The sequence below is a fragment of the Salvia splendens genome, chromosome 6, assembly GCF_004379255.2.
Source record: "Salvia splendens isolate huo1 chromosome 6, SspV2, whole genome shotgun sequence".
NCBI classification, from domain to species: Eukaryota; Viridiplantae; Streptophyta; class Magnoliopsida; order Lamiales; family Lamiaceae; genus Salvia; species Salvia splendens.
This window is the reverse complement of record NC_056037.1, coordinates 14,328,988-14,400,330: the sequence shown is the minus strand read 5'-3', so window position 1 is coordinate 14,400,330 and position 71,343 is coordinate 14,328,988. Positions and strand designations below refer to the sequence as shown.

Sequence of the window (71,343 nt, the reverse complement as noted above, 5' to 3'; positions counted from 1 at the left end):
TATGAAGAGGCACCGGACTGTTCCTGGTAATCCTCAGCAAAATGGTGTTGTGGAGAGGATGAATAGGACAATCCTAGAGAGGGTGAGGTGCTTACTTCTTGGGTCTGGTTTGAGCAGCAGATTCTGGGGTGAGGCTGTGTATACAGCAGCCTATCTCATCAATAAATGCCCATCTACTGCCCTGAAATCTGAAACTCCTGATTACATGTGGTATGGAGCTCACAGTGACTACTCAAAATACAAGGTGTTTGGGTGTGCAGCCTATGCTCATGCTAGGCAAAGTAAGCTTGAAGCTAGGGCTCTGAAATGTATCTTGCTGGGGTATCAGAGGGGTGTTAAGGGATATAGGCTCTGGTGTATTGAGCCCGGTAAGCAGAAGGTCTTGGTGAGTAGGGATGTGGTGTTCTTGGAGGATCAGATGCCATTCCTGAAAGATAAGCCGGACTCCAATGAAGATGAGGGTGATTTCTTCAAGGTGGAGCCTGTGGGGGTTGGCCTAGGAGCAGGTGGAGTCATTGACTCGGGGAGTGAGTCTGATTCAGATAAAGAAGAGGCTCCAACTCAGGGCAACCAGGCTGGTGAGTCTATATCAGACTCCATCAGAAACTATCAGCTTGCAAGGGACAGAGTTAGAAGAGAAACAAGGCCACCAACAAAGTTCTCTGATGTTGTGTATTATGCTCTGTGTGCAGCTGAAGGTATTGATGGTGCAGATCCACTCACATATAAAGAAGCTATGCAGAGTAAAGATAGAGAAAGATGGATTGAAGCCATGAATGAGGAAATAGAGTCTTTACTCAAGAACAAAACATGGATTTTGGTGGACAAATCCAAGCTGAATACAGATGGAAAGGAGAGGAAGCTGATCAGTTGCAAGTGGTTATTTAAAAAGAAGGTAGAAACCACTGATAAAGACAGAATCAGGTTCAAGGCAAGGCTGGTGGCTAGAGGCTTTACACAGCAGGAGGGAATCGATTTCAATGAAGTGTTTGCACCTGTTGTGAAGCACACTTCGATTAGGATTCTATTGGCTGTGGTGAATCAGCTTGACTGGGAGCTACAACAGCTTGATGTGAAGACAGCCTTCCTCAATGGAGATCTAGAGGAAACTATCTTCATGGAACAGCCAGAGGGCTATGTGAAGATTGGAGAAGAAGGCAAGGTGTGCCTGTTACAGAAAAGTCTTTATGGACTTAAGCAAAGTCCTAGACAGTGGAATAAGAAGTTTGATGCACAGATGAAGAAGATTGGCTTCTCCAAGTCAGAATATGATGATTGCATCTACATCAAGAAGGCAGGCAAGACTCCCATTGCCTACCTATTACTCTATGTGGATGATATGCTACTTGCAGGGCCTTCTATGACAGAAATTCAGAAAGTTAAACAAGATCTGAAGTCAAGCTTTGAAATGAAGGATCTAGGAGAGTCAAGGAAGATCCTAGGCATACATATTCAGAGAGATAGAGGCTGCAAGAAGCTGTGGATGCTGCAAACTGACTATATTGAGAAAGTGTTGCAGAGATTCAAAATGGAAAATGCAAAAGCTGCATCAACTCCTCTGTCCCAGAGTTTTAAGCTATCAAAGGAACAAGCCCCTAAAACTAAGCAAGAGGCTGGTGAGATGGAGGCTATCCCTTATGCTAGTGTGGTTGGAAGTGTTATGTACACTATGATTTGTACAAGACCAGATTTGGCTCATGCTATCTCAGTGACTAGCAGATACATGGCAGACCCGGGGAAGGAGCATTGGAATGCTCTTAAGTGGATATTGAGGTACATGAAGTCAACTAAGGACTGGGGGATTGTGTTCAATGGCTGGGAAGGTGAATCTGAGGAGGTTGTGCAGGGCTATTGTGATGCAGACTATGCTGCAAACCTGGACAACAGAAAGTCCCAAACAGGTTATCTTTTCACCATGTTTGGAACTGTAATCAGCTGGAAGTCAGGGTTGCAAAGTGTTGTTGCTCTCTCAACAACAGAGTCAGAGTATATAGCTCTCACTGCAGCTGTACAGGAGAGTTTTTGGATTCAGGGAGTGATTTCTGACTTTGGTTTTGACCAAAAGACAATGGTGATTCATTGTGACAGCAGCTCAGCTATGTGCTTGGCTAAACATCCGGGTTTTCATGAAAGGAGCAAGCACATAGACATAAAGTTGCATTTCATTAGAGATGAGATTGAAAGGGGAGAGTGAAGGTGATTAAGATTAACACCTTGCACAATCCGGCTGACATGCTAACAAAGTCTCTAGGTAGAGACAAGTTTGATCATTGCAAGAAATGGATCAATGTTTGTGCAAGAACTGAGATGAGCCCTCAGGTGGAGAATTGTAATAATGGAGTGCTCATTTCAGTTGGAAGAAGCTCGGCTAGAAAGGAGTTCGGTAAGCTCGGCTTACCGAGCTGGAACTAGCCTGGTACTAGCCGAGAAGAAGAAGAAGAAGGCAGGAGTCGGTAAGCTCATCGGTAAGGAAGCTCGGTATGGAAGCTCGGCATGGAAGCTCGGCGTTGAGCTGGAATGAGCCGAGAAGGAAGAGTTCGGTTGTAAGCCGAGAAGGAAGAGTTCGGTTGTAAACCGAGGAAGGAGCTCGGTCTTGAACCGAGAAGGTAGAAGCAACCTAGCCGAACTAGCCGTTGGAGCAGCAGTTAGTTAGCCGAGATGTAGCGGTTATTCTTCTTGCTTTCTTGATTCTTCTTGTAGTTAGTTAGTAGCAGTTGCTACGTGATTATAGAGCTTTAAATAGCTCACCATGTATGTAGTTTAGAATAGAGTTTAATCAATAAAGAGTTTTCCAGTTTTCTCTCCAAGATTATCATCTTCAATACTCAAAGTGTGAGTGTGTGTGTTTCCTGCATTGTGTGATCTCATACAACAGTGAGTGTGTGTGTGATCTTATTGAGTGTGTGAAAGCCTTGTGTGTGAGTAAATCCCAACACTTATTTCTTTCAATTTTAAAGAAAATCACCGAAATGCTCCAATCCAATAATGAAAGTTATTTTCCTTGCCTTGGATATGAGGAAATCGCTTTTGGAATGCTTTTCCTCCCAACCATGAAAACTTTTTAGTACAAATTAAAATAAATGAGTATTCTCTGTCAGAATTAAAATATATGCAGTTTGCAAAGTGAAATTGTATCATAACAAAGAAGGCAATCAAGACAAAGATGCGATCCCTGCTGAAGCAGCAGTGTTTGTGGGCCCGCTCAAAACAAAGAAGGCAATAGAGGATGACGAGGAGTGGACAACTTTAGACGAAAAGGCCCACTCGACCATCATGTTGTGCATGTCTGACGTCATCGAAGTTGCTAATCAGGAGACTGCAGCTTCCCTTTGGACGAAGTTGGAGAGTCTATACATGACGAAGTCTCTAACCAACAAGTTGCTCCTGAAGCAACGTTTGTTTCGATTACGCGTGTAGGAAGGTATGCCCCTTCGGGATCATCTGGAAAATTTGAACAAAAATTTGCTGGATTTGCATAATATTGATGTCATGAGCTGTTAGTTGCCCGTGGAGGGCAAATTTGAGGCAAGGATGAAGAAGTTTGTTTGTTTGGTATTATGATGATGCATTTGGAAGGGGGATTCAAGTCAAGGTGGAGATTTGTTAGTATGCCTTGAATTAGTTTCCTAATTGGGATAGGATTATGTTTCCGAATTAGGATAGGTCTCATGTTTGCCTATTTATATGGGAGTAGAGCACATAATTCTGTGATCGTGATCTTAGATCTGAAATCTGTAACTGCAGTCATAATACAATTTGTTCTCCGTTCTTGCCCGTGGATGTAGCCAATTGACGAACCACGTAAATTCTGTGTCTCCTTACGTTCTTTCGTTTGTCGATTACACAATTACTCTATTCTGTCACAACATTTTTCTTATAAATAGGAGAAGATTATTTATTAATGATAAAAAGGTTGGTTATAATCATTTTTATGAACAAATTTTTGGGGCAGTTGGCCTTGGAATAAAAAAATGCTAGACCTTTCAATACATTCTTGTATTGTGTCTTTAGTTAAACTTGGACGTCGATTTTACGGCTCAGCGCATTTGTAAATCGAGAAAACTGTTGTGTTGATCGTTTCCTCTTCTTCAAGTCTGATATTTGTAGAGAGGATAATATAAGTATTATTTATGATTTTGCTATTATATTATCGATTTTGTAATCCGATTAAATTAAAACTTAGAGATAAAATCGAGATATCGTAAAGACTAAGGTCTATTATATATTTGCTACAAATTAAATTAAAATTACGATTATAATACATACTCAATTTTCACAACTATACCATGTGTCCATGTATAATCAAAGAATTATTTATACATAGGCCATGATTAAAGATTAGAGGCACCTCCAATAACAAGGAATCCTCAAAATTAGGATAAAATAGTTAAATTTATTAGCTCATTAATGTGATCAATTAGTGCGCTTAATGAGTTGTGTTTTCTGTCTGCCAAATCCTTTTAAACATAATAATCTCCACTAATTTAGCTAAAAATAAAAATAATTAGTGGAGTGGTTTTGGATTTGTTGTCATGTTGAATATCACAGGAACCCAGTTTCCTCGTACATGTCGTGTCTTGCTTCACTATTGATTTAATCGTGAATTCATTGCCCAAGTTTAAGCATCGTACTTTGATTTCCTATATTACCCTTATGAATTTTCCGTTGTAGTATATTCATTAAATTGATGTATATTTGGGGTTTTCTACATTCCATCTGTTCGCCATAATTACGGTGTTTCTTTGTCAATGAGATTAAAAAAAAATGTTAATTTATTAATTATTAATACTATATATGAATATGATTTAACTACGACTAAACTTTTAAAATAGAAAAATGATTTAATTATAATATAACAGAGGGTGTGTATTATATTTCAAATATAAACACATTAATTCCATCTACTTTAGTAATTATATATCAGTGTTGCAAAATCATCAGTATATCCATATCTTTTATTTTACTAAGAGCATTCGCTGAAATGACATTTTCATTATATTTATGCTAAAATATCGGTCGAATTTCTGTCTTAAATTTAGTTGCAAACCTCTGCACAAATAATCGGATAAATATTTTATTATATCAATTTATTGTAGCATTTCTTCTCAATATGATTTCCAGTCAAACAACTTTGAATGACCAATATTAAATATAGATAAACTTAATTAGAAAAAAATGCGGCAAACTTGGGACGGTCAAGGATAAGATGAGGCCTATCCAAGCCCCTTGGCCTAGCGGTAAAGGGTGCTGGATACCGCGTCAATCCTGAAGGTCTCGAGTTCGAACCCTGGGTGGCGTAATTTGTCTTTCCTCCTTGTTATAGGAGTTAATTTGTAATTTCCTCCTTCATATATATGATATAAATATATGAAGTTAATTTAAAAAAAAAAAAAAAAAAAAAAGGATAAGATGAGGCCTAGCTATATGTTTATCGAGGGATTAGAATCCGTAAAGAATGATAAAAATGGAAGAACAAAAATAAAATAAAATTAGAATGGCACCTATTTCTAGAATGACTCATTTAGTTTAGGGTTAGAGCAGTTAACACTAGGAGAGGAGAAATTAATTTATAGGGCCATTTTGTGACACGGGAACAGTGCCCACGTTCTCCTCATATAGTATCTTATTCTTTTTCAAGTTTTTATTCTAGAAAATGTCTGAAATTTAGCTGCAGGTAATTTATTTATAGTGCACTATATATAGTTTTGATATTGGTCAACAACCGAGAATCCACACTGCAATGCATAAGTTGCTAGATTTTTAGGAGGGATATATATAGTATATAAGTTACATATAATAAAATGAATTAATTAGTACAAATGTACAATTACAAAGCTGATTTAATATTCATCTCATTCATTGTAACTTTCTAAAAAGTTGGAAATTTTCAAATAATTTCCATAAATAACCGCAGCAAGCATACCGTTAAGCCCTCTCTTGCTCGAGCTTTCATTATTCAAACCGAATTGCAACTCCATAGATAAGCTATAGCTTGTTCTCTCAATCATCATGGTACTTACTAACCCTTGCTAATAATAATTCTATGCAATTTTGAGAACTGATGGTATCATATTAGTATAATTCATTTGTTGTGAAATTAGGGAGGTCAGAAGCCTGCATGGTTGGAGGCCCTCTATCTGCAGAAATTCTTCGCGCCTTGCTCAATTCACGACGCAGCAAAAAAGAATGAGAAGAATATATGCTGCTTGGATTGCTGCAACAGCATCTGCCCCCACTGCGTCCTCTCCCATCGCTCCCACCGCCTTCTGCAGATTCGCAGGTACGTCTACCATGAGGTCGTCCGCTTGGAGGATCTTGAGAAGCTCTTGGACTGCTCCAACATCCAGGTTTTTATTTATTGATTTTTTTTTACCAGAATTTTGAGTTGCTAAATTAATTGATGATGGTTAATGGTTTTGTGTGGTGAATTAAAATTTAGGCGTATACGATCAATGCTGCGAAGGTGTTGTTTATAAAGAAGAGACCTCAAAACAGGCAGTTCAAAGGCTCTGCAAACTACTGCACTTCTTGTGATAGGAGCCTCCAAGAGCCTTTCATCCATTGCTCTCTCGGTTGCAAGGTACGCACTTTTCCATTTCTCGTCTTTCATAATTTAATTAGTCAAAATCACTACTTAATTCTTTCATTTCTTACTTGAATTGGATGTTTTTAGTAATTTCAGTGTTTGAGTACTGAATTTTAAGTTCAGTTTTCATAATTAGGCATAGGTCAATAGATTTTGTTAGAAGTTGCAAGTATGATCTGAATTTTGAGTTCATCTGTGTCAACAATTAGCATAGTTCTTTAGATTATGATGGTGGAAGTTAACTAGAACTGATTATCTGAATTTTGAGTTCAGCTTCCACAATTAGTTTAGTTCAGCAGAGATTGATGGAAATTAATTGGAATGAATTATCTGAATTTTGAAATGATATAGTACTATTAGCACTAGACAGTATGATTATATAAACCAAAAAATGGCAATTGTCATAGTTTTAGATGCATGAATTAAGGTGCTTTTGAGGCTAGGGCTTTGACCGCTGTAATTATGAGTTGAATCACACGATTACCGTACTTGTTCAGAATTATAAAGTCATGAAAACAGGTGGCCATTAAATTTCTAATATTTTGATTATAATAATTTATAATAATAATAATAGTTTGGCATGATAATTAGGTCGAATTTGTGCTGAAGCACTACTATGATTTATCCCAATTGTTGAGAGTGTGCAAGACTCTCCAACTAGGTCCGGACTTCTTCATCCCTCAAGACATCTGCGACGACGAGACGACGAACGAGACACCCAATTCGACGGTAGTGGACAGCAGCGATGAGCCCCTTAGCTCGTCCTCGGCCTCATCGGGGTCCCACAACAAGAGCTTCTCGTGCACCGGGTTCGTGAGGAAGAAGAGGAGTGGGCTTTATGTGTGTAGGAGATTGGCTAATAAGATCAAAGGAGAGGACATGGCCACTAGCATGAATAGAAGGAAAAGAGTTCCTCATAGGTCACCTTTGTGTTAGGACAATAAAACAGTAATCAAATATAATAAATAGTTAATATATGATTATTAAATTACTCATTTTTTGGGGGGAATTCATCAAGATTATAAAGAAATGATATGAGTTTCTTGAGACATTTTGGGTTAATCATTAATTAAAACACTTTGTCGGGTTGGTTTGTCTTAATGGCATCACGTGGCTTCCCATTTCCCAAGTTAGGGTTTTGTACATTTTTGCAGAATTCAATTCTCGAAATATCATTGTTGTATGGTGATTGTATTGAATCGCTTTGGGTGTTTCTATGCAAGGTTGCTGTCTCAAGATTCGAATCCCCTAAAAAACAATCAGACAAATTAATGAAAGTAATAAAATAGGCTTTCGACATTATTATATTCTACCACTTGTTCTTATTTCGTGGACGTTTTTTACTGTTTATCATATTTTTTGTAGTATAATTTAGTTTTTCATTTTCGGTAAATATTTTACTTGTAACCAAAAAGGAAAATTACAGTAGCATATAATTTAGTTTGATAATGCACAACTGAATCATTACTCCTGTCTTCTCTCAGTTGATAGCATTATAGTAGTATAAAATAATTCAAATAACTAATAGGTATTCATTTACACGATTGTTAAATGAATTTTGCGGCTGCCTATTGTAGTTTCAGTAATTTTCATTTGAGCTAATTTAAAATTACATAAATCGAATGACATCGCTTTTTGCAATGCACTCTTCCAACATTGTAATTTGGGACTAACGATTTGTAATAGTATGGGCTGAGAAAGAAATTCAAGGTCCATCCATAGGTCATAGTTGTAAGCCCATATTGATTCCTTTTGCTTAAATCCAGTTATAAATTTCTAAAACATTGGATTTATAGTCATAAGCCCAAGTTCGTGTAATCGTGTACTCCTCCATCACATATCCCTTGTATTTTTAGTTTATCCTACAAAATATGTCCCATTTTTTTTTTTTAAAAAGAGTTCTCTCACACGTTAATATAAATATACTATTTTCTTTCTTCTTTCAACACATAAAACAATATCTTCTAAATCTCGTGTCGTTATCCAAGTGTATCATCTACTATGGGACCGAGAGAGTATTACAGTGTATGTTTGATAATTTTTGAAACCAAATACGATGAAATTATTGAAGGGGTTGGCAGCGGAAGCGAGCGTGATTTACCGATCATATAAACTTATTCTATTTAGTAGATTATTTAGACAAATTCTATTCGCGTAATTATCACATGTATCATGCTCATAACTTGAATTAAAAAAACATGCTTTAGCACATAAAATTCCTAAAGCATGCTTACTACGGAATTAGCCAATTTACCTCGTAGATTCAATCAAGAATCGATGATGGCTTGTTCTGTCTCCACGTGAAGATCTTCAATACAAGACCTCGGATCTTCTGACTGGTGTCCCGGACTATACGCTGATATTTGTGTGGGCAAATCTCACCAACGTACTAGGACTCGAATAATGGAAGACAGAAACTGCTCACAGAGGGAGCACAAATTTCGAGCTCTCTCTTTCTAGAGGGGGACAAAAATTTTGTATATTAAAAAGTGTATCTTCTGTCTCCTTTATTATCCTATTTATACAAGTCACATATTGAGCACAGTCAGGGATCTAAGGAAGAATTTGGAACATGCCTCACCCAATTAGCTTTTTACTAATTAAATTGAACCCACAATTTAATATAAGCTTATATTGAAATATTACGAGCAACCACTACAGAAGTAATATTGCACTGCCTTCCAAATTCGAAATTACAAGTATTCCGGATTTCCTTTAATTGCATTTGATTTATTTCCCGCGCTTAAGATAGAAACATCGATTAATTAATTAATGTCTGCTATAGACTTAATTAATTAACATATTTCGAATTCCAAGAGTGGACTTAGCAAGAAACTCTTATTTATTATTCATAGAGTAATCAAACTCCAACTAGCTAGGTTCCGAATAATAAAACCTCGTTTCGAGCTCCTCTTGTGGATGTTATCAAACGAGACTCTCCTCGCGCACGTTTCAACATAATAGCAATCCTAGCACCGCTAGATAATGATCACCACTACCCAATATACCTGGATCGTTGGGTTACGAAAAACTCGCACCTTTGGTAAGTCAAAGTAGTGGATACTCAATGTCGTGTGCTCAATGCTAACGTACATTGATTAAGAAATTAATTATCAAGACATCGTCTTTCAGTAGATAGCATAAAGACTCGTCTTGCTGTTAGATCCATTCAGTGCTATACCACACCAACGTCATCTTATTTCAATAAGGCTTAGAAATAATCGGACTGACATTGCAACCTTTCGCGATATGTAGTCTAGCCCTATCTAGGTTGTTAAATTCTTATTTTTCTTTGTTTAGAACTGACCGTGTTACCTTAAATTGGACGACGCCCACAACCGGTCTACTAAAACAAAGACTTAGACTTTGTTACGTTTGCTTATACATTTAAATATGCAATAAACAACCATTAAATGTAAAACATAACAACATTATGACAAAAATAATCTGTTGCATTTATTGGAAAATAACCATTAGAGTTTTACAGTATGCAATCACTCGAAAGGTGATTTCTAGTATACAAAACCCTAACAATCTCCCACTTATACTCAAAACAGCTTTCGAGTATACAAAATGGTAGTGCACACGTCTAAATTTCTCCCACTTATACTGAAATCCAGTTGAGGTCTTGAATGAGTCGAACTCCCATCCCTTCAACGTGGCATTCGAACTGTTTCACCGCCAAAGCCTTTGTAAAAGGATCTGCCAGGTTGTTCTCTGACGCAGTCTTGACCACTTTTATGTCTCCTCTATGTACTATATCTCTAATGATATGATACTTCCGCTCTATGTGTTTGCTCGCTTTGTGAGCTCTTGGTTCTTTCGAGTTTGCCACAGCACCAGAATTGTCACAATAAATGGTGATGCTCTTGGGCAGATTCGAAGCCACATCTAAATCCATAAGGAAGTTCTTGAACCATACCGCCTCTTTTGCAGCCTCCGAAGCGGCCACATACTCGGCTTCCATGGTCGAGTCCGCGATGCATTTCTGCTTCACACTCTTCCAAATTACGGCTCCACCTCCTAAGGTGAACACATATCCTGAAGTAGATTTTCTCGAGTCCTGATCAGCTTGAAAGTCTGAGTCAGTATATCACAAAGGACAGAGCTCGGCTGCATTGTAAACTAGAGCATAGTCCTTAGTCCGTTTAAGGTACTTGAGTATGTTCTTTACGGCAGTCCAATGTCCTTGGCCCGGATTCGACTGATATCTTGCCACCATGCCAACAACAAAGCAAATATCAGGTCTAGTACAAAGCATAGCATACATGAGACTTCCAACTGCCGAAGCATATGGAATCCTTCTCATTTCCTGTATCTCAGACTGCGTTTTAGCGCACATCTCTTGAGATAAATGGATGCCATGTCTAAAAGGTAAGAAACCTTTCTTGGCATCCTGCATGCTAAAACGACTAAGTACTGTTTCGATGTAAGATTCTTGAGATAAGCACAACATCTTCTTCTCTCGATTCCAAAGAACCTTGATCCCGAGGATGTGTCCCGCGTCTCCCATATCCTTCATCTCGAACTGGTTCGACAACCATGTTCGAACTGATGACAACATCTTTTTATTATTTCCAATTAGAAGAATGTTATCTACATATAAAACTAAGAACACTACATTCCCCTTATTAACTTTCTTATACACACAGCTTTCACTTGGGCACTTTTCAAATCCAAACTTGCAAACAGTTTGATCGAAACATTGGTTCCACGATCTAGATGCTTGCTTGAGGCCATAAATGGCCTTCTTAAGCTTCCAAACCATGTGTTCTTTGCCCTTTATGGCATATCCTTTGGGTTGTTCCATGTAGATGGTCTCAACGGCAGTCTTAACGTCCATCTGCCATACATCCTAATCCATATAAGCTGCAATAGACAACAGTATCCGGATTGATTTGAGCATGGCCACTGGGGATAAGGTCTCATCATAATCGATGCCTTCCTTTTGGGTATACCCCTTGGCCACTAGTCTTGCTTTGAAGACTTTAACTCGTCCATCGGGTCCACGTTTACGTTTATATATCCACTTGCTCCCAATGGCAGTACAGCCTTCGGGTAGGACGGACAAATCGTAGACGTCTTTGTCTATCATAGATTGTAGTTCCGAATCCATTGCTTTCACCCATTCGCAATGATCGACATCTGCCAGCGCTTCCGCAAAGTTCCAGGGATCTAATACATTGCTGTCGAGGAGTGATCCATAGATTCCCCCAAACCAATGTATCTGTCGGGCTCATGTGAGACCCTCCCACTGCGGCGCGGCATTACAATATTTTGAGTAGAAGTTTAGTTTCGGGAATTGTTTGTACACTTGGTACTTGTTCTTGGTTAATGGAACTTGTGACAGAAGTTAGCTCATCATGAGCCACTTCACTGCTGGGTTTATGATTCATTACATAGTCTTCCTCTAAGAATATCGCGTGAGTGCTCACAATGACTTTCTTATCTCGGAGACTAAAGAATTCATAACCTTTCGTCCCTTTGGGGTATCCTATAAACAAACATACCTCCGTCCTAGATCCTAGCTTAGTTGGATCCTTTTCCAATACATGAGCCGGGCAACCCCAAACCTTGAGATGTGCTAGATTGGGCTTACGCCCAGTCCACAACTCATATGGAGTTTTAGGTACGGATTTTGATGGTAAATTGTCTAAAATGTGACTTGCAGAAAGCAAGACATGTCCCCAAAACGAAATAGGCAGACGTGCATAACTCATCATCGATCGAACCATGTTTAATAAGGTCCTGTTCCTTCTTTCAGCCACGCCGTTCTGCTGGGGCGTGCCCGGCGCAGTCAGTTGGGATTCAATTCCCACTTCCGATAAGTTGTCACGACCGCCCTCTAGGGTTAATAAATGCGAGCGATCGTGATTAAAAGGACTTAAATGACATACATAGAAGACTAGGGTTTTCAACAAGAGTTTGACCAAGAATTTAAGTTTAATAAATAAAACGTCCAAAAGTATTTATGTTCAACAAGTAAATGACTAAGAGTTTAACATTTATTCAAAAAGAGTAACGAGTTTGCAAATATCCCAAATAAAACAGTTTTAGAATTTAATAAAAAGTATATGTAAAGAAAACATCACAGCGGAAGCATCCAAGAGAAGAGTGACGTCATGTGTGAAGACACAACAACACTCGGAGTTTCAAAACGACCATAGTTTATTATTAATTCCTGCTCAACACCACCAACCGCTCGTCGCCGCTCAACCTGCACATAGTGAAAACATATGCAGGGCTGAGTACTATAAAAATAATACTCAGTGGCTCATGCCGAAAACATTTTAAATAATAGTATGTGTTATCATGCCATCCGTAAGTAACCATCGGGGTTTTACTTTAGAAAGGCCCGAGGCACCCAAAAGATTTTCCATTGTTAAAAAATATAGCGACTGCGCAGTCATTTTCCCATAGACGTCAACCATATCTGCCAATACATGACAAGGAATGCGACCGCAAACCAGGTCACTAGACCGGCCAGCCCGTACGCTAGCACACAGTCTACCATAGGTGTACACTAATCCAAGTAGGGTTTGCAGCCCTACGAGGACCCGAATTCGATTTATATAATAGTGGCAAAAGCCACATCAGATAGGCACGTAAAAACAAACCAAGGCATGATAATCATAGTTATTTCCATCGATAAAAAATTAGGACATAGTCCTTATTTAAAAGAGAGCCCACCTCGACCGTTTAGAATCTTGATCAAGTACTATTTTCCCTTTGATATCACGCTTAGCGCACGAATTTTCACCTTTAGATAAGGTATTCCCAATCAATCACCAACATGGACTTAAAATTTATGCATGTCCCTAACTTCCCTTTTTTCCCCATCAACATATGGAATTCACATCATAGCATACCTCTTTGCATATCACATCACTCCATCACATATATAATTCATGTATATCATTCATAACATAATAATATAGTTGTTTTTTTAAAGGTAGAAATCTGGCAGCACTGCGCAACCATTTTATAAAAATCTTTACAAATTCACCCGACTTCCGTTGGGGCTAAAACTTTACCAAGATACAGTAGACTCATCAAATAACTTCCAGTTTAAATTTCATGTCAAAATACCCCTTTTTGGTCGGTCAAATCAACAACTTAACCTACTGGTCGAGAAAGCATTTTATGGCAGAATTGCGCAGTCAACTTTAAAAATTCACCAAAAATTCATATTTTAACCAAAAGAGTTGAAATTCACACACAACACAGAAGACATCAAGAAGTTCACTCAGGAAAAAGAATAGATCAAATCGGAGTTCATTTGGTCGGTCAAATACATGTCGGAACATACTATCCGAACTCACAGTTTTTTTTCAGGCCTTTAAAAAGATTCGAATTAGGGTTTATCCCTATTTATTCAAAATCAACCTTTTCATGGTTTTAACACACAAACATGCTCAAAAGAGTCCTTGTACTCATGCTTTCGTAACATCACATATCATTCACCATAGATTCATTAAGTCATCAAACAATTTCATTCAAAACGCAATCACACATACCAAAGCAAATTCCCACCGATTAACCCTTGGATTTGAATTCCCTACGCTCTCTACATGCATGAGGGAGTCAAAGAATGTTTAGATGGAGAGGAATGAAGAATAGGGTCTGATTTTTACCTTTCTTGGATGAAACAATCGGTAGGAACGAATAAAAGTCTCGATTCTTCAACAATCTCTTGGAAATTCGAAAGGATCTTGAGTAGAGTGGAAGAACAAGTGGGAGAGGAGATGAAAAAGAGAGAATGGCGTGAGGGAGAGGGAGGAGGCGTGTGAGTATGGTGGCTAGGGTTAGGAGTCTTTTATTTATAGAGTTTAGGGAATAGAATATTTCCCAATTAATTCAAGATTTGGGGGAATAATTGAAATAAAGATTTGAGAGATTTGAGGAGATTTGATGGGAGGAAATGGCGTGAATATTGAGGGAGAAATAAGGAGGATTTTCGAAAATCATGGCTATTTAATTAGCCTCTGATTTAATTTGGTGTTTTCACGTAGCAGAATAAAATAATACGGATCAGAAAATTAATGAAAATCCTCCCAAATAATATGGTAGTAGGCGTGTGGAATATTCCTCCCACAAGGAAAAATTTCCAAATCTTTAATGAAATAAAGTAGGGAAAGATTTGCTAGGACATTCCAATTAAAACATGGAAAGAAATAATTTAGGGATCAAAATAAATAATGAATAATTCTCTCCTCCCAAAAATTAGGAGATTTCGAAATCTCCCTTAGGAAAACAGTGGGAGTCGATTTTTCCATAGGAAATAAGGTAATTAGGCTTTAGGATTTAATTTGGATAATTATCCCAAAACAAATAATTAAATCCAAGAAATAAAATTCCTCTCCAATAATCAATAGTGGTCGAAAATTTCCTCCATAAAAGGGCAAGGTAATTATTTATGATTCTAATTAAATCTCACCCCCCTTAAAATATAATTCACCGCAATATATATTTCATTCCACATCAATTAATTTAAGACACGTCATAAAATCAACGGATTTGACTCGGTCAAATCAAAATAAGGTCACCAAAGCAAACACATAACAATTCGTCAATTAATTCGACAATAAAAGAAAGTAAATTTAATCGTCTTAGGGTTCGAAAATTAGGGTTCGAAAAGTGGGGCGTCACATAAGTAGTCCAAAAATTCGGCACTGAGGTATTCGCCTCCACGATCAGATCGTAGGCATTTGATATTCTTCCCATGATACTTCTCCACAAGAGTCTTAAAGTCTTTAAACTTGTCAAAAGACTCTGACTTGTGACGCATCAAGTAGACATATCTAATTTTCGAGAAGTCATCAATAAAAGTGATGAAGTATCGAAAACCACCTCTTGCCTCAGTAGACATTGGTCCACATACATCGGAATGAATGAGCTCAAGTACTTCCTTGGCTCTATTGCCCTTAGCCTTAAAAGGCCTCTTGGTCATCTTGTCTTCTAAGCATGACTCACACTTATGAAAAGGTTCCTCCTCTAGACCTTTGATAAGATCTTGTTGAACAAGAGAATGGATCCTCCTTTCATTGGCATGACCAAGTCTAAGGTGCCACAAGTACGTTTCGTTCATTGAACTTGAAGGTTCCTTTCGTTTCTTTGAAATTTTCGATGTTGTATTGAGTTCTGATTTGCGATTATTAAACTGTGTAGAAGTGATTGTATACATGAATTTTTCCATGATACCACGACAGATATAAGAACCATCTTTCTTAATAACGCAGTTGTCATTAAAAGAAATCGAATATCCATCATAAACCAATTTAGAAACTGAAATTAAATTTCTTCTAAAAGAAGGTATCAACAAAACATTCTTCAAAATCAAAAATCTATCACTACTAAAACGCAAATAAATGTCTCCCACTGAAACGGCTGCCACTTTGGTAGCGTCGCCCAGCTGGACTTCGATCTCACGATCATGTAGCAGTCTTTTCACCTGCATTAAGTCAGGATCAAAACAAATATGATCAGTGGCTCCTGTGTCAATAACCCAAGTGCAAATTGATGTCGAAGTCAAACAAGACTCGACAACTAGATCCTGGTGCATACCTGTAGCCTTGCCCCGTTTAGGACAGTCTGGCTTCCAATGCCCCTTCTCTCCCCACTTGAAACACTTCCTCGTGGGCTTCTTGTTAGCCCTCTTCTTCTTCTTCTTCTTCTTCTTCTTCTTCTTTCCCTTAGCTATCTTGGCCGGTCCTGAGTTCGGTGCCTGCCTTTTTCCTTTGCTAGGCTTTAAGCCAGAGGAACGAGGCGCCGAAATCATCATGGCCGCCTTAGCCTGGACCATAAGGTCCTCTGCCGACTGAAGTTCAGTCAACAGCTCTGCCAAGGTGTAATTCCTTTTGTTCATCTCGAAGTTGAGCTTGAACTGTTGGAAGCTAGGGAGAAGACTTTGAAGGATGATAGTCACCTGGGACTCGGGATCGATCATCCCTCCCAAGACCTCAATTTGGTTGAGGTGGCCCATCATCTCGAGGACGTGGTCCCTCACAGACGAGCCTTCCTTCATTGTCTTCGACATGATACTCCGAAAGGCTTGAGACTTAGCCGTTCGATTTTGAGTACCAAAAAGATTCTTGAGATTCTGCATAATCTCGACGGCAGTTTCCATAGCAGAATGCTGATGCTTGAGTACTGATGACATAGATGCCAACATGTAGCACTTAGCCATCTCATTCGCCTTATGCCACCGTCTGTGTGCATCTCTGGCTCCTGCCGCAGCGTTAGCCAGCGGCACTGGAGGTCGCAGGGTGGTGAGCACAAAGATGTACTCATCTACTGTGACACGATGTCCAAATTTTGTTTCCATTCTATGTAATTTTGGCCCTCGAGTTTATTTTCTTTGAGAATTGCAGAAAGAGGATTGAACGACATATTGACGATTTGATTTGCACTGCAAAACAGAGTATTTTACTATTGTCATAAACTTATGTAAGAAGTTTGATTAGATTAACCATAAAACTTTTTAAAATCTTACAACTGTAAAATTAAAATTTTGTACCCTCCAGAGGAAGTCAATACGCATTAAAATCTTACAATTTTACTGGTCACAACACCGACGAATAGTCCAGAGACCACAGAGTGGCATGACCGCCTAATGTTGCCTAAGCAAGACCATCTCTTTAGCATTACAGAGTCTCATTTCTACAACACACTCCCATAACAATGCTCATGTGCTGCTAACAAGATCAAGCTATCTCATAAATCCTGTGTGAACTTCTGAATCTCGAAGTTTCTTAGGATTATTGTCCCCACAGAGCAGGCGGCGATAATATTGGAAACTACATTCTAGTTCATACTATTTATATTTGAGAAGTCCGCCCTCATGAACGTGCTATTTTCTTAGGATTATTGTCCCCACAGAGCAGGTGGCGATAATATTAGAAAAAAGGCTTCATAAATTACAGACTAATTGATAGAGACCATATACAAACGTCGAGTTCGTAATTATAGCTTAGATATTTTAGGTTATGGTTTTTCTTTAATTACCCTTAGCCTTAGGGCAGAGAAAGACTTTCATTAAATTCTGTTGGTATTTAATTTGCTGGATAATTAAATCTTTTATTAATAGGTATCTTCCTTTAGAAAATTATTGTTCTAGAATATAATTCTTATCCATGTCTACTATAAGATATGTCTAAAATAAATAAATTATTTAATTCATAATAAGACAAGAAAAATTAAATTCAAATTAATTTCGTGTTCAAGATTAGGAAGAGATATTTCATTATTTAATGTATTCATACATATCTATCCTTTTTAGGATCTTAGATATATAAATATTAGGAAACTATTAAATTATTCTTATCCATATCATCTAGGAATCAAAATAATATTATTTATTTCCATAGATATAGAAAATAATAAAAAATATTCCTTAAATCTAGACAAATATTAGGAAACTATTAAATTATTCTCATCTATAACATCTAGGAATAAAATAATATTATTTATTTCCATAGATATAGATAATAATAAAAATATTTCTAAAATCTAGACAAATCTTCCAAAAAGATTTTATTTCCATTAAATAATAATATTTTAATAATATCTTTTAATAAAATAATTAAATAATCATTAAAATAATCCTTCATCGTTATCTCATCGTACGAGGTTCGAACGGACGATGAACGACAAAGATCTGATGAATTCGTCGTCGAATCACGACGCACGCAGCGTCTCGGACACTAGCGAGCGCCCGTCTCGGTCGTCTCGACCGTCGGGTGCCGATGCGTCTCGGCCAGCTGAGCACGTCGTGTAACGCGGTCCTCGGCCAGCGGCGCGCACGACGGTGGCGCTGCTCTCGGCCAGTTGCTGTCGCTCGTCTCGGCCTATCCGAGCGACGATGCTCCCATCGCAGTGGCACACGGCGCGCAACTCGGCGCGTCCGTCTCGGCCAGTGGCGACCGTCGGTTGCCGACACTTCTCGGCCAAGCGCGCACCTCTCGGCCAGCGTCTCTGCGCCCGTCTCGGACATCCGAGCCGTCGGGTGGCGCGAGTTCTCGGCCAGCGGCGCGCACGGTGGCGCGCCCGCTCTCGGCCAACTCCGACCACCCTTCCTTCCGCCTAGGGTTCTAGCTCTCGGCGCCTGGTGTCTCGGTGGTTCTCGGACGAACCACCACTCCGTGCCAGCCTTCACGTCGACCTTGGTGTGGGGAACGCCTGGGGTTTTGCGGTCTCGGCCAGCGTCGCGCTCGAGCCCACGCTCGACTGCGCGTCGCCCCGTGATCGCGATCCTTCGGCTCCCACTCAATCGACAACCCTATTTCACGATCGCGCGTGGTGCAATCCGTCTCGGCGCAAGCACCGACGGTTCGCACGTCTCATACGATCGAGTAATTCAAGTTCTTTTATTCGATAGTTCTTGGGTTCATCATGCATAATTTATTAAACAATACACCAAGAACATGCTTCGCAATCAAATAATATATGCATACATGAATTTCGCAAAATTTAAATCCAAATAATCAGAGCCAAAGACTGGCTCTGATACCAATTGAAGGGGTTGGCAGCGGAAGCAAGCGTGATTTACCGATCATATAAACTTGATCTATTTAGCAGATTATTTAGACAAATTCTATTCGCGTAATTATCACATGTATCATGCTCATAACTTGAATTAAAAACATGCTTTAGCACATAAAATTCCTAAATCATGCTTACTACGGAATTAACCAATTTACCTCGTAGATTCAATCAAGAATCGATGATGGCTTGTTCTGTCTCCACGTGAAGATCTTCAATACAAGACCTCGGATCTTCTGACTGGTGTCCCGGACTATACGCTGATATTTGTGTGGGCAAATCTCACCAACGTACTAGGACTCGAATAATGGAAGACAGAAACTGCTCACGGATGGAGCACAAATTTCGAGCTCTCTCTTTCTAGAGGGGGACGAAAATTTTGTATATTAAAAAGTGTATCTTTTGTCTCCTTTATTCTCCTATTTATACAAGTCACATATTGAGCACAGTCAGGGATCTAAGGAAGAATTTGGAACAGGCCTCACCCAATTAGCTTTTTACTAATTAAATTGAACCCACAATTTAATATAAGCTTATATTGAAATATTACGAGCAACCACTACAGAAGTAATATTGCACTGCCTTCCAAATTCGAAATTACAAGTATTCCGGATTTCCTTTAATTGCATTTGATTTATTTCCCGCGCTTAAGATAGAAACATCGATTAATTAATTAATGTCTACTATAGACTTAATTAATTAACATATTTCGAATTCCAAGAGTGGACTTAGCAAGAAACTCTTATTTATTATTCATAGAGTAATCAAACTCCAACTAGCTAGGTTCCGAATAATAAAACCTCGTTTCGAGCTCCTCTTGTGGATGTTATCAAACGAGACTCTCCTCGCGCACGTTTCAACATAATAGCAATCCTAGCACCGCTAGATAATGATCACCACTACCCAATATACCTGGATCGTTGGGTTACGAAAAACTCGCACCTTTGGTAAGTCAAAGTAGTGGATACTCAATGTCGTGTGCTCAATGCTAACGTACATTGATTAAGAAATTAATTATCAAGACATCGTCTTTCAGTAGATAGCATAAAGACTCGTCTTGCTGTTAGATCCATTCAGTGCTATACCACACCAACGTCATCTTATTTCAATAAGGCTTAGAAATAATCGGACTGACATTGCAACCTTTCGCGATAGGTAGTCTAGCCCTATCTAGGTTGTGAAATTCTTATTTTTCTTTGTTTAGAACTGACCGTGTTACCTTAAATTGGACGACGCCCACAACAGGTCTACTAAAACAAAGACTTAGACTTTGTTACGTTTGCTTAAACATTTAAATATGCAATAAACAACCATTAAATGTAAAACATAACAACATTATGACAAAAATAATATGTTGCATTTATTGGAAAATAACCATTAGAGTTTTACAGTATGCAATCACTCGAAAGGTGATTTCTAGTATACAAAACCCTAACAATTATTCCCTTCGTCCCTAAAAATTTATTATACTACCATTTAACCTGATACAGATTTGAATAAATGTAGTAGAAAATAGATGTAAAAAGTTAGTGAAATGTGAGTCCTACTTTTATATACCCCTATGAAGTATAGACGTTTCTTTTCAACACAGGATTTAAAATTGTATTAAAAGTGAGTTAATTGAAGGGAGAATAGAGTAAAAAGGTAGAGAGATGAAGAGGTAAAATTAGTAAAGTAAGAAGAAATATAATGTTTTTTGCCAAAAAAAAAGAAACGACTCTGCTACAGTTGGACAACCAAAAAAGAAATATGGACAGAGGGATTATTAGTTTTATAATAAAATACACTCAACTCACTCTCACTCATATTTTATTATGAAACTAATATATAAAAGTAGGACTCATATTCTACTGACATTTTCTACCCATATTTACTAACACAGTCCAACAATTTTTTATAACCTGGAACAGTCAAATATGAGATATTTAATAGGAACTGGAGGGAGGACGTTTAAAGACATTGACACTTCAAAAAAATGACAGTGTTTATCTAACTTTCATTGTTAAATGATACTCCATGTATAACCTAATAGTAATGAAGAAGGCGTGGCGTCAATGTTTTGCATATATCTTCCAAATTCCAATTTCCACCAAAAATGCATAGATCTTTGAGCCTAAACGCCTAGTTAAGGAAAAGAAATATGCTTCTGAAGTGTGCAATGAGGAATGAGGTGGAAGGAATTTCACACACGAAATTCATGGAGAGACTCTTGGAGAGCACGTGCTCGACTAACCCTAGCTCATGCTCATCTAGTGGCTGCACGTCCCAAATTCTCTTGCCTTTTTCCCTACCATCAAAGATATTACAGATTCCCAATACCACACACCTTTGCCAAAAAGTTATTAAACTTGTTCACATTCACACCCTATTCTGGTTGACCAACTAAAATCTCGTATCATCCAAGAAATTAATTATACTTCCCTCGACTGTGGGGCATAGGGTATTTCATATTTGCATTGCTCATTTCGAAGCCTAGGGCTTTGATATAATCTTCTTATACCGTGTTGATGTTGAGATCTGAGGGAAATTACTATAAATAGGGCCGAAGTTCTTCCCCATCTCTTCAAGACATTCGAGACACATCTAGCATAACTGGTGTAAAGTTCACTCTATGTCTGTTGAGATGGTGACGGAGATCAGTCTCTTGAATCTTGAAAACCCTGATTTCGTATTTGGGGAATTTTGGGCTGCTGCAGTTTCTGATTTCTGCATATGTAGAGAAGGAGACGATGATGATGACGACGATGGTGATGACACCAAAAAAGTGGCGCCGGCAGCCTAATTATAAGGTGCCTAAGCTACCTGTTTAGGGTAATGCAAAATGTAATGTGAGTGTTTTTATTCATACATAGATGTAGATTTATACACAGTCGCCAAGATCATATGTAAACGTTGATTTACCTCAATAAGATGACTGGGCATATATATTTATTATTACTATAATTTTCGGGGTCATTGTTATAAATTTGCATGATTAATTTTAAAATGCGTTTTATATCATCCATTTCAGAGTTACTTCGATGAAGTACGCATGAACACAATCAAGAAATGATATTAGTATAATTCCTCATAATATAATTCTAATTTCTAGGATTATGATTCTTGGAATTATAATTCCTGGAAATATAATTCCTCATAATATAATTACTAAAGAATAAGATTCATCTATTTGGAAATATATCAGTATTCTAAAACTATAATTTCATTTATTTAAAATATTTTTTTATTAAGAGTGTTCTCTATTGCTGGAATAGCATTAAAACTACAAAAGCAATACAAACTAATGTTGTTTTAAAATAAAATTTGTATTTGAATCAGACACATGAAAACTATACATTGATTCTTAATTTATCAAGTAGAGATAAATTAATCATAAGTTTGATCTAATTTCATGACATTCTCAAGCAACTTGTTGATTGTAATAAATCCAAAAAAATGATAAATGGATCTATATTATTGATTGATGAACTTACAATGGGGATTCACATGGATTTAAACGCTTTTACAATTAATATATTGTAACTGTATCAATCCTAAGTATGGTAGTGTATCAATCGAGAATCATTCCTCTTGATTTGGTCTTCCTTGATTAGATTACAGTATTCAGGATTCAAATTTGGCAAACAGTATTTTTCTCAATTTTCTCCTTGATAAAATGAGGATCTATCCACATGTTGGGTTAGGTCATATTGAACTGGATTTTCATATATGCTTATAACTTCATTGTTACAAAACAATTTGTACGGACTTGTGATTAAGATTCATCTCGATCATCAATTTCTTTAGCCATAATATTTCGGCTAGGCAACTTTTGATCCCCATATAATTCTGCTTCAGCACTATACAGTGTCACCACCTTTTGTTTCTTGCTCATCAAAGTCACCAAGTATCCTCGTGAATTATCCCGTTGGAGATATTCTATCATTCAGATTTTTGGCCCGGTTAGCATTAGTGTACCCATGTATATCCAATTGGCCCAATTATTAATTATTATATATGCATAATCTACTACGAGATGAACTCAACATTTTGCATGTATGATAGCCAAATCGATCAACCGAAGACATAAATAGAGGATTTAGGTAAATAAAATTCACATATCTCATAGTAAATTTTTTTGACAAAGCGAGTATTCGTGATAGAAAATAACATATATGATATGTACATAACTATATATGTTAAATTACAAAATGTAGACAAACCTCCCAACAACAAGATCAATAGAAAATTTAAATATTAGCAATTGTTATGATTAATAATCATATGGGCTAGGTTGTTTCTTTTTGTGGAACTTGAGCTTGATCCAATTCCAGCTCTTGGAAGCCCCCTTCTTGACCTTCTTGGCCGCCACCTTCGACTTCTCTTTGGCCACCTCGGCCGCGTATCTCAGCCGATCCGACAGCTTTGGTGGCCGTCCCAGCCTCCGCGGCTGCTTTGGCGGTGGCGAGTACGACCCTTCGGCCCACGGGTTGTCGTACATAGTGATTGATTTTTCAGATCACCTGAAGAAAAGACCGGCCTTCCTTGCGAAGATAGGCCTTTTTTGGGGAGGAGGCTTCGAGTTTTTTCGGTGATTTTCTATTGTTAGGTTTCAGATTTATGCTTTTTATGTTGGAATGGTGTATGATTGGGAGGAGGCACTTGAATCATGCCAATGGTTTAGGGTTTACTATAAGTAGTAGTTTTCGGTTTTAATTTGCGTTTTATACACACACACGATTTGATTTAATTCTTCATTTGTATATGAACTAAAACTTATGCGTATAAGACATGAATATTTTATAATTATTATGATTTATTACACAATTATTAATATCTCCCAAATTAGCATTGATGTAGATGTTGTTAATGCAATATATGGCGATAGACAAAGGATGTAGTACCAAAGAATGTTGATCGTGCAAATTTTTTGTTTTGAGGTGTTGATTACATAACATTTGAAAAGTCGAAGAGTTTGAACTATTATGGTTTCACTTTTTCGAACACCAAGTCGGGAGATCGGGTTGTTTTTCTTAAAAAAAATGTTTAAAATTCGTGTATTTACATCCAAAGAATCTTTTAATGAATTATTCCTTTTTGTTGTTACTCAAATTTTGCTTTATTACTTGACACGACCACATCTCCCTAGTACTAGTGAGCGTAGCTATTTCGCGACTAAAAATACTCTCATCAATCATGAAGTAAACCTAAGAGCAATAAATCAACTCAAGGCAATAGTTTCGAAGGCGAATGGGTACATAGTCAAAAGAAAATCAAAGTATCTAAACTAAATTCATAAATTCCTAGAACATAGTTCTATTGCATCGGAAGAGTCCAAGACAAAATAGTATGTATGAAGACATACTACTTTGGGCTACCTAACTACTTATTAATAGTCATTTCCCAACACCTTCACCTCCTCGTTCACGTTCAACCTGCACGTTAGAAAAGAAATATGCAGGGCTGAGTACTTGATATACTCAGTGGACATAGTGCCAAAATAAGTTCCTTTTAATTTGTCAGTCACAGTTGAGTGAACACGGGGTTTTCATTTTAAAAGACCTGAGTCACTAAATTCCTTTCATTTCATAAAATTGATTGCACAATCACATACACATAGATAACATATCTGAACGTATGTGAACCGGGAATGTGGCCGCATTCCACGACGGTCACTGGAACGGCCAACTCGAAAGCTAGCACACGGTCCCCATATGTGTACACTAGTCCGAGTAGGGTTTGAGGCCCTACTGGCACCCGAATTCAAGTTAACATGATTGGCATATCCAAGCAGATAGGTAATCGTAAAAGTAAAACACGGCATGACAAACACGTTTAGAAAAGATTCACATTTTCATACTTAAATCACGTTTTGAAAAGAATGCCCACCTCAGAGCTTAATTCCTTGATTTGAAAGTTCCTTGACTTGGTCTTACTTGACGTGCGACGACGTCCCTATAGGAAATAAAGTATACTTAAATTAGGCTTTAAGAAGCCAAAAGAAAACTTAAATGTGAATGCATCTTAAGTGCGTGCTCATTTTATCTTTGTTTCCTTATTTTCTAAAAGTCCTTGAGCATTAATTAAATCGGGGGATTTACTCCATCGGGAAGGTTTGAGAAATTCCTCGCTTTAGCTCCTTAATCTCCATATATTCATTATTCATGAAATTAGATAAATCCCGAAATTAATTTATCGTCTTGGAAATTACTTAGCCCGTACTTTGTTTTAGTTGGTGGCCCAAATCTCCATGAATAATTTCTATTACAAGGGCAGCCCTTCCTCAAATAAATTTTAGTCCATGCTTTTAGTTAAAGAGGTCCAACAAAATTAAAGAAACAGGCCCAATCCTATACTCCTCAAAATCGGTCAACTCCCTCCCCTAACTTCTCCCACAATGAACCAAAATTTGGAGAAGAGGCCAGACTCCGTCGCATCCCTTCTCTCGAAGACTCCGTCGTCTTCCCCGGTGAGCGCCGAAACTGTGAATGTGTGTCCATGCAAACTATCATTCTTGCATAATCCAACTATCATTCTTGTATCATCAAACTATCATTCTTGCATAACTCAGCTTTCACAGCAAGGTGGAGATTTGATCGAGTGATTGAGCCGTTGAAGCTCAAGGAAGGGATCAAGAAAGGAAGCAGAGGAAGCTCGGTTTTTGGGAGCTGGAACTAGCCGTTGGAAATTGGCGGTTATAACTAACTTTGGGAAATGAAGTTAGTTAAGTTGTTTTCTTCTTTATCTCACATATATAGCTCGATAGGTGTTTAGTTGTAAAGCAAGAGGGAGAATACACAATACACATACACAATTAGGAGATTATTGCTCTAGCTTGCGATTAGTTTGGAGTGATTGAATTGTGCGTGTGAGTTCATTGTATTTGAGAGTTGTTCATCAATAAGATTCCGGTCATCTTCTCCGTGGACGTAGGTGGTTTATCACCGAACCACGTTACATCGTTGTGTGCTTTATTTTCTCGTATTGAGTGAGTGTGAGATCGGAGGCATCACGACCCAACAAGTGGCGCCGTCTGTGGGAAACGTTGAAGACGTTTTCTTGGTTGGTTTTCTGGGCGAGTAGAAGTCCGGGAGATTTGTTATTTGAGCCGATCTTGGCAATTGCCCACCATTTGTTCGAGAAATGTCCACGGCCAAGTTCGAGGTGGAGAAGTTCACCGGCAGAAACGACTTTGGGCTATGGAGGTTGAAGATGAAGGCTATCTTGATGCAGCAAGGTCTATGGGATGTCTTGAAAGATGGCAATGATGCCAAAGAAAAACCTGAGGCCGATGAAAAGGAGAAGGGGAGACTTCAAGACATGCAATACAAGGCCTATAGCACCCTGATCTTAAATCTTACAGACAGGGTGCTGAGAGAAGTATCCAAAGAAGAGACGGCTGCAGGGGTTTGGACAAAACTTGAGTCATTATATATGACTAAGTCTCTAGCGAATCGGCTTCATTTGAAGCAGAAGCTTCTTGCCTTCAAGTTTTCAGATGGAAAGAGCATTACTGAACAGCTTGAGGAGTTTGGGAAATGCATAGATGATCTCGAAAACATTGATGAGGTGATTAAGGATGAAGATAAGGCCTTAATGTTGCTCAATTCCCTGCCCAAGAGTTATGAGCACTTCAAGGATGCAGTGCTTCTTGGGAGAGAGGCTAAAGTTACCTATGGGGAAATACACTCTGCATTAAAGCTGAAAGAATCGCAGAGGGCTGACATTAAGCAATCTGACCCAGTGGCTGAGAGCTTGTACTTGAAGAATAATCAGATCAAGAAGGGCTCCAAAAAGAAGTTCCAGAAAAAGGAAGAAGGTGGGGGATAGAAGGAGAAAAGAAGATGTCACTACTGCAAGAAACCGGGCCATTTGAAGAAGCATTGTTTTGCTTGGAAGAAAAAACAAGAACAAGAAAAGGCTGGGAATGCAAAGACTGCTGATTTGGCTCAAGAAGTGGAAAATAATGAGGCTTTGAATATACACTCGGGAGCCAAGATTGAGGAGTGCTGGATCATGGACTCTGGCTGCTCCTTCCACATTTGTTCCCACAAGTCTTGGTTTCAAGAATTATCAGCTTGGGAAGGTTTAGTGATGCTAGGTAATGACCAAATATGTAATGTCAAGGGAATTGGAAATATCAGATTGAGGGTGAGGGATGGGAGTGTGAAGACTCTCACAGAGGTCAAGTTCATACCTCAAATCAAGAGAAATCTCATTTCTCTTGGAATGTTGGAATCAAAGGGATACAAGTTTGATTCTGGTAATGGGATCCTCAGAGTAACAAAGGACTCCAGAACTGTATTGGAGGCTCAAAGAAAGAATAGCCTGTATTATTTGCTGGGTGAAACTATGGTTGATGCTGTGAATGTGGCTCAGACAGAAGACCTATATCTATGGCATGCTAGGCTTGGACATGTGGGTGAGAAAGGCATCAGAGAACTGGCTAAACGAGGAGTGATGAAGTTAGGTGCCTCAGACAGATTAAAGAAATGTGAATCTTGTATTCTTGGAAAGGCAAAGAAGCTGCCATTTTCTGGTGGGAAACACACTTCATCCGCCCCATTTGTGTATGCCCACAGTGACCTGTGGGGGCCATCCCCAACCGAATCCATAGGTGGAGGTAAGTATTTCATCTCCATCATAGATGATTACTCTAGAAAGGTGTGGATTTACATTCTGAAGGAGAAGTCTCAAGCTTTTGAGAAGTTTAGGGAATGGCATGCTAGATATGAGAATGAGAAAGGCTCAGTGCTTAAATATCTGAGGACTGATAATGGCATGGAGTTTCTGTCTGCTGAGTTTGATAGTTTCTGTAAAGTGAAAGGGATAAGAAGGCATAGGACCGTGCCAAGAAACCCTCAACAAAACGGGATGGCAGAAAGAATGAATAGGACATTGCTAGAAAGGGTGAGGTGCATGCTATTCTACTCTGGAATGCCAAAGAGATTCTGGGCAGAGGCTGTTTCTACTGCAGCTGATCTGATCAATATGTGCCCATCTTCAGCTATATCGAATGAAACCCCAGATCAAAGATGGTATGGAAGCCTTGGTGATTATTCTGCTCTGAAGATATTTGGGTGTGCTGCTTATGCACATATTAAGCAAAACAAATTGGAACCAAGGGCAAAGAAATGTGCATTGCTGGGGTATCAAGATGGAGTAAAGGGGTACAGATTATGGAACCTAGATGGAGTAGGTCAGAATATCATTGTGAGCAGAGATGTGATATTCAAAGAAGAAGAGATGCCATTCAAGAAAAGGAAAGAAGTCTCTGATGACGGCAGCATTGCAAGCATGCAGAATTTTGAGCTTGATAGAGAATCTGAAAAATCAGATGATGAAGAGAATTCTGAGTCCACAGAAAACCAAGAAGAAGGTGGAGCAACCATCTCTCAACCAACTCAGAATATAAGTGATCATGAGTCACCAGTACAGCAGGCTGCTGCAAGTCAAAGGGCCAGAAGGAATCCCAGAAGAAATGCAGGCCTACCTAGCAGATTCTCAGACTATGATATGGGTTTCTTTGCTTTGTGTGTGGCAGAGGTGCTCATGTTCTCAGAACCCTCAACCTATGACGAGGCCATGAGTTGCAAAGAAAGTCAGAAGTGGATCAAGGCTATGGAGGAAGAAATAGAGTCCCTACTAAAAAATAGGACTTGGGTTTTAGTGACTGATCCAGGGACTCAAAAGCTGATTAGTTGCAAATGGCTATTCAAGAAGAAGGTAGAGGTGGGGGAAGTGGAAAGCATACGTTTCAAAGCAAGGTTAGTGAAGACATCATTTTTACATGGGGATCTAGAGGAAACGATCTATATGATGCAGCCTAAGGGTTTTGAGAAGAATGGAGAAGAGAAGAAAGTTTGCCTACTGAAGAAAAGCCTATATGGGCTCAAGCAAAGCAGCCGGCAGTGGAACAAGAAGTTCCATAAGCAGATGGAGTTGATGGCATTTGAGAGATCTAGCTTTGATAGCTATGTATATATCAAGAGAAGTGGAGATCTGATAGTTGCCTATCTACTGCTATATGTAGATGACATTCTACTGGCATGATCAAGCTTAAGTGAACTGCAGATTGTAAAAGAAGAGCTCAAGCAAAAGTTTGAGATGAAGGATCTTGGAGAGGCAAAGAGAATCCTAGGCATGGATATTGTCAGGAACAGGAAGAAGAAGGAGCTGAGGCTGGTTCAAGCTGAATACATCAAAAAGGTGATGAAAAAATATCAGGTGATGAATGCAAGATCAGTCTCTACTCCATTAGCGGGCCATTTCAAGTTGAGCAGAGAGCAAGTGCCAAGGACAGATGAAATCAGGAAGGAGATGAGCATGATGCCCTATGCAAATATAATAGGAAGTGTAATGTACTTGATGATATGTACAAGACCGGATGTTGCTCATGCCATAAGTGTGGCTAGTAGATACATGGCTGATCCGGGTAGAGAGCATTGGGCTGCTCTGAAATGGATCTTGAAGTATCTGAGGGGATCTGTTGTGACTGGTTTAAGGTTTGGTGGTGAAGCATGGTCTGAAAAGAATGAAGTCCTTGAAGGGTATTGTGATTCGGATTATGCAGCCAACTTGGATAACAGAAAATCACAAAGTGGCTACATTTTCAACTTATTTGGCACAGCAGTCAGTTGGAAATCCAACCTACAGCCAGTGGTTGCTTTATCCACAACCGAGGCTGAATATATTGCTCTGACAGAGGCTGCAAAGGAAGGGAAATGGTTGCAAGGAATCTTGGAAGATCTGGGAATGAAGCTGGGGGCAGTAAAGATAAACTGTGACAGCAATTCTGCGATTTGCCTAGCCAAACACCAAATGTTTCATGAGAGGTCGAAGCATATTGATGTGAGGAGACACTTTATCAGGGATGAGATTCAAAGTGGGAAGATCAACGTGGTGAAGGTTCCTACTGAGGAGAATGCATCAGATATGTTGACAAAATCTCTGCCAACTTCGAAGTTCAAACATTGTTTGAAGTTGGTTGAGATTGTGGAGTGTTGAGACTTGTAACAAGGATTGAGAAGGGAATCTAGATATTGATGGAGCTTTGCAAGGACAAGGTGGAGATTTGTGAATGTGTGTCCATGCAAACTATCATTCTTGCATAATCCAACTATCATTCTTGTATCATCAAACTATCATTCTTGCATAACTCAGCTTTCACAGCAAGGTGGAGATTTGATCGAGTGATAGAGCCGTTGAAGCTCAAGGAAGGGATCAAGAAAGGAAGCAGAGGAAGCTCGGTTTTTGGGAGCTGGAACTAGCCGTTGGAAATTGACGGTTATAACTAACTTTGGGAAATGAAGTTAGTTAAGTTGTTTTCTTCTTTATCTCACATATATAGCTCGATAGGTGTTCAGTTGTAAAGCAAGAGGGAGAATACACAATACACATACACAATTAGGAGATTATTGCTCTAGCTTGCGATTAGTTTGGAGTGATTGAATTGTGCGTGTGAGTTCATTGTATTTGAGAGTTGTTCATCAATAAGATTCCGGTCATCTTCTCCGTGGACGTAGGTGGTTTATCACCGAACCACGTTACATCGTTGTGTGCTTTATTTTCTCGTATTGAGTGAGTGTGAGATCGGAGGCATCACGACCCAACAGAAACTCCGACGGTATCCTCCGTCCATCGGCTCCCTCTCTCTCAAATTTCTCACATTGGGAACGAAACTCCAGACTCCTCTCTCTCCGTCACGCCGCCGCCCGCCCTCTTACGGCGACTCAGCGCCGTTGCTGACGTCTCCGGCTGAGGCAAAAGCAGCCCGGTACGCTTCGCAGACCAGTGCCGCCGCTGCTGTCACGCGGTGGTTTTCCCGGCAACAGTTCTCGGCTCATCGAACTGCCGCCGTTCTGCCTCCGCTACTCGTTCGTTTTTGGTTCCAAAGCTACGTTCTTGATTCTTTTAATTCAGTTTCCTTAAGTTTGTCCCTTTCTATTCTTCCATGGGAATTATGATTGTGTATCTATGATGGTGATATAATTATTTCATGAGTTTTTGTATAGATTTAGGCTTAGCATGCTGAAGGGTTTGCCTATGCTATGTCTCCATGCTTTAAGTGGGTCTATCGTAACAGATATGAAAAGATTTAGGCTTAGCATGCTGAAGGGTTTGCCTATGCTATGTCTCCATGCTTTAAGTGTGTCTAAGAGAGAATGAGAAGGTTAAAACGAGAAAGGTGTGTGTGATTACCTGCTGGAAAGAGCTGAGATTGTAGTTCTTCTTGCTGGACTTAAACAAAACTTCCTCTCACTCTCTAGCTCTCTCTCGATGTTGTGAGAAAACTGATATGTGGGAGTTCTTTCTATTTTTGTTCTAGGTTAGTAATAAAATTCCATTTTAATGAAAGAGTGTAGTTGTCTTCCGACTTAGTGAGTGATGCATAACCGTTATGCGTCTTTATTAATGAAACGCACAACCCTTATGCGTCTTTGGATAATGATGCACAACCATTATGCGCCGATAAAGACGCATAACCATTATGCATCTTAGTGTAATGACGCATAACCCTTATGCGTCTTTCAGTCAGGTTTAACAACCCACGGAAGGCAGAAGCAGCGCACAGAATTTCCTCTCTCGGGTGTAGGCGATTTCCGGCGATTTTCCCATAAGATCCAGTAATTGTTCTTCAATTTAGGTACATTCATCATTATTCTTATTTATGTTGCTTTCATTTGTTAGTTTTACCCAATTTATTAAATTATGGCTTGTAGGAAATATGTGAATAATTGTTGTTTTTTTAAATGTTTTTGATGCAGAAATCATGCAAGTATTTGTGAGTTTTTATTGGGGTGGTAGAGTAGTTCAACTACCACATATGAGTATTGGTTATGAACCACCTCGTGCGAGGAGCTCCATCATATTAAATTCATGTGTTTCTTATTCTGAATTGGTAGCAATGATCTGTGATGCGATGAGAATAGATATGAACCAACACACAATTGAATTATTATGGAGACAATGTATAATCTTTGCTTCCGGTATGAGTTATACATGTTCTGTGATTTGCAATGATGAAAGTGTGATGTTTATGTTCAACAATGCTAAAAATTCAAGTGGGTGTATTGAATTATTTGTTGAGTATTCACCTGTGAGGAGTTCAGAAATCCCACCAGTTGTTGATTATGGTATTGGATCATCTGTGAGGGTTGAACAAATGAGCTTTGACTGTGGTATTGGATCATCTGCGAGGGTGGAGTATATGAGCTTTTATTGTAGTACGAATGAGCAGAGAGATGTTGTAGATGTTGCTGATGTTGGTGGTGGATTGAATGATGAGGTACATGTTGCAGATGATCTTGATGAGCCAGCGCCACTATCTGAGATAGAGCCCACAGCTGCAAAAGAACCATAAGTCCACCCACATCTCTTTTCTGCCTGCCTATAGAAGCCTCGCACAAATAATGATACAGAAATGCTAAAGCAGCACTACCCCAACTGATAGTAGACACTTTTTCCGGATCGTCAAAGTCATTTAACCACGTAAAAGGGACCTTGCACCCTGTGGTGTCTGGTATAATAAGCCCCCTAACAATATCAGAGCGTGTATACGTGCTCTTTGGATGTATGCATAATCATGCAACCCATCACCCAAAGGTATCGTCGCTTGGTGGATAAGAGATGTCATTAACAAACCGTCCTGCTTCGTTTCTGTTTATGCGTCAGGTATCCATCCCAACACATCTCGACACTTGTTGGGCCAATCTTCATATCCGATAGGGTAGTCACGGCCAGTGAAAACACGACCGTCTGCTCTCAAACCCCACAGGCTTTGCACATCCTGTAAGGTTACGGTAACTTCTCCAACTGGTACAGTGTGTCTCAGGCCTCCAGCGCTCGATCAAGGCAGTTATAAGCTCGTTGTCCATCCTCATCGGCTTTTCACATTCCAACACGCCTTTGAAACCCCATACATCAAGCCAATACTTCACATTTTCATGTATTGGCACTGCCCAAACCTTACTCTGCGTCCTACGAACTCTCAAAACATTTGTTGTGCCATTTGCCGACAATGAGGCTGAAATGTGTTCGTTTTGATGAAAGAGTAATGATGGATCCTCAGGTCCATAACATAACTGTTCTTCGGAACTTGCAGATGCCATCTACATTCACTCAAATTTTTTTTGAAATATATTGTAAACATAACCAAGATTCAATTTTTATCATAAAAACTCAACAATCTAACTCAATTGCAACTTCAATTGAAACGACAAGCTATATTCCAATTTGAAAACATACTCTGATTCAAATATGGCAACAAAATGGGCCGCAATTACAAAAACTGAATCACTTACTTCCACCATTGAATTAATAGCATATGAAATCCCAAATAAACAACAAAACCACATGTAACAATATTATATCTATATAAACTCCAGCCTCTTACACTGCAGTTATTCCAACAATCTCTCTTCCAACACTTTAGCACAAAGCTAAATAATTTCCTTGCACAAAAATGGCCACCGCCACTGCTGTCCAAGAGCTATCCGCCACGGTGAGCAGCCCGCCGGAGAAATACCTTCTTAAAGATGGGATCGGCGGCCCCAACTTCCCATTGCTTGCAGTTCCCGCCATTGATCTCGGTCTTCTCACTGCATCATCTCCTCTGGGGGAAAGGGAACTGGACAAACTCAAGCTCGCTTTCAGCTCTTGTGGTTATATTCAGGTTTTTATTTTACTTTTTTTGGCTTTAAATACATATATGTATATTGGGAGATGATCAAAGTATAATTATTTTGAAATGCATAATTAGAGAACATGGATTTAGTTCACTATAATTTATTGTGAAGTATTTACTCTATAAAAGATTTAGTTTACTAGCGTTTTGGTTCAGTCCGTGTTTTCAAATTCGTGATGTGAAGAACTAAAACACCCTTATAGTGAACTAAATCGCTCTTAGAATGAACTAAATTCGTGTTCTCTAATTATGCATTTAATTATTGGTGGTCTTATATCACTAATCTATGTAATATTAGTATCAAATTAATTTAAAATTGAATATAATCAGGTGGTGAATCATGGCATGGATGATTCGTTCTTGGACGAAGTGCACAGTGTTACCAAAGAGTTCTTCTCACTTCCAATGGAAGAGAAGATGCAGTGTGCAAGGCCTAAGGATGATATTGATGGTTATGGAAACGACACCGTTTACTCTGATAACCAAACCCTTGATTGGAATGATAGATTGTACCTCAATGTCAAACCTGATACCATCAGAAAACTCAAAGTTTGGCCACAAAATCCCAAAAATTTTAGGTGCATTTACTTCTTTTTTTGTTTGGTTTAAATATTAATAGAGGTGGCTCACAAACATTTATTTTGATCTCAAGTTTTAACTAATTATTATACTACTTGTAGAAAAGTGCTGCTGGAATTTAGTGGGGAGCTTGAAAAGATGAATGAGGTGATATTGAGGGCGATGGCCAAGTCCCTGAAATTGGAGGACGAAGAGTGCTTTGTAAATCAGATGGGGGAGAATCAGACTGTGCTTTCGCGGTTCAATCTGTATCCGCCGTGTCCGAGGCCGGACGCGGTGCTGGCTGCGAAAGCGCACGGCGACGCCTCGGCCATGACGTACCTCTTGCAAGATAACAAGGTTGAAGGGCTTCAAACCCTCATGAAAGATGGCCAGTGGTACCGAGTTCCCATCATTCATAATGCTATCCTCGTCAACACTGGTGACCAACTCGAGGTAAAACGCATAAATTTTTAATAGGCAAATGAATATAATTTTAAAGACTGCTTCACGGTGGACACGAACTCAAGTCCTTTGGCTTTAAATATTGCCACTCTACTCTAGCCTCAGTTATTTCTACATTGAGTTGAGATAACTTTTTTTCGAATTAATTTTAAAGACACGAACACGAGAACTTTGGCTTCAAACATTACCATTCTAACAACACACACAACATGCCTCAATTATTTCAAACATTGAGTTAGAGATCACATGATATGTTTGAAATTTGCAGATAATGAGTAATGGGATATTCGAGAGCCCAATACACAGAGTTGTGACAAATCCAGAGAAAGAGAGGATCACCATAGCTATATTCTTCGGTCCTGACCCAACCAGCGAAATTGGGCCACATCAAGGATTAATTGATGAAAAAAGGCCCAAATTGTTCAACAGTGTTGTGGACTATACTAGTAACTATTTTCAGTCTTTCCAGACAGGGAAAAGGCCCATTGACCTTCTAAGACTTTAATTATGTGTTTAATCACTCCTATGATAATCAAGTGTTTAATCACTATTTCCATGATAATAAAACACAAAATAAAATAATCCATGTATGTGGACTATGTGTGTGTGTGTGTGTGTGTGAGAGAGAGACTGTATTTGGTTTTTTGTTTTTGGATACTTCATAATGCAGTGTGCTCCAAATGATTATGTAAAATAACATTAAAAGGTCAAATAGTGATAATTTATTTAGCCGATCAAGTATTAAAGTAGATGAAATTAATGAATTCAGTTTTATTGGGTAGAAATTACTTAAATTTTGTATAAACAAGCGTATCCAAAACTTGAGCGGCTTCGTCTATTATCTAACTAAAAACATTAATTAAGTATACTTATGTAAGAATTTGAAGATTCCAATTACAATTTTTTTCTATATACAAGTGCCAGAACACGATCAATTAGAACAATGATTGGAAAACGAAGATATGCAAATGGAAAAGCATAATGCTGGATTACTACTAAACAATTGGTATCATAAATTACAAAATTAAAAATGGTTGAAAAGCATAAATTTACAAGATTATTTGAGACGATATTCGATTTTCAGACGACAACGTGGCAAAACTATATCAATATGATTGGCAGCGGTATGAATTTGAGGGTGCGAATTGCAAATTTTGTAATTAAACATACCATAGTTAAGTCGGCGGCGGCGGGCGGCGAGAGGATTTGATATAGTGGTTGAGTGCTTGGAGCTGCTCCTCGGAGGGGGGTGATTGGTTGTTCTTTATAGATCTGTGAACATCGTAGGTTGTCGTCCCTGTCGATTCATCATATTTTTATCGATTTAATCTAAATTGGAAAATAGAAAAAAAAAACATCATCTGTAAATTTTCAATACCCGCAAGCGAAAAGTACAACCTGCCTTGGATATACTTTCTTCCCAAAAATCCTCATCCCTCTCTCTGCACTAATGTTTACCGTAACGCAGTGCTCTTTAGGCCATCCACAATAGGAATAGCCCAGCAATAGCCCAGCCATAGCCCAGCCACTGCCACATCAGCAGCACTAAAAATCCTCCTGCCACATCATCAAAACAAGCAAATAGCCCAGCCATAGCCTAGCCACTAATATCCACATCACTATTAACAAATATATACAAAATGAAATAATTAACAATCACACAATATGCGAAATTTAATTTACGAGACATATACGGGAAAAATTTAATAATACTATTAAAATTTAAAAAAGTACAATAATTTAAAAAGTACATTAATTAAAAAAAAATACAATAATAAAAAAAAGTACATAAATTTTAAAAAAAATACAATAATAAAAAGTACGTTAAAACAAGTGGTGCGAATGAAAATGACAAACAAAGCGCGTATATATAGTGTTTCGAAAAAAAAAATTTATTTTTTCGCGCTAGGCGGTGCGCTGGGCGATCCGGGTGCTGCAATAGCGCCGAACGGACCGCCCAGCGCACCGCCCAGCGCCACGCGACCGCCCAGCGCTGCGCGGTTTCTCTCTCCAATCGCCCGCTGGGCGGCTGCAATAGATCGCCCAGCGAACCGCCCAGCGCCGGCGCTCGGCTGGGCGGTCGCTGGGCGCCTATTGTGGATGGCCTTAAAGACTCAATCACTCGTTCACTGTATTTGGTAATTAAATTAATTATTTTAATAATATATTAATTATATTAGTAAAAGTTATTCCAATACAATAAATTATATTTAATGCATTAAAAAATAAGTACCCTCTTTTTGCGTTTATCAACCTAACAATTAAAATTTATCTAACAAAACGTGACATAAAATTAAATTCTGAAGAATAATTATACTCCTAGTAGAAGTATATTTTTTTAATAATAAGTACAAAATGCAACTAAAACCTATGTAATTGAAATTATAGAAAACTAAAATATAACTTCTACATGTATATGAAATTTAAAAGTGATAAATCGAGAAAAGAATGCCAAAAAAATAAATTGTTATAAGCGCATCCGCAATGATGGATTGTGGAGTCATTCCGGCGGGACAAATTAGGAGGGGGATGCATTGTACTCCCTCCGTTCCATAGTAATTGAGTTATTTAGTTATTTTGGTACATTCCACATAAGATGAGTCATTTCAGTTTTTTAATAAAAATCAACATATTTCTTCTCACTTACATTATTTTATACTCTCTTCATCTCTCTACCTTTTTCATCTCAAACTTTACTCCTCATTTACTCAACTCATTTAATACAATTTTTTTCTTAACCTTTGTGCTAGCAAGAAATGTCTCCACTATTATACAACGGAGGAGGTATAGTCTAGGGTGGGCGAGGGTCATGCGTGAGAGGGAAGGGGTGGACTGACACACCATGCGATCCTTCTCTCAGCCAATCACCGTCTCTCATGATGCCCATTCACCGGGCATGGGAGTGGGCATCATTTTACCCGAATTTTAAATTTCTATATATAAATAGATGTTTAATCATAAGAGCATCCACAACCGTGCTCTTGCCAACGAGCACAGTTGTGGGCCCGACCCCACTTTTTCTGTCTGCTCTTAGGCAAGAGCACAACATCCACAATCGTACTCTTCCGCAAGGACGAGCACAAGGGCCAGCGGCAAGGGCACAAGCGTGTCCTCTTCAACAACCAATCTCTTGATTGGAATGATAGGTTGTATCTCCAAGTAGCTCCCGATCACCACCATAAACTCCATTACTGGCCTCTAAATCTACATTCATTCTGGTTGACTGAATAATTTTAATCAAAACATACTTACATTGTGTTGACCATATGTATGAAGGGATTATGCATTTTTGTGCAGAAAAGTGTTGCGTGATTACACTGCTAAGCTTAGAGAGCTTGAAGGGCAGCTTCTCAAGGCAATGGAGGAATCGCTTAGCTTGCCAGAGGGCAGTTTTCTGAGCAAATTTGGAGAAGAACAAAGCATGTTTGCAAGATTCAACTACTATCCCCCGTGTTCAAAACCGGATCATGTTCTTGGCCTCAAACAGCACGCAGGTGGATCCGCGATGACAACTGTCCTGCAGGACCGGGACGTACTAGGCCTTCAGATTCTGAAAGACAAGCAGTGGTATTGGGTTCCGACGTTGCCTGATGCCTTTCTTGCTTGTGAACGCGGGTGATCATCTTGAAGTATGTTAAATTTGGCATGAGAGGTGTGTTGTAAAATTTGGTTGGTTTATGGTGTCATGTATGCTGCTTTCGTTGCTTGTTTTTGTGCAGATAATGAGCAACGGGATATATAGAAGCCCGGTGCACAGGGCAGTGACGAACGCGGAGAGAGAGAGGCTGTGTTCTGCTCTCCCGATCCAGAGAAATAGATCGAGCCGGTGGAGGAACTTGAAGATGAGGAGAGGCCGAGAATGTTGAAGACAGTGAGAAACTATGTAGAGACTTATTTCCACTACTATCAGCAGGGGAAAAGGCCTATTGATGCAGTTAGAATCTGGTGTGTTGTGTAATCTTGCCTATATTGTAGTGCAACTCGACTTCTACTTTTAAATTCATTAGCTAACAATGAAATTTTAAATGCTAATAATGTATATTCTCATTAGGTGCAAAAAAACATCAAATTACAATAGAGTCCATACATGTTTCAAATTCAGAGTTTCAAGCTATACATTACAAAATTCAATCAGCTCATATCATAGTATACAGTTTCAATTGCAAATCCATTCCATCATATGTAGTTATTGTGTATAGGCGGATAGAGGTGGTAGATTGAGAGGAGAGGAGAGGAGAGGGTGTTTGGTGGGGCGGCGAAGAACAAGTCCTTCCCATTTTCAGCCTTGGTAGTTGAGCGTTCATCCATCGTTTTTTGGAGGTTTCTATTTTATCACGTTTTATTTTCTCTTCCTTTTGTTCTCATTTTAGAGGACATCAATAAATAGCACACTATGCAAATATCAATACCAATACAGTATTTTTTTTATCTACCGACATTGTTTGAATCAATGTTTTAAAAAACGGATCGGTCGGTGAACAGGCAAAGCTACTGGTTCATGATTCAACCGGTCCAACCGGTTCAATCACTGGTCGAACCATTTTATTGTTGCAAATACATATAATTAAGTATATAATATACAAAATAGCTGCTTGATCAGCTTGGCGGTCAGGTGACATGAGATCAGGCATCGCGGCTTGTTGATCAACTCTGCACGTTCCGGCTTAATCAACTTGGTTAGCAGCGGCTTGATCCAGTTGCGACATGCAATGTGAGCGTCGACATGCAGTGGCTTGATCAAGTTGATTAGCAGTAGCTTGATTCAGCCTAGGCGTCTGATCATCTCTTCTAACAATTGCAAGTTTAATTTATTTTTAAAAAACGGACAAAGCACACGTTGGGTGGCCGTTACTCATCCGCACAACGGCCAACCCGATCTGAGGCCGTTGAGGAGGAGGTCCGGAGCTGGTTCGCGGCGTCGTTCAATTAGTACGAAGGCGGCCAAGGCTAGAGGTAGGCTAGACCAAGCCAAGAGGATTCCTCTAATCTCCCAAGCTCCATCCTCAATATTTTAGTGGTAATGTTGGTGCAAGTTACAATGACAGACACCGCGCAAGACTTTGAAACATAAATTGGCACATGGCCAAGGTGTGAAGCTTATCACACACCTTATCAAGTCTCAGTTGGGTCTCCCTACGCTACACTGCTACGCAATTGCCGCAAACAAAACAATTTTATGTACATTTTGGAGGATTCTTAATTATAGCAGTATAGGAACGTGATCAAATGCAAACTATATATCTAATACAAACTCAAAACTTTAATTCTAGCAACTAATTATTACAGATCTGTGATTAATATTGCGTAGGTTTTCTATCTCAACAAAAACATATATTTTGTCAACAGAGGGTATTTTTGTGAGTTAATTTTCGGAATGGTTTATGCTTCCTATTTTCTCTCCCACCTTCCAAAATAAAAAACATTCACATCTAGGAAAGGATCTTAACACCGTAATTGACGTCAAAACTTTATTTTGAAGACTTAAATTGATTTCTTTGCCGGTGTATTCAAGAATTTATTTTGTGATCTTCCATTGAACCTGTGTTGAAATCATTGTAATTTTTGTTGATATGTCATAGCGCGTGGTTGATCCTATGTTGATATTTATTGACACAAAATACAACATCAGCAGAACAAAAGAATCAACACAATTTCAATGCAAAAATTCAACAGATTTTAGAATTCAATAAAAAACCAACACGTTGGATTCAACACGATTCAAACAATGGACACAAATTCAACAAAAATCTTCATAAAATCAATACAGAGGGAACGACGATTTCAACACATAATTCATGCAATTTTTCAACGCAATCGAAGGCAAAAAATCAACACGATTTCAACACAAAATACAAAATCAACATAGAATCAACACAATTTCTACGCAAAATACAAAATCAACAAAGAATCAACGCAATTTCAAAGCAAAATTCATGCAATTTTACATGATCAGAATTAGCTAGGTGTTTTGGCCGGAAAAACAACTAACTTGCCCAAAAAAAATTGGAATGAGGGGAGGAATTGAAACAGTTTAACGTGAATAGTGGAAGGAGAGAGAACGACGAAATCGGGATTACACAATTATTCTATAATTAAATGATTCACCATATTATGAAAATGTTTAATATACCCTCTGTTGACACATTCATACAAGTTATTGACATTTTAATCTGAAAACATAATAAGCGTTGATCTATAATAATTAGTGGCTAGGATTAAAATTTAGAGTTTGTATTAATATATGGTTTGCATTATATCACTGCCCTAGCAGTATAATTTTAAAAATTTTGAGATTTTTTTATATAATTTTAAAATTTTTGAGATTTTTTTATATAATTTTTAATTTTTAGGAATTTATAATGTACTTTTCAATTTTTAGTTAAGTATCTTCAATAAAATATTTTTCTAATTAGTTATTTTTAAATTGAAGAAATGAAGTACCGAGTCCGAGAGTCATGAATAAGGTAAGAGAAGATATCTTATTTTTTAAATAATTGATAGGGTAAAAAGTTATGAGACTAATAAATAGTTTTATATATGAGACGGGGGAGATTATCAAAATAAGTATGTGTTTAAATCCAGATATACAATCCAAATCTTGGCCTTAGGATTAAACGATCTAATGGTTAATAATTAATCAAAAAAACGGAGGGTCATTATTAAACAGTTTTAGGTCATATTATTTTGATATCATGATAAGATCATTTTAAGTCATACTTTGTTAATATGACCTAAAAATAAGCTAACAATGACCTAAAAATGTCCTACGTATAATTTTGTTCTACATTTCTGTATTTAAATTTAATTTTGCATAAATCAAAACCCAGACTATGAGCCAGTTAAGAGATATCATTGCAGATGCCTTTAAACTAATAGCACCGCCTGATAGGATGTCCATTTAACCCGAACCCGCTGCACCGGTTCCTCAAGCATAAATGTAGTACTACTATAATTTTCCTCACTTAAAAAAAAACAAAACAAAAAAAATAGAACACAAAATTACCGTGTCGTCTTCGCCATTGAGTCTCTCTGTCGCTAGTTTTTCTTGATTGGCACCTCCGCACCTCGCTGCTCTATCTCCGCGGCACCTTAAACCATCAATCGCCCTAAACCTTCACCTTTTCTGCCTCCCAATCTTTGCTCACATTTATATTACTTACTATATTGGTGCAATTATTTTTGGAAATTGCATATATGGAGTAGTATAACATAATGGGGAAACGAAAAAGAAGGGCTGATAAAAATAAAGCACCATCACATCCAGGTAATTCCTTTTTTTGTCTCATTTTTACTGCAATCTCATCTTTTATTCCATTTATGATCATCGTTTCTCGATGGTTTGGGTAATTTATTGTTTTCCTTCGTCTCATCGTATGATCACCTTATTTTCTTAATGCGCTTGCTTTTTAACCAAATACTATTTCATTTTTTGATCAAGAAATTAATCAATCCGCAATTTTGATTGTTTATTTTCCTTGTTGATTTTTGTTGTTTAGTGATTGCGCTAGGTTTTAATCGACGCCATTGATGCATGGGATGATGTGTGCTACGCTTCCTATTATGCTTTTACGAAATTTGACTGTGTTTAATTGAGTCACGTGGTGATTAGGCTGGCTGATTGGCTTTTATTTACAAGTGTTGGTTTTTTTAAAATATTTTCTTGTGACATCAAGTTTTTTGTTTATAGTTCTTGAGTCAATTTAGGACTGCGTAGCATAAGGTTTAAAGATGATAAGTAGAGAAGAATTTCCTTCTCCAGTGTTATGCCTACTTTGATAGACTCTCAATTTTTCACTATCGATTTCATCCGTTAAAATATGGCAATGCAGTTCTGGTAGTGGTGCAAATAGGACATATGCATCATGAATGAGCTGATAAAATGTAGAAATGGATGATTGTTTATTTTTGGATTTATGCTTTGGGTTGACAACTAGGCTTCATCACCAGTTATAACCTTTTTGCTACCAAAGGTAGTCTCTGAATCCCTATCCCTTAGCTGATATACGCGTTTTTGTAATGCAAACCAGGCATATGTCTGCACCCCACCGCGTGAGTGATAATTAGCATGTGAATGATGGAATTTGGGTATGCTTTACTTTAGTTCTTCTCATGAACTTATGTTTATCCCATCAGTTGCTTATCAGTGTTCCATCTCTAATTTATGATTCCAAAAAGTTGAAATTAGAATCAAGGCTCACTAATGTCTTACATCCATATGCTCTTTCTGATCTTTTACCATAAAATTTACTGGATTTAGATTATAAGGGTGATCTTAGTCTGGAATCTTATAATATTTCCTCTTCAGCTTCCATCTACCTAACCCTAAACCATGAAATTTCTGAAGTGTAGACTTCTTGTATCAGTATTAGTCCGTTCCTGGAATAGGAAAATCCCAGCATGCCACATTTAGTATGACATTATATGGATGATGGATCAAGATCTCCGCCAGTTTGTTTTTATACCTGCAATTTCCAAGCTTGATGTAATCATGTGTGCATAATAAAAACAGGCTTAGCAGCCGAGATGGATTTCATGAGTCCGGCTTGGTGCAAACTTATATATTCTGTGGAACTCTGTAGTTGATTTTTATCCTGATTTTGTTAGCGAAACCTATATTCAAGTTCTATTCTCAGATGTTCTTGGTGGTGATCATCCAGATATTTGTCAAGTGCATATTCGTAAACTTTATAGTGTGTCTGAAATCTAGAATCACAGCCATCTTCATTTATGTGTTTCCCCACTATTTCTGGAAAAGACCGACTTTTGTGGCTAGGCAACTGCAATTTTCCATGATTCCCATGCAATAGAATGATTATGGAGAAGCTGCATCAACTAGAATTTGTAGTTTCCAATTGCATTCATGTTTTTTATATTGAAGAGTCACTAACCGTCAGCTATCAATTTCAGACATCATACCACATGCACCTCCCGGGGGTCTGCAGTCCAAACAGGTTAATTAATCATCATCCCTTTTGGTTCACGTCTCTCCCCCTCTCTCGTTTGTACATTTGAAATGTCAAATGTAATTTTGTTCCAGAGACCTTTTGACCAAGTTGAAAGCAATGTATCGCAGGCGCTTCTCATGGATGCTCCAGATAGTTCTCTTAAGAGATCACCAGGTCACGAATCACCTCATCATCAGAATCATGGCTCCAGCCGTAGAATATTGTTGAGGCATTCTCGTCATCCCTTTGGTCGCCACTATTCTAGACGAAGCTCTAGTAACTATTCTGATGCATCTCCTTCTAATTGGAAAGCTTTGCCTGTCTATGATTCTAAGCTGTCCTTCAAACCGGAATGTAAAGATCTCTCAGCCTTCCAGTATAGAGGTATAATATATTCCTCATCTACAAATCTTCTTTCCAGAGTTGATCCGTATTGTTATGCAGGAAATGTTAGATATTTATGCAGTTTTCTGTCCCACTCTTAAACATGTCTCCTCATGTTTACTTGTTGAATTTTAGGGAGCAGGATATTTCAAAAACCTGAGCGGATAAGGTCAAGTTCATTGGTGGAGAATTCAATATGGGGAGATGTAAGGAAGATGGAATGCAGGATATGCCAGAAGTCTCTGAGGAAGCATCCCTTCATGTTCGAGAATTCTTCATCTACCGATCTCTCTGTTGTGGCAGTTCTAGTTTGCGGCCATGTATATCATGCCGAGTGCCTGGAACAGAAAACACGCCATGAAGATAGCCGGGACCCTCCATGTCCGCTGTGTGTAAGTCAGACATGATATGTTGTCTAAAGAGAATAGAAGTTGTGCTAAAGGTATTATGACATGATGTATAGGAAATCAGCCTCTGGGATTTGAATTTGGCTTGGCTTAATATAGTTAACAGGCTCAAGCCTCTTTACTGCTAATGTAACACTGGTTTTGCAACCTTTCGGTATAGTCTCTAACAAAGTCGTGATCTTCATCTTTGGGTTTAGGTTGCCGATGAATCTGATGGAAGTAGATATGTAATGATCAGTTGTAATTTGGTGTTGCTTTTTTTCAGTTCTGATCAGTATTTTGTAGATTTATAAAAGCTGCAGTTTATATCAATGTTTGGTTTCTTCCCTTGCAAACATTGTGGATTGATTTCGACATATATATGAGAAATGAGCACAAACTAATTCTACTACATCATATGCCTTGTAATTAATTACATGGGTCCTACTCGACAGGCTAACGCATAGCCAATAGCCAAGTCAAAACAACTGTATCTGTTATTAAGAAGTTGAGGGCCTGCATAACTGCGACCAGATTCAAATCTACCAATCCGAACATTCCTCTGTACAGACGCCACTTCCACAATCCAACGGCTCAGATTGAATCAACCAACAAATAATTGGTTGCCTTTCCATTTGAAAAACAAACCTGTTTGCCATCTCACACTTCCCCACCAACTGTCTACCTCTACTCATCTGTACAAGCAATATTTTCTGGGTGGTACAAAATTGCAGGTGTAGGTGTTTCAATGCTTGTTTCGTTGTCGTAAAAATCCAATCTTGGAGGTTTTTTTCGGATCTCCGGATGTAGTTAGTTAGTTAGTTAGTTGCTTCAAGGTTGTCCTAAAGTCTCTTCCTTTTAAAAATATAGATTTACATGTCACTTTCATCCTTTGCTTCTCCGACTAATTTCTCGTTGAGAAGAAAGGAAACTACAAATTGAACAATTCATAGATTCTGTTTCTGTTATTGTAGGAAAAAAGTTGTTGTTACTTATATGAATAGATATGATGGTGAAGGCGGACTCTCGGAGGGATTCCTTAATCATAAACAAGGTTTTCGAAAGAGTTGGGGTGTACGGATTCGGCAGCATTCACAAAAGGTGCAAATACGACGACGATGATGATGATGGACACATGGAACTCGAGCAGATTGGCGCCGAGAGGACCAAGAATGTCCTCATTCTCATGAGCGACACCGGCGGCGGCCACCGCGCCTCCGCCGAGGCAATCAGGGACGCCTTCCACCTCCAATACGGCGATCAATACAGAGTGCCCTTCTACCTTTTCTTTTAATTTGTGTTTTCTTTCAATTGCCATATGTTTTGATGATGTTTGGTTATGAATTATGATGTCAGATTTTGAATTTCCCCAATTTCCTTGATGAACTGTTGAATTTCAAGTACTATTCATATGCAGGTATATGTAAAGGATGTGTGGAAGGAGTATACTGGTTGGCCATTGAATGATATGGAGGGGCAGTACAAGTTCATGGTTAAACATGTCCAGCTTTGGAGCTTCACCTTCCATGGAACTTCCCCAAGATGGATACACTCCCCCTATCTCGCAGCTATTGCCGCCTTCTATGCCAAGTACGAATGAGTAGTCTCGAATTTTAGATTAGTCCCCTCTTGTGCTATTCATCCCCACAACGTTGTTGTATGTTCTTGAGTTTGATTTGGTGACCACGTGATTCATATCCGTTTTTATTTGCAGCTTTCTTGATATATTCGTGTTTTGTGGTTTGCAAGGGAGGTAGAGGCAGGCCTAATGGAGTACAAACCCGATATCATCATAAGCGTTCATCCGCTCATGCAGCACATCCCGCTGTGGGTGCTCAAATGGCAGGGCCTGCAGAAAAAGGTCGTCTTTGTAACTGTCATTACCGACCTCAGCACCTGCCACCGTACATGGTAAGGCACTCTCGCTTCATTCATTGGAATCGAAGACTCAATGGTTGTGATACTGATATGGGACATTTGCAAGGTTTCATCCATCAGTGAACCGATTGTACTGCCCCTCAGAGGCTGTAGCAAAGAGGGCGTTGCTAGATGGCCTAGACGAATCTCAAACTCGTGTATACGGCTTACCCATCCGCCCTTCCTTCTGCAGAGCAATTCTGTCAAAGGTAGTGGCCGTTTACTTTAGTTTGAGATATCATGTTGATCAGCTTCTTATTTCATTCTTTTTCTTGATATCTTCGTTGTTGTAGGATGATTTGAGAGTCGAGCTTGAGATGGATCCGCTTCTTCCAGCCGTCTTGTTGATGGGAGGCGGAGAGGGGATGGGCCCTGTGAAGAAAACGGCAAAGGCTCTTGGAGAGTCACTGTTTGATAAAGAATGCGATAGGCCAATAGGGCAGCTCGTAATCATCTGTGGCCGCAATCAAGATCTAGTCGCCACATTACAGTCCTCCGAGTGGAAAATCCCAGTAAAGGTAACTGAATCTCTTCTTCTAGAATCTAGGGAATAAAAACTTATCGATAGACGTCCTTCGATGTAGGTTAGAGGATTTGAGAAGCAGATGCAGAAATGGATGGGTGCTTGTGACTGCATTATCACTAAAGTGTGTATACTTCCATTTCATATCATGATCCTAGCATACCCCTTTTGTTGCCTCGTTGCTAACGACGAATTCCACCATGTTATATAGGCCGGACCAGGCACCATTGCAGAGGCGTTGATACGAGGCCTTCCCATCGTTCTAAACGACTACATTCCCGGACAAGTAGGTTAAACGAAATCCTTGCCTCGATCTAACTTCCCCTCTCTCATCTAACTAACTTTGCTTCCCTTCACTTGGTATTGACAGGAGAAAGGGAACGTTCCATACGTAGTTGACAATGGGGCTGGCGTGTTCACTAGGAAGCCCAAGGATACAGCGAGGATCGTGGCAGAATGGTTCAGCACAAAGAGAGACGAGCTCGAGAGGATGTCTGAGAACGCTCTGAGGCTCTCGCAGCCAAATGCAGTGTTCGACATCGTTAGGGACATCCACGAGCTGGCTTGCCAGCGCGGCCCCATGGCGAACGTCCCGTACATGCTAGCGTCGTCGTTGTCAAGCTTAGTATAAGTGTGCAAGGTGTGTCCATTTAGGTGTATTCTTTGACAACTAGAGTTGCTTCCCACTTTGTAGTACAATTAAGAGAAGAAAGAAAGAATGTTAGATGGGGTTGAAATTTTGGTTTGGTGTTGTATTCTTTTTAGGTTAGTTTTGATATCTAGGAAAGGATGATTCAATTTGTTAGAAGTTTTAGTCTTGGCTTCCCTTGGTGTGAATGGTACTTTATGTAAATTGTAAAGTGAAGAAATTTGGCAAATATGTGCTTCCAAAATTTCAATATTAGAATTTATCATTGCCAACAAGCACTTAAAATTGGACCATATATATACCAAAATGTCACTCTTCTTTAATATACTCTAACCTAACTTGTTTCCCTAATTTGAGTAATTAAATAACGATATCCTATCCATTTTATACAAAAATGAACGTGAAATTGTACTTTCAGCATGAAATTGTTCGGACAAACCATTTTCTTCACCAAACAATTTTTGTGCTATAATAAAAGATTTTTTATATGTAAGCAAATACAGCTGTTTACACTTATGGTGTCAATTAAATTTAAGTTGGCCAATGTTTAAGATTCTTGATTGGGACCATAGATATTTCCGAAAAGTTAATCTAAAGCAACGTAATGAGAGAGAGAAAATACAAAGCACTTTAGAAATTAGAATATGAGAATGAGAAGAAAATTTCAACCAAATTTGTGCCGTCATGGTCTCCAATGTAAAGATTTGTAGAATAAATTATTTAAAAAATTGTTATCTTCAGCTTAACAACGTTTGTTTGTTGGGCAGCCTCTCAACTTGTACATCATTTAAAAGTTAAAACATGCCTAGTGATGCCACGTGGAGCTATTTAACTTGATTTCTCTAGGAGTATTAGATTTTTAAAATTGGTGCCTGAAATTAATTGTACTGAGAATTTGTTGACAAATTATTGGAGATCCACATGGGAATCCACTACTTAACTTGTCCATATATTTAAATTGGACCCAATCAGATTAATTAGAGGCACTAAAGTCGCATAATATGCCCTGTATGAGTATTTAACAATTTCTTGGCGTGTGTATTACTCTATATTAGAGCACGAGGAAAAATAAATAAAAGAGGTATATCTTCTAGGGATGTATTCATTTCCTTTTTACATATTTCCTCATTTTTCCTTCTTGATCTCAGCCCCACGATTTTGTCATCCGACGGTTAGATTGATGCCACGTGTCATTTAATAATACAAATTTTCAGTTGAATAATGCACACCGACTAATAATGCACAATTATAGCGTAATAATGCAGATTTTCAGTTGAATAATGCACACCGACTAATAATGCACCATTATAGTGTAATAATGCAGATCATCTGGACCGTTGATGAATGAGATCTAACGGCTCATATTAAGAAGAATAAATGATCTAAGGGATGAATAGGAGAATAACGCTCCCCATATCTTCTATATATCTTCTTAAAAAGTAAAATATATCCTTTTTAAAACTAACACATTCAAAAGAAAAATGATATATAGATAGGTAATTATGTTTTAAAATAAAATAATAGTACAAAATGCATTCCAAAATACAAAGATATAATACATTCTCCCTTGGAGAATGTTTTTTCATGAAAGAAGACAAATATGGTAGTTATAAGATTTTACCTCTCTATTAATAGAGTTGTAAAGATATCTCTCCAAAATGAGAAAATATATAATAAATTCTCAAATACCTTTATCTTTAAAAAATAATTTTTTATGAAAAAAGTTAAATATGGTAATTATAAGAGTTACCTCTGTATTTACCTCTCCCCTTGGAGATGCTATTGCTCCCTATTAATACCCTATATTACTATAATATAAGTCAAGAATCTAATCTTAAATATGGACTGAATACAATATATATAAGTCTATAAGTATTTTGTTTTGTCGAAGTATGGATCTCACGTAAATCGAACTTTTGTAAATAAAGAATGCATACATAGGTACAAAACAAGATTAATAAATATAAGAAATACATCGTGCAATAATCATTCAGCCAGAGAGTCCCGAAAGAGGAAACTCTAGAGCATGACTACGAACGCCTTTATAATAAGAATAATAATAAGAATAAGCATAATATGATATAAAAAAAGTTAGCAACAAAATTGACATGGTTTGCGCCATTAGCATAATATTATTCACTAAAGTAAGAACCATTAGCTTACAATGAGCTAGAAGATGTTTGCGCCAAGGTTGGTACTATACATTAAATCAAACGATGTTTCTTAAAGACAATTGACATGCTAAGTGAATTCCACCTGAAACAAACTTAATCTTAGCCCTAAACCTCTAAACCAAAAATATAATTATTTCATGTTATTACTAAAAACCAAATTCATATATGTCATTTCTTCTCTAAAGGATCAGCCAAAACAATTAATAGTACTCCGTATTAAATAAGGACCTAAATTGATTCCTTCCATTGTTATAACCCAATCAACAATTTCATAGCAAAATTAATATATATATATATATATATATATATATATATATATATATATATATATATAGGGTTTTAATCTATGAAAACTAGATTTAAATACAGAAACGCAGAACAATATCATGCGTAGGGCATTTTTAGGTCATGGTTAGTGTATTTTTAAGTCATATTAACCAAGTATGACCTAAAATGATCTTAACATGACATTAAACTCAAATCTTATAATATGACATAAAACTGCTTAATTATGACCTTCCTTATTTTTGGTTAATTATTGACCATTAGATCATCTAATCCTAGGGCTGAGATTTGGGCTACATTTCTGGATTTAAACACATACTTTTTTTTGATCATCTTCCTATATATATATATATATATATATATATATATATATATATATATATGTATATATATATATGGTAGTGTTAAATTCCTTTTCTCCCCTTAGATTTAAGTTCCTTCTCAATTTGGAGCGTTGGATCTGGAGGATGGACGATCCAGATGACAAGCATAGATAATGATCCCGTAGTTCATTATTTGGTGTATTTCGTGCAGTATGGGGGTGAAGTAGTAAATTTGTATACTAAAAAACCTCCGAAAACGGCATGTGCGAAATTTTAGCGGGATATAACCACAACCTTCCATCTAGTCTACACATCATTCATCACCAACCCTATTAACTCACAATCTCTCTACAGATTCGTCTCCCAAATTTCCAAGTCCTTTCAAAACCCTAGCCGCCCCTTCGCAAGGTTGCTTCGATTTCTCGAAACTGCAGTCGGTGTCTGATTTAGGGTCCAACAACCGTTCCGGTTTTGCACAAGATTCTTCTGAGGTAAAAGAGGAGGTAGGGTTTGTCGAATGTTATTTTACTGGTTTACTGTACGAGTTTCATCAAGCCTTTTCCCCAATTTTCGCCCGTAACACATCACCACACCACGATTCACCCGATTACCATCACCCGCGCAAATTTGTTGATGAAATCTTATAGGGTTTTGTTTGTTTGGTGTCTTGCGCAGTTTTCAAAATGTCTAAAAGAGGACGTCCGTCAAATTCCCAACAATCGCAGAAAGAGGGTGAGCTTATGTTTTCATTTGGATTTTGAATACCTGGACTGTTGCTCTGATTCTGTGTTTGATATATTTGGTTTTTTATGCCCACATGTTTTAATCGTGTTTGTACATTATTTTCCTAATTGTGTGCATTAATTTAACTTATGTAGCCATTATCTGTCTGCTGCTGAACATTATTGTATACAATAATGCCATGTTAGTGTGTTCATTACTGTAATGGATCTACACATCATATCAGTATTTATATGCATCAAAATATCATGTATCATGCATCATATAATTGGTGTTTTAATTGTCGAAGAGTAAACGGAATATGTGTATGTGCATTACTTGTTATAATATATGCATTATATTCCTATTTAAATACATTATATTCAAAGGTAAACCCTTCAATAAACTGCCGTTGGTCATTGTTGAATTAACGAATGCAAAAGTTGTTTGCTCATTAATTAAATGAGTCTGTGCATTAATTTGTCTATTTTTATTCATTATATATCATGTATCATGCATCATGTCAATCTTGTTTTATATTGTCAAGGAGTAGATCAAATATTTGTTTGTTCATTATTTGATATAATCTCTTCATTATTTGCCGATGTGACTACATTATTTGCCTATGTGCATGCATTATGGTCATTTCTGTTTTATAATGTCAAACAGCACATGGAATATTTGTTTGTTAATTACATCATATAATCTCTGCATTACGTGAATATTTGATTGCATTATTTGCCTATATGCATGAATTATGTTTACTTTTGTTTTATATACTCAAAGAGTAAAAGGATAATGTGTATGTGCATTATTTGTTATAAACTTTGTATTATATCTATATATTACTGCAGTATTTACCTATATGAATACATTATGACTGCTGTTGGACATTGGTAAAGTTTTTATTGTAATTTTGATGATCATTAGTTGCAATTATCTGTACAATATATATCTATTTTGTATTCCTTATATTGACTGTTGTTATACATGTGTCAAAGAGTGAATGGAATATTTGTATGTTTATTACTTGACCGGATCTGTACATTATTTAGTTATTTTAGTGCATTATTTATCATGGTTTATGTGTTATGTGATTGTATTTGGACATGTGACAATGGGTGATTGCAATATTCATGGTGCATTTGTTGATTTATTCTGAACATTATTTGATTATTAAAATGCATTATGTATCAGTTTTTAGGCATTATTTTGATGCTTATGTACAAGGGTGTATAAGTGAATGCAGTTTAACTGTCCACATTATTTTATTCAGTCTGTACATTATGTAACTAATTGTATGTTATTATTCTGTATGTTGTACAACATTAAAGCAGCTAAGATTGGACATCAACGAGGCGGTCGATGATATACTGCCAGTAGGAATTGTCCAGAAATTCCGGAAGCGATTATCAGAGGCCGGGACTAGTACAGCTCCGGAAGAGTTTCTGAATTGTATAAAGAGTTTAACTCTACGGCAGAAGGAAGCCTTACGGAACTTGTACATGAGTCTAAGAGTGAATGCAATATTTGTACATTATTTAGCAATTTCTATGCATTGTTTATCCTGTTTTATGCACCATTAGACTGCTGTTGTACATGAGTCTAAGAATGAATGCAATATTTGTATGTTCATTACTTGAGTGATTCTGTACATTATTGGCTATTTGAATGCATTATTTATCCTGTTTTATGCATCACGTGGTTTCTGTTGTACATACTAGACCCTAGCCCCTAGGCTTGTTAAACCCTTAGGGAAAACAAGAAACGTGCGCCAAAACATCGAAACACGGCACAACTTAAATTAAACGGGTCAGGATAAATGTTCATTACATATCACAAATAATGCATTACAGAAACTAAAACTATGCATTACACTACATAATATGTACACTATGTATATCTGTTTTAAAAAATGCCTAAGCACTATGCATGTGCAACCCCAGACGAATTACTACAGCTCGTGTATTTGGACAACGTTTTTTAGACTTAGAACATACTACACCCTATCCCCTAGGCTTGTTAAACCCTTAGGGAAAACAAGAAACGTGCGTAAAATATCGAAACACGGCACAACCTAAATTAAACGGGTAAGGATAAATGTTCATTACATACCACAAATAATGCATTACAGAAACTAAACTACGCATTATACTACACAATATGTATATTATGTATATATGTTTAAAATATACCTACACGTTATGCATGTGGAAACCCAGACGAATTACTCCAGCTCGTGTATTTGGACAACGTTTTTTAGACTTAGAACATACTACACCCTAGCCCCTAGGATTGTCAAACCCTTAGGAAAACAAGAAACGTTCGCCAAACAACGACACACGACACAACTTAAATTAAACGGGTCAGGATAAATGTTCATTACATATCACAAAGAATGCATTACAGAACCTAATACAAAATATACATTATCTGCAACCCCAGACGAATTACTGCAGCTCGTGTATTTGGACAACGTTGTTTAGACTTAGAACATACTACACCCTAGCCCCAAGGCTTATCAAACCCTTAGGGAAAACAAGAAACGTTCGCCAAACAACGACACACGGTACAACTTAAATTAAACGGGTCAGGATAAATGTTCATTACATATCACAAAGAATGCATTATAGAATCTAAACTACGCATTATACTATACAAAATATACATTATGTGCAACCCCAGACGAATTACTGCAGCTCGTGTATTTGGACAACGTTTTTTAGACTTAGAACATACTACACCCTAGCCCCTAGGCTTGTTAAACCCTTAGGGAAAACAAGAAACGTGCGCCAAACATCGAAACACGACACAACTTAAATTAAACGCGTCAGTATAAATGTTCATTATATATCACAAATAATGCATTACAGAAACTAAACTACGCATTATACTATACAGTATGTACATTATGTGTACGTTTTGCGCGGCTTCCTCCTTGTCGAACTGCACGAAGCCATAGCCCCTCGAGTTCTCGTTGTGATCGACTGCGATCTTGCAAGAGAGCACAGTTTCGAAGGCAGAGAAGGTCTCGAAGAGCGCCTTTGTGTCGATTGCTTGATCCAGATTCTTGATGAAGAGATTACGATATCCACTTTTCCGGAGGCTAGGATCTCTGTGAGAGAACATGATCCGGATTGGCTTTCCATTGACATAAGTGAAATTCAAAGCATCTTTTGCATTAGAACCTGCACATTATCACAATTTTAAGCCATCAAACATAAAACATTTCACTCAGGAATTGTATCTATCATCACTTATAAGCTGCTAAATGAGAATCATAATTCATAATGAAATACGAATTGGAAAATTGTACACACACAATTCATTCAGATTGGGGATCTGAATAATCAAATCACACCATCATCACTATTAATTCAATGACATTCCAACAAAAAAAATATGTGGAGTAATGAATTGGAGATGCATGCTAATGAAAAAACAGAATGAATTACGATCACCGTCGGTCGGAGAATTGAAATTGACGTAGGCATATCCGAGCGACGATCGGCGCGTCACATCTCTGCAAATCCTGACGGAGGCGACAGGCGCAACGTGGCTGAATAGATCGTAGAGCTTGCTCTCGTCGATGGAGAAAGAATTAAACGAAATCTGAACAAATCTTGATGGAAAACTGCAGAAATCCTCAACGGAGGAAATCATGGACCATTCCATAACTAACTCCAATAGAGATTCTCTATTTTGCCCTTCTCACGTTAAAAATTCATGAAATATGATAATTTCAGCCAAAGATTTAGTCCATTAGATCAGCATAAATCAACGTCAGTGATTAAGAAGGAGAAAGGATTAATAAGGGGAAAAGGATTTGAATACAACTCTCTCTCTCTCTCTCTCTATATATATATATATATATAGGGTAGTGTTAATCTCATTTTCCTCCCTTAGATTTAAGTTCCTTCTTAATTGGAACCGTTAGATTTGAGGGATGGACCGGATGAAAAGCTTACTAATGATCCCGTCCTTGCATTATTAGGGCCCTTTTGTGCATTATATGGGTAAATTAGTAAATGTACAGTACCAAAATCGCCCAAAAACGGAATGTGCAAAATTTAAGAGGGATTTTGCTATCACCTTCCATCTACTCCCTCAATTCATCACTGCAAATTGTCTCCCCACATACCCACCACTCTCTAAACCCTAGCCGCCACCTGAAGCAACCGGAAATCTACAGAGAGACCGCGATTTTTGGAAGGTTTGCCGTCCGTAGTGCGCGGCCATCATGTTGAAGGCGACGAAAAGGTAGGGTTTCAAAAAGGTTAATTTTTCTGTAATACTCACCGTGAATCGGCAATATCCGTCGCCTACCACCCCACCTTCTCGTCGATTCAATAATTTATCCCCAAAAAAGTCTCTGTTTTCAAACTCACCTTGGTCTCGATTTGCTGGAATCATAAATTCGTTTTCCTTTTTTGTTAGGGTTCTGCCTATTATTGGGTGTGAAATTATTTTCTGGTTTACCATGCTTTAGTTGCAGATTTTGTCGACGAAATCTTAGCGGTTTTGATATTTGTTTTGTCTCGCAGATACATTATGATGAAGAAAGGCCGACCTTCAAGATCTCAACCAACGCCGGCTGAAGGTGAGGGATCTATTTCATTTTCATGTAGAATTCCTGGTGTTGATGTACATCATTTAGTATTCCTTGGTGCATTCGTCGGCGGTTTTTTTTTAAATGGGGGTAGGTGAATGTAATTTTCTGTTGTGCATTACTTGATTGATTGGGTACATTATTAGTCACTGTTTACACATTATTCGTCAAGTATTATCCATTATTTGACTGATTGCGTATACGGGTGATTGGGTGAATGCAATATTCCTATGCGTATTATTTGATTGAATCTATACATTATTTAACTATTAGTATTCATTATTTATCAATTAATAGGTATTATTTGACTGCTTGTGTACATGGGTGAATGAGTGAATGCAATATTTCTGTGTGCATTATTTTATTGAATCTGTACATTATTTAGCTAGTAATTTACATTATTTGTCAAGTACCGAGCATTATGTGATTGCTTGTGTACATGAGTGAATAGGTGAATGCATTATTCATGTGTGCATTTTTTGATTGAATCTGTACATTATGTAGCTAGAAGTTTACATTATTTATCAAGTATTAAACATTATTTGACTACTTGTGTACTTGGGTGAATGGCTGAATGCAATATTCTTGTGTACATTATTTTATTGAATCTGTACATTATTTAGCTAATAGTTTACATTATTTATCAAGTATTGGGTATTATGTGACTACTTGTGTAAATGTGTGAATAGGTGAATGTAATATTCCTTTGTGCATTATTTGATTGTCTTTGTACATTATTTATCTATTTTTATACATTATTTCTCAAGTATTATGCAGTATTTGACTGCTTGTGTATATGAATCTAGTTGGTGCAATGTAATATTCCGTTGTGCATTATCTGATTGCTTCTGTACATTATTTAGCAAGTATTATACACCGACCATCAAGTATTATACATTCAATCATGTTCTGATGTTGTATGTTGGACAGCAGTGAAGCAGCTTAGATTGGACATCGACGAAGTGGTCGATGATGTAATTCCAGTTGGAATTGCCCAAAAATTCCGGGAGAGATTAGCAGAGGCCGGGACAAGTACAGCTCAGGAAGAGCCTGAGCATAGGAAACCAATGGGGAGGAAGGTCGACCATCTATACAGCCTCAGATATGGCCACTGGTGGGGAAGTGCTGAGCAAACTAAAATGCTGTATACAATCATAACAAAAACATATCAGGAAAAATTATACATTACAGTACATACATTGTACATCACTGATTAGATAGATTACATTTTACAGTATTATTTGTAGATTACATTTATCGATTAATACTATCCCCTAGTCGAGATGATAAATAAACCTCAGAGGAAGGACTGACACTCGTGGACTTTAGTTACGGTTGCGTTGCTTAAACCATACTACACCCTAGCCCCATGGATTGCTAAACCCTTGGGGAATGATTGAAACGTGCCCCAAACAAGCAACCAGTGCCAATCTTAAACTTTTCATGAAATTGTATAACATAAACAAACAAAACGGTTCAGAAAACATATACATTGCAGTTCACAAATCGTCCATTATATAGTCAATAACATGCATTGCCTAGTACAATTTGGTGCATTATGTGTATCGTCTTAAACTACTACCCTAGCGACGCTGATAACTAAACCATAGAAGAAGGACTGATACTCGTGGACTTTAGTTACAGCTGCGTTGCTTGAATCATAATACACCCTAGCCCCAAGGATTGCTAAACCCTTGGGGAATGAGTGAAATGTGCCCCAAACAAGCAACCAGTGTCAATCTTAAACTATTCGTGAAATTGTATAACATAAACAAACAAAACGGTTCAGAAAACATATACATTGCAGTTCACAAATCGTCAATTATATAGTCAATAACATGCATTACCTAGTACAATTTGGTGCATTATGTGTATCGGCTTAAACTACTACCCTAGCGACGCTGATAACTAAACCATAGAAGAAGGACTGATACTCATGTACCTTAGTTACGGTTGCGTTGCTTGAACCATACTACACCCTAGCCCCAAAGATTTCTAAACCCTTGGGGAATGATTGAAACGTTCCCCAAACAAGCAAACATGTGTCAATCTTAAACTATTCATGAAATTGTATAACATAAACAAACAAAACGACTCAGAACACTTATACATTACAGTTCACACATCGTGCATTATATAACCCATAACATGCATTACGTAGTACAATTTGGTGCATTATGTGTATCGGCTTAAACTACTACCCTAGCGACGCTGATAACTAAACCATAGTAGAAGGACTGATACTCGTGTACTTTAGTTACGGTTGTGTTGCTTGAACCATACTACACCCTAGCCCCAAGGATTGCTAAATCCTTGGGGAATGAGTGAAACGTGCCCCCAAACAAGCAAACAGTGCCAATCTTAAACTATTCGTGAAATTGTATAACATAAACAAACAAAGCGGCTATGAACACTTATACATTACAGTTCACACATCGTGCATTATATAACCCATAACATGCATTACGTAGTACAATTTGGTGCATTATGTGTATCGGCTTCCTCTATGGTGCACTAAATAATTTAAGCCAATAATACGGTTTCATTGCAGCTTGGAATAGGGAGAGAGAAAGAGTTCAGCGACGGAGTAGGGAGAGAAACACGTTTGGTGGGTGTGATTTTAGAAGATAACCGCCAAGATCTTCAAAGGAGAAAATCATGGAAGTTACCATAACAAACAATTTAGTGATTCCCTCTTTTATCCTTTTCGGTTTTTTAGTGTATTTGATTTAATTGTAAAAGCCAATAATTTAGGCCCCAGGATCTAGGAAATAAACGGCTGAGATGAAGAAGGAGATTTGAGGAAATGTGGAAAAAGGATATGAATACATCCATATATATATATATATAGGTCCATGATCAATTGAGATTTTTTTTGCTAATTGAGAAATGAGATGCAACATCAGCCACTCATTCTTATTATATAAGTGGTCCAGATTTTGCCACACAAAAAATATTTTTAATTAATTTATTATGAAAGGGTATAATGGTCATTTCGTGGTTTAATTAGGGTTCTCAACACACCTCTGCGCCTCCTCCAAACTCGTCCAAGCAGATTGAGCAGCTGCTCTTCTCTCACTATTCACAACCACCATCTTCTCGCTCCTTTTCCTCACATACTCCTTCTTCCTCTTTGGTTTTCTCTCACCACCCGCCGCTGCCGATGTGTCGCTGATCGTCGGAGCCAAATACCACACAATCGACGTGCACAGAATCGTGAACGACCTGCCGTAGATCGCCAGAAACAGCAGAATCAGCACCACCATCACCGGGAAAATCAATTGAGGACGTTTCAGATCCTCTATCTTGAAATTCCCCTTGCTTCTCCGCGATCTCTTCTTCTTCATCATTTTCTCGCTCTCCGCCTCCGGTTCCGGTGACGGCGGCGGCGCAGCGTTGATCGGTGAAATTCTTCGCCAATTTAGGCGGAGATCTATCCTTGACCTTGATTACGATCTGTTTAGCGTTGTCGGAGTCGTTATCGTAGATGAATCGGACAAAGGAGATGTCCTCGGAGCCTTTCTGCTTGTAGATCTTCTGATTCTTATCATCGAGATCTGCTAGGAGCGCGTAGAATTTGTCGAGGCCTCGATCGGCGTAGGGATTTTAGGAGGCATTGTCTCTTGACATGAGTTTGCAGAAGCTGGTATTGACATGTGAATTATAAGTGTTATTTGTTAGTTGACATTTTAATACAAGCTGTTGACATTTGATATTCTCGGTATTGATATATGAATTATAAGTGTTATTTTTTAGTTGTTGATATTTTGATACGAGTTGTTGACATTTGATGTTCTCGCTAGTGATATGTGAATTGTAAGTGTTATTTTTTAGTTGTTGACATTTTAATACGAGCTGTTGACATTTGATATTCTCGGTATTGATATATGAATTATAAGTGTTATTTTTTAGTTGTTGACATTTTGATACGAGTTGTTGACATTTGATGTTCTCGCTAGTGATATGTGAATTGTAAGTGTTATTTTTTAGTTGTTGACATTTTAATACGAGTTGTTGACATTTAATATTTTCGGTATTGATATGTGAATTGTAAGTGTTAATTTTTAGTTGTTGACATTTTAATACGGGTTGTTGACATTTGATATTTTCGGTATTGATATGTGAATTGTAAGTGTTAATTTTTAGTTGTTGACATTTTAATACGAGCGGTTGACATTTGATATTTTGACTATTGAAATGAAATGACACTTATACCCCCGTGTTGACATAATGTGATAGCTATTGACATTTAGTTAATCTTGTAGATTAGTGGCTGATATTGCATCTCATTTCTCAATTTAGCTAAATAATCTCAACCTAATAGGACCATATATATATATATATATATATATATATATATATATGGTAGTGTTAAACTCCTATTTTCCCCTTAGATTTAAGTTTCTACGCAATCTCGGTCGTTGGATTAGGAGGATGGACGTTCTAGATTATAATCTAATTTAACATCCCGCGTTTCATTATTTACCCAGTTTGATGCATCATGAGGGTGATTTAATCATTTTGTGTACTCAAAACCGTTGAAAACCTATTGACCAAAATTTAAGCGGGCTACTCCACTACTTTCCATCGACTAAATACATCATTCATCATCAATTGCATTTACTCAAAAATCTCGCTCCAGATTCTCTCTCACGAACGACGCCACAAATTCCTTCCAGTGCCAAAAACCCTAGCCGCCGCCGTTCAAAAGCCCGGCGTTTTCTCGGAGATTCACCGCTGGGTGCCTTGATTTCCATAATCCCCTCACGGTTTGAACTAGATTTCGCTGGACTACAATAGCAGGTAGGGTTTCGTCGCATATTGTTCGATTTTCAACAATCGTTTTCCAAATAACCGACCGAAATAAAACAACCACACCAAGATTCAATAGATTACCATCAAATCCGCGATTATTTGTTGTTAAATTCTGTAATTTTGTGATTGTTTACTGTTGCGCGCAGATTTCATCATGACTAAAAGAGGTAGACCTACGAAATCGCAACAAACACAAGAAGGGGGTGAGTTTCTGTTTGCACGCTGCTCTGTTTTTCTGCGTCTCATATTTGTCAATTTGATCCTACATGATTTAGTCCTTTTTGTACATTATTTTCTTGATTATGTGCATTAATTTATCTGATGTTTCATTTGTTTGTATGTCAGTGGTCATTAGTGTCAGCATATATGCTATATTAGTGTTTCATTACTCTTATAGATCAAAATATCATGAACTGAACCTTTTAAAAGTACAGGTAATATGTGTGGGTGTGCATTGTTTGTTAAAAGATAAGCATTGTGTATAGTGGATACTGATGTGTATTTGTCATTAATGAAATTAGTTTGTTGGTTAAGAGTATATCTTGTATGATTCATCATGGTTAGGTTATAATTGCATTGTTTGCTTTAGCGATTTCATTATTTTGAATGTTAATTTGTTACCTATATTGATATCTTGTATGATTCATCATAGTTGTGTTATGATTGCATTATTTGCTTATGTGATTGCATTATTTGGTTGGTTAATTTGTGACCTATACTGATATCTTGTATGATGCATCATGTTTGTGTTATGATTACATTATTTGACAATTACATTGCATTATTTCCTTATGTGACTGCATTATTTGATAATGTGATTGCTTTATTTTGGATTATGTTTTAAATTGTCGTGATGCATGTTGGTGCTGCTCGACAGGGACAAAGCAGTTAAGGATTAACATAGAAGATGCAGTTGATGATCTACTGCCGGTTGGATTAGCACAGAAATTCCGGGAACGAATTACGGAAGCTTCAAACAGCTCTGCCCAAAACGACTATGATGAAAAAAAGAACAAAGCACGGAGGGAGGACTATTTGTATTGTCGACGAACACCTGCAGAGTTCTTGTCCTGCTTGAAGAATCTCACGCCGCTGCAAAAGGAATCTGTTGCCGAACTAGGATTCCAATCTATCATGTGTTTCGATGCAAGGGAGATTCCAGGCCAACTGGCGTATTGGGTTTTAAGCGCCTTCAATCTCGCTCGTTGCCAGATTGGGTTGTCGGGAGGTGGAACCCTGGATCTGGATGATGAAGACGTCCATTTGACGTTAGGATTTCCTCGTGGCCGAACACCTATCTCACGGCCTATGGAACATCAAAGCAACTTCGTCTTCAATGACATGGTTGCTGCGCGATGTGGTAAGGGGCGTTTTAAAATGACCCCGAAAGACATTTCCCAGCTGATGATGCAGGAGGTTAATGGAGGCGACTTCTTCAAGAAGCTCTTCATGTTCCTGTTGGAAAATGCGTTGATAGAGACCCCGTCCGACGGCCATTGCAAACCAAAGATTCTTAATTTCGTAGATGATGTGGACGAAATTAGGAACCTAAACTGGTGTGGTTACGTCCTGTCTGTGCTTGAAGCTACGTACCCTAGCTGGGCAAACCTCCAGAGTGTGAACTTTAGCGGTCCAATCTATTTTTTGGTGGTATGGACTTAATATGTGCATTATACGCCCCTTTTCATGCATTATGCATTAATATAAATACATTATTTAGCTCTAGACATTGCGTTATGCATTAAAGGTGCATTATCATGCATTAGATAGCCATTTCCTTGCATTATATGCCCCTTTTAATGAATTATTCATTCGTTTAAATACAGTATTTAGCTGTACACATTCCGTTATGCATTAAATGACCATATTCGTGCATTAGATATCTATTTTCATGCATTGTATGGATATTTTATTGCATTATGCATTCTTTAAATACATTAATTAGCTGTGCACATTGCATTATGCATTAAATGATCATATTCATGCATTAAATCGCCATTATCATGCATTATATGGCCATATTCATGCATTACGCATATTTGCATTAAATGGACATTTCCATGCATTATTCTTTAGAGCAGGTACATTAGTGAGCTTATCTAATTGAACTATACTTATTAACTTACATTCTGCTGTTGTAATTTTAAGGGGGCATATGTCGATCGTGTAGTTTATTGCCGGAGAAGGGTGATAAGTGCTTGGCCAACAATCAAAGGTTGGACCACAGAGGCTTTGAAGCAAAGGGCTGACGTGGAACATGGCCAGTACGGAACAGGCAGGCTGGAAGGAAGGGTTGATAAGAACAGCTGGCTGGAGGAAGAGGAACGAAGGAAGGAAGACTTGGATACCATAGGAGAGCACGTAGCACCCGGCCGAGGCAAAGCATACAACCTAAGAAAAAAATTTGTTGCGTCGAGCGCCTTGATGGCACGGGCAGTTACTGAATGGGTGGATAACTTCAATCAAATCCCAATTGAATTGCTCGATGATGAGTGCTTCCGTGTTGGAAGCCAGATTGGGAGAAAAATTCTGGGAATTGAGGAACAAGAAGTGGTGGCGGACGATGATATTGTGACGAGGCTGATGCAGGCGAAGGAAGATGGGGAAGAATACAGTCCAGAGTGGATCGCGGAGTTAGAAAAAATGATGGTGGCGTATGATAAAAAAAAAGACATTGAACAAGAGCAGCACCAGGCCGTCTTTTGTCCTAGATGGCTTCGACTGCCCCGACCCTTTTGCCACACAACCATCAAACGGAGCTGGGGGGAATGGTACAGTCGGCACCGAGCAACCAGTTGCTGACATTGCACCGGAAGTCACAAACACTGACCACCCGGGAGATGAAGATGTCGAAGGAGATGTCAGCATTCCAGAGCCGTTTGATTATGAAATCCCTGATATCATGCACACCGACGCAGCTACTAAGGAACCACAGCTCCCACCATCAGGTGGAGATCTTGGCCGGGGACTGCGGAGCAACACTGAGGTAGGCATCCAGATAAGTATACTTCAGTGCTATCAATGTTTACCGATATTAGCTGATCTTAATTATGTGATTGATAGGCACAGTTGAGTGATTTCGTAGAAGAACCTGTCAAAGAGGCATTTGAGGGAGGGTCGGACGCCGGAGTTGGCGGCCAAACAAAGAAAGGCAAGACATCAACAACGTGTGTGAAGAGAGGAGCATTGCGCCAGAAGGGTGGAGCTGCAATGGACAATGCCAAGGTTTGTGATGCTTAGAAAAAAATGAACTGTATAACGTCACGATATCATTGGCGTTACGTTATCACTGAATTTTTATTTTATGTATAGGACGACACAGGTAAGGGGGCCGCAACAAAGGGAAAGAAGGGGAAAGAGCCAATGACTCGTAAGGTATCTGTGTTTGATGGAATTATATATACAGGTCATTCTACATTGTATACTGGTTAACATACATTTTTTTTGCTTCATTATTCATAAAAAGAATCCACCACAGTCTAAGGGTAAGGGACCGGTTATTGACGAGTCTAGAGCGGGTGTTAATTTGATGGAAACTGTCGTGCCAACTGTGGTGTCGCATGACAAAGGAAAGGGAAAGGCGATACAGAAGAATGCTGGAGTTGTGGTAAGAAGAGATAATTCCCATTTGAAAACATAGTTTGTTACATGAAAAATATGTGATTGCAAAATTATATGCTGCATTCATTGACTGATTGATTACATTGTTTAAATATGTTCATTATTTCAAGTGAAACGTTCATTATTGATGTAAATGGATGCATTAAAACCCTGCTTTCATGCATAATGATGCTATTGTTACAATTTAGGATGATACCGTGGCGGTGGCCAGAATCAAAAAGCCAACTCTTGCAGCAAGAACGTCGTTCAATGAAAGGGCTGTCAAACTTACAGCCAAAGCACATATTACTGACAGAGAGTTGTACTACTGGGTGCTGAGCACGGTAGCCAAAAATAAGTATGTTTGGAAATTTTGGTGATTTGCTTTTTAACAAAAAAATTAGTTGTTAAATTGTTTGTTGGCTCTCAGGGACGACGTTGTATACCAGGACAGCTTCAGGAAAACTGTGCATGGTGAGTTCGAGTCATTAGCTCCATTCAAGAGGATCAGCCATGAAATTATAGACACGTGGGCTTCTTACTTGAAGAACATGGAGCAGCTCAAAGCTCCAGAGACAGTGTCTAGGCTCTTCTTCTCCACGAATCCATGCGTAAGTGATCTACGTTTTAATTTCATGTGCAACCTGTATCAATTCATTTTGCATAAGTAACTTGTTTACCAAATGATTTCTAGAAGGAAACCGTTGTGGACGCGCCAACGAAGTGGAATGAGAAGCAAAAACTGGATATATTCTGGACAAGACTCTTTGGAGAAGCACTTGGAATGGGAAACCTTCAATTGGAGACATATGATACGGTAAGTGTGTGTTTTGTTGTGCATTATTCGCCTGAAACTGTGGATTATGTGGTAGAAAATAAACATTACAGTATCAGGATTGGTTCATTATTTATTGAATCAAACGGACACATTCTGATCTATTTGTACTGAACATAATCAATCTTTGTGCAGATATTTTTCCCCATATGGGGGGCAGCGCAGAAATATGTGATATGTTTTGATTTGCCCGACGGTAAAATGAATATCATAGACCACACTTTGTCCGAAACGAACACTCCCTTCGAAGTCAAGTACGGCAAGACACCATTTCTTCTGGTAAGTAATAAGCTTCCTACAATAGGCTGCCTTATGGTAGAAATAATTCATATTTGAAAGAAGAACTTAACAATTTTGTTTGGTGGTCCAGAAAAAATTATTTTCTGAAGCTCTCACGCGGTTCAAAGTTCCTAAGATGGCAGCCCATGTGCTAAAATGCAGAACACACGTGGTCACCATGCCTTGGAGAAACAACAACGTCATTGACGAGGGAGGGATCTATGTTATGCGGCACATGGAAACCTATTTTGGAGAAAGGGAAAAGGACCGGGAATGTGGCCTCAGTGCGAGTGGAACTAAAAGCGTGGAGATGTTCCGCATCAAATATGCAAGGACCCTCCTAACGTGTATTTACAACACAAGAGGTGGTGACAACCAGAAGAAGGCAACGCGTTTTTGGAAAGAGAAGCCGAAAAACTTCAACTTTGAGAATTGGGTCGAAGGATACGGTCTATAGTGATGTGGTATGCATTATAAAACAGTGGGTGGGACAAGTATTGGCATAGTTTAAGCAAACTATTGAATTTTATGGTTATCTTCTTTTTTTGTAAAGTACATTTCATCGAACGTCTTTTAGTATGGATATTTAGACCAAAATGCGTGACCAGTATTATGTGTTTTTAAATCTTGTACAAAATAACTAGACATCAATACATAATAATCACAAATAAGTTCATATTAATGGATTCACAGTCGTAGGTTTTCTGTAAAAGGACCAATAATTGGAATATAATACACCAAGGTTATAAAATAAATATTTTGGTAAATAACAACAACCAGTACACCTATACGGAATGTGTAGACTTCAAAGAAAACATAACATCATGAATAACATTCTGCATTCCTCACGTACTATTCAGCTGTATCATTATATGTGTTACTATGTGTATTATTTTCCACTTAACATGCATTAAATTGTGTTCATTAATTGGTTTGTTATTTACATTACAAGGAATTTTTAATGCATTATGTTTTATTCATAATGTGTCTTCTGAACTCAGTGCTGAATGTAAGTACTTATCATATGCATTATTATGCAATGTTAGTTCATCATGTGATTAATATTACAGCATTATTTGGAACAAAGAAACACATTTGTTGGTGCTGGGACTAAGACGAAATTGGTAACCAATTTTCCATTTAGCATGCACTACATTGTGTGCATTATTTGGTTTGTTATATACATTAAAAGAACTTTTTAATGCATTGTGGTTTTTTCCTAACGTGTCCACTATACTCAGTGTTGATTGTAAGTACTTATCATATGCATTATTATGCAAAGGTGGTTCATTATGTGGCTTGTTATTTACATTATAAGGACTTTTTAATGCATTAATGTTTTTCATAATGTGTCTATCTACTGTACTCAGTGCTGAATGTAAGTACATATTATATGCATTATTATGGAATGTTGGTTCATCATGTGATTAATATTACAGCATTATATGGAACTAGAAATGGAATAGGAACATAGAGTCATATAAGAAAAAAAATCCGGCTACATAAATCCATACTATAAATCACAACCTACGCTTGCCCTTCCCCAAATCTATCTCCATCTCCATCTCTTTAAGCATAGGACAATTTCTGGAGTCATGATTGCCCATCTCATCACAAGCCTTACACCGTCGTTGAGGCCGACTAGCATCCTTTAGAGCCTTTTCCCTTTTGGAAATCAGTCGGCTCTTTGAGCTACTAGCGTGCCCCTAGGTCTTCACAACATCTGGAGGATGAACATCCACAACTTCAGGCCGCACCATGCCATAGAACTCTTCAATCATTCGCCTTTTTTCAGTTGCTGACGTTGTCGGATTCCCAGCTTGCAGAGATTTACCTAGCTCTTCAACACCGCCTACAAATGCCCGTAGTACATCAATATCTTCCTCAAACCTCCGGAGGAAACCATAGAACATAGAAATGCCTTGCTTTGACACTGCTTGCTTGTCGTCAGCAACATACATGGTAGGAATGTCATCATGAATGTCCCCATGGACGACCTTGGCTAGCGGAGTCTTCATCCATCTACTTTGGCAGTATTTTTCTGGTATTTTCTTCAATTCATTGTTCCTGAAGATGAAAAAAATATGTCTGCACAAATATCTGTGCCTACCAAAGAGTTTGCAATCGCAATAATAAGTCTCAACACTCCTATCATGAGTCACCAGATAGGATTTGCGATTGCTATCCCCAAGCTTGTATGTGTCAACAAATTCCGTCGAAGAAAATCCCAGCACGCGACATCTATCATTACCCTCAACGATTTCTTCCTGAATTTTCCTAAACATCTTATCTGTGTAAGCGTCGAAGCATGTTTCTCGAACGGCAAGGTGGTCGCCAAAATGGGCAAAGCAGTGGCATCGTGGTAGTCTAACGCCGTCATACTGTTACGCTGAAACTCAACAGCATGGTTGAAATTCATGTAGAACTCGGCTATGTTCGCACGGGGCTTCAGAAATCTTTTGTAGAAACTGTTCTCCAATTCGGAAATGGATGTTGTCCTAATCATCGAGCCAAGTGGAAAATCTCTAAAATACGCCGGTATCCAGAAATGCCTGTGTTCGTACAATGAGTTAAACCAATCAAAGCCTTCCAACCCATGACTTTCCACCACTCTTTTCCACTCCATTTCAAATTGGTCAGGCTCAAGCAGATCAGACCAAACGCAAGCACTGAATTCCTTCTTGAAAGCTTCATCCCTGAGCAACCTATTTGGGATCTTGGTGGACAACTTGTGCATAATATGCCACATACACCAGCGGTGACGCGTGCCAACCAGAACCTCTTCAATCGTTGATTTCATACCATTGTCTTGATCTGTCACGATCATCTTCGGTGCTATGCCCATGCAATCAACAAATTGTCTAAACAACCAGCCAAACGCCCCTGTTTTCTCATTGCATAACAACCCTGCCGCAAAGGTTACAGGGCGACCGTGATTGTCCTTTCCCGTGAAAGGACAGAATATCATGCAATACCTACATGAACAAACGTTTACATGTGATCAAATTATTCCGACGAAAATATAATGAACCAATAACGGAAGAATAATGTACACATATGCACTTGTAATGCACTTAATATAATTAACAAATTAACAAAAATTCTAAACTGCATAATGCAACTGTTATACTAATATAATGAATGAAAACGTATTTATAATGCACTTACTATAGCAGAAACATATATACCTGTTTGTGTTATAGGTGGTGTCAAAGGCTACAATGTCACCAAACATATGGTAATTCCTTTGCATTAAGCCGTCACACCAAAACAACGCTACCAACTGGTTGTTTTCATTAACCTCGTAACGATATGTGTACGACTCAGACAACTCCTTCTTTTTCGCCATGTCGTCCAAAACCATTTGCACATCGACTCCATGCGCATATGCTTTAATGTCGCGTGACGCATTCCTGATGTCACCGACGGTACAACCGACGAGGTCAAAGCCACCGAGAGTTTCTTTCAAAACCTTAAATGTCAACGTGGGTCCAATATTCGCTTTTGAACAATCAAGTATGAATTTCTGGTGAACGTCATCCAAATGACGGTTCACAGTCATGAACTGCTGGTGGTCGGAATCCACCATCTCGTGGTTATGTACCTCTTGAAATCTTGTACCATATAACCTGGATGTCCATTATCAGAGAAGTACTTGAAGGAAATACTAGCTTTACAGCCACATCTCTTCGATAAGCGTCGGCGCTTCATTGAGAAACCGGAACGTGCATTCAACTGGTCATCGTCGATGGACTTCTTATGGCCCTCCCTATTGCATACTACGTAATACCACGTTGTAACTTCGTCCACCTTCCTCGCACCTTGTTTGCGCGTGTCAAACCCAACAGCCCTAGCATACACATCATAAAACGCGAGTGCAAACTCTAATGATTGGAACCTCTGACCAACAACAGGCTTCAATTTATCAGAACAGGCAGGCACAACCCTAACTGCGTGTGAAAACGAAACAGTATGACATTTAGTAGGTTAAGTAAAAGATGCATTATAAGAGATATACGATACATTACCGCACATAAATGATTGCATTATATAATAATAATGATACATTGCATGTATAATTTTGGGCAGCGACTACGTCACGCTGTATAATTCGCGGACACAAATCACAAATTTGAATCTAATAGGATATAACACTACTATTGCCTGTAGTCAATTACTACTATTGCTATCGGCTTCCCTTGGGTACATAATTGAAAGTCGATGCCACCTAAAATAACAAACCTAGTGATCTGAATGCACCACGACTTTCATAAATCGTCGCCCGTCCATCATATTTCAATAAAACAGTAAAAGACCCGCAAACATCAAACACAACATTTCATGATTTACGTACATCTGGTAGTGCGACTGGTATACGATTACAGAAGTAAAACACCAAAATTAATCAATATGGGGGAAAAATTGGAGACTTACATTCTTCCATTGTTAAACGAACCAACTGGAACAATGACGATCTGATTGCGACGGAATGTGTGAAATTATAATTTCTCGCAGTATCTTCGACGAAACAAAATAAAGCAGCATAAATGGAGACTTGATTGGGCGAAAATCTGAGGAGAATATTTTGCCAAATTGCAGTGAGCGTAAAGGGAGAGAATCGTGGAACATACCATAACCAACTTCATTTGCTATTTCCTATTATGCCCTCTACACGGTTAATCTTAATTAAATTCTAATGATTCAGTTTAATATGTGATCCGCTGGATCAGTGCAAATCGACGGACTAGATTAAGAAGGAAATAAGATTTACTAGTTAAAAAGGATTTGAATACAATCCTATATATATATATATATATATATATAGGGTTTTGATCCATGCAAAACCATTCTTAATACAAAAATGCAGAACCAAGCATACAAAAGTCATTTTTAGGTCATTGTAAGCTTATTTTTACGTCATTATAGTAAGGATGACATGAAATGATCTTAACATGACCTCAAATCCAAAGTTTATAATATGACCTAAAACTGCTTTACAATGACCCTCTGTGTTTTTGTTTAATTATTGACCATTGGATTGTCAAATCTCATGGTCAGGATTTGGTCTGGATTTTGTATTGAGATCAAGTTTTGTATTGATCATTTTCCTATATATATATATATATATATATATATATATATATATCCCTTAGATCATTTATTCTTCTTAATATGGGCCGTTAGATCTCATTCATCAACGGTCCAGATGATATGCATTATTACACTATAATGGTGCATTATTAGTCGGTGTGCATTATTCAACTGAAAATCTGCATTATTAAATGACACGTGGCACCAATCTAACCGTCGGATGACAAAATCGTGGGGCTGAGATTAAAAAGAATAAAGAATAAAAGATACAAAAAGAAAATGAATACATCCATATATATATATATATATATAGAGTTGTGATCATATAATAACCATCAAATCACGTAATAACCCTATAACTAAATATGAACCACACATATTTTCTAATCTTGTGGTTGAGATTCAAACTTAAATTTACTTCATAAAAAAGGCGCAAAGGGTAAATATGTCATTTCTTTCATTAAATTTCTGAATTTCGCTCCATTCTTTCATTCTCTCTCAGTTCGATTCTCTCATCTTCTCAGCGATTTTGTTTCCATATTCCTCTTCTCATCGATTTTGTTTCCAGATTTTCTTCCGATTTGGTTCATTATTCCATAATCTCCAGATTTTGTTTCCATATTTCTCGCAAAATTGTGAATTGTGACCGGTGAGATGTTTTCAATTTTGCGTTCTTATTTTCATTGATTACCTGTTCAATTGTTGTCAGAATTTGCTTCGATGGAGTCTGTAGCAAATAACGAAGGTAGCAATCATTATCTATTATTTAGCTTATTGATTGTGTTCATATTTTAATTTATTGATTGTTTTGCTTCATGTATTGAATTTGATTTTAGATTAATATTAGTTGTCGATTGGTTTATGTTTCTGATGAATTGAACTTCTTATTTAATTATATTATGTAGTGTTAAGATGATACTTTTTGCTTATAAATGTTAGGTTTACTGTATAAGATGATAGTTTTGCCGGATAGAATGATACTCTGAGTTGATAA

General features: G+C 38.0%; 6 protein-coding genes, 2 long non-coding RNA genes and 1 pseudogene across 11 annotated transcripts in view; 6 read left to right on the top strand and 3 right to left on the bottom strand.

Moving 5' to 3' along the window:
* Positions 1–5,960: 5,960 nt before the first annotated feature.
* LOC121807747 (protein RGF1 INDUCIBLE TRANSCRIPTION FACTOR 1-like) lies at positions 5,961–7,536 on the top strand. The gene is made up of 4 exons (XM_042208053.1): positions 5,961–6,012; positions 6,102–6,347; positions 6,440–6,580; positions 7,178–7,536. The coding sequence occupies exons 1-4, from the start codon at positions 6,010–6,012 to the stop codon at positions 7,520–7,522; spliced, it is 735 nt and encodes a 244-aa protein (XP_042063987.1). The 5' UTR covers positions 5,961–6,009; the 3' UTR covers positions 7,523–7,536.
* A 16,826-nt stretch (positions 7,537–24,362) lies between these two features.
* On the bottom strand, positions 24,363–31,376 carry LOC121807546. Its single transcript, XR_006051835.1, has 3 exons — positions 31,307–31,376; positions 24,995–25,060; positions 24,363–24,540 (listed from the first exon to the last, which is right to left on the bottom strand). It is a non-coding gene; the product is annotated as an uncharacterized LOC121807546 (long non-coding RNA).
* Positions 31,377–33,493: 2,117 nt separating this feature from the next.
* Positions 33,494–35,552, top strand: LOC121810050 (protein SRG1-like). The gene is made up of 4 exons (XM_042210943.1): positions 33,494–33,779; positions 34,122–34,369; positions 34,472–34,805; positions 35,083–35,552. The coding sequence occupies exons 1-4, from the start codon at positions 33,570–33,572 to the stop codon at positions 35,317–35,319; spliced, it is 1,029 nt and encodes a 342-aa protein (XP_042066877.1). The 5' UTR covers positions 33,494–33,569; the 3' UTR covers positions 35,320–35,552.
* Positions 35,553–35,788: 236 nt separating this feature from the next.
* On the bottom strand, positions 35,789–36,267 carry LOC121807659. Its single transcript, XR_006051904.1, has 2 exons — positions 36,193–36,267; positions 35,789–36,111 (listed from the first exon to the last, which is right to left on the bottom strand). It is a non-coding gene; the product is annotated as an uncharacterized LOC121807659 (long non-coding RNA).
* Positions 36,268–37,656: 1,389 nt separating this feature from the next.
* Positions 37,657–38,772, top strand: LOC121808841 (annotated as a pseudogene).
* A 3,027-nt stretch (positions 38,773–41,799) lies between these two features.
* On the top strand, positions 41,800–44,862 carry LOC121808306. Of its 2 annotated transcripts, none has more exons than XM_042208719.1 (4): positions 41,800–42,078; positions 43,722–43,765; positions 43,888–44,143; positions 44,279–44,862. In XM_042208719.1, the coding sequence occupies exons 1-4, from the start codon at positions 42,027–42,029 to the stop codon at positions 44,548–44,550; spliced, it is 624 nt and encodes a 207-aa protein (XP_042064653.1). In that variant the 5' UTR covers positions 41,800–42,026; the 3' UTR covers positions 44,551–44,862. The 2 variants fall into 2 exon arrangements, with proteins under 2 accessions (XP_042064653.1, XP_042064654.1); XM_042208720.1 differs by lacking the exon at positions 41,800–42,078 and adding an exon at positions 42,855–42,899.
* Positions 44,863–45,067: 205 nt separating this feature from the next.
* Positions 45,068–47,847, top strand: LOC121808305 (monogalactosyldiacylglycerol synthase 2, chloroplastic-like). 2 transcript variants are annotated; one of them, XM_042208717.1, is made up of 8 exons: positions 45,070–45,799; positions 45,947–46,119; positions 46,279–46,440; positions 46,514–46,655; positions 46,740–46,964; positions 47,031–47,093; positions 47,181–47,255; positions 47,340–47,847. In XM_042208717.1, exons 1-8 carry the CDS (start codon positions 45,536–45,538, stop codon positions 47,598–47,600), a joined length of 1,365 nt encoding a protein of 454 aa, XP_042064651.1. In that variant the 5' UTR covers positions 45,070–45,535; the 3' UTR covers positions 47,601–47,847. The 2 variants fall into 2 exon arrangements, with proteins under 2 accessions (XP_042064652.1, XP_042064651.1); XM_042208718.1 differs by lacking the exon at positions 47,031–47,093 and having other exon boundaries at positions 45,068–45,799.
* A 17,081-nt stretch (positions 47,848–64,928) lies between these two features.
* On the top strand, positions 64,929–65,715 carry LOC121808840. The gene is made up of 3 exons (XM_042209413.1): positions 64,929–64,961; positions 65,115–65,258; positions 65,350–65,715. The coding sequence occupies exons 1-3, from the start codon at positions 64,929–64,931 to the stop codon at positions 65,713–65,715; spliced, it is 543 nt and encodes a 180-aa protein (XP_042065347.1).
* Positions 65,716–66,631: 916 nt separating this feature from the next.
* Positions 66,632–71,343, bottom strand: part of LOC121807912 (protein FAR1-RELATED SEQUENCE 5-like) — an 8,915-nt gene continuing 4,203 nt past the window's right edge. For both annotated transcript variants that reach the window (XM_042208250.1, XM_042208251.1), the window contains 3 exons: positions 69,693–69,829; positions 68,447–69,208; positions 66,632–68,233 (listed from right to left, as the gene is read on the bottom strand). In XM_042208250.1, the coding sequence (XP_042064184.1) occupies positions 67,417–68,233; positions 68,447–68,847 (1,218 nt within the window). In that variant the 5' untranslated portion in view covers positions 68,848–69,208; positions 69,693–69,829 and the 3' untranslated portion in view covers positions 66,632–67,416. The remainder of the gene's footprint in view (positions 68,234–68,446; positions 69,209–69,692; positions 69,830–71,343) is intronic.

What these genes read in the sequence shown, in the direction of transcription:
- LOC121807747 (XM_042208053.1), top strand. An exon ending in TGGACTGCTCCAACATCCAG is followed by an intron (nt 6,348 to 6,439) that starts GTTTTTATTTAT and finishes ATTAAAATTTAG; the next exon opens with GCGTATACGATCAATGCTGC. An exon ending in ATTGCTCTCTCGGTTGCAAG is followed by an intron (nt 6,581 to 7,177) that starts GTACGCACTTTT and finishes CATGATAATTAG; the next exon opens with GTCGAATTTGTGCTGAAGCA.
- LOC121810050 (XM_042210943.1), top strand. Translation starts at nt 33,570, where the DNA reads ATGGCCACCGCCACTGCTGTCCAAGAGCTATCCGCCACGGTGAGCAGC. An exon ending in GCTCTTGTGGTTATATTCAG is followed by an intron (nt 33,780 to 34,121) that starts GTTTTTATTTTA and finishes GAATATAATCAG; the next exon opens with GTGGTGAATCATGGCATGGA. An exon ending in ACACTGGTGACCAACTCGAG is followed by an intron (nt 34,806 to 35,082) that starts GTAAAACGCATA and finishes TGAAATTTGCAG; the next exon opens with ATAATGAGTAATGGGATATT.
- LOC121808306 (XM_042208719.1), top strand. Translation starts at nt 42,027, where the DNA reads ATGGGGAAACGAAAAAGAAGGGCTGATAAAAATAAAGCACCATCACAT. An exon ending in TAAAGCACCATCACATCCAG is followed by an intron (nt 42,079 to 43,721) that starts GTAATTCCTTTT and finishes TATCAATTTCAG; the next exon opens with ACATCATACCACATGCACCT. An exon ending in GGGGTCTGCAGTCCAAACAG is followed by an intron (nt 43,766 to 43,887) that starts GTTAATTAATCA and finishes AATGTATCGCAG; the next exon opens with GCGCTTCTCATGGATGCTCC.
- LOC121808305 (XM_042208717.1), top strand. Translation starts at nt 45,536, where the DNA reads ATGATGGTGAAGGCGGACTCTCGGAGGGATTCCTTAATCATAAACAAG. An exon ending in AGCACCTGCCACCGTACATG is followed by an intron (nt 46,441 to 46,513) that starts GTAAGGCACTCT and finishes GACATTTGCAAG; the next exon opens with GTTTCATCCATCAGTGAACC. An exon ending in ACGACTACATTCCCGGACAA is followed by an intron (nt 47,256 to 47,339) that starts GTAGGTTAAACG and finishes TGGTATTGACAG; the next exon opens with GAGAAAGGGAACGTTCCATA.
- LOC121808840 (XM_042209413.1), top strand. Translation starts at nt 64,929, where the DNA reads ATGGGAAACCTTCAATTGGAGACATATGATACG. An exon ending in AATTGGAGACATATGATACG is followed by an intron (nt 64,962 to 65,114) that starts GTAAGTGTGTGT and finishes ATCTTTGTGCAG; the next exon opens with ATATTTTTCCCCATATGGGG. An exon ending in GCAAGACACCATTTCTTCTG is followed by an intron (nt 65,259 to 65,349) that starts GTAAGTAATAAG and finishes TTGGTGGTCCAG; the next exon opens with AAAAAATTATTTTCTGAAGC.